We start from the raw sequence: 68,406 nt of genomic DNA on the forward strand, positions 1-68,406 counted from the left end.
CTGACCTTCATACAGACTGCTTAAATATGTTTCAGGTAATGACATATAATCAGGGAACGAAATAATACATGCACATGTGTAGTCGATCAGCAACGACAAAAAGCCTCTGACCACTGGTCAATGCATTATTGTTCACAGTAGATGTCAGTAATAAATTAATTCTGGCAGATACATTATGATGAAATATCTGACTTATATCTCATTGTTCATGTGTCATGTTATATAATTTGAATGAGTGACTGTCATGATTGTTGGCAGTTTGATGTTTGAAAAACTTTTTTAGTTGAATGTACTGGAGTTCAGATTGTTGATCTGAAAAGTATTGTCAGAGATATCAAGATCTTGGTCATCACTGGTTTTCATCAATGTCGGAATGTGTGTCACGGTGTGGTCGTCTTGATAACATATCAGCTATAATATTTTTACCTCCCATAATGTACTTAATTTTTGAGTTGTAAGACATTATTGTTAGCGCCCAAAAATTCCTTTTTTGAACATCTGAGTTCAGTAAAGCTTTTAAAGGTTTATGGTCAGTCTTTACTGTGCACCATATAAATAATGATAGTTTGTCTAAAGCATAACGAATGGTATACGCTTCCTTTTCTACAGTAGACCACTTACATTGGGTTTTATTACGTTTATTGGCTTTCCATTTGTTTCGCCTAGAATAATTTCTTCTCCTGGGTCACATTTTTGTGTTAGAAAGGCGCAAAATACAATGATCAGGTTTTGAAACATCAGGAAAACTCAAAAGAGGAACAACAAATAAACTTTAGTTGAGAAATGGAAAGGCTTTTTGACATTCAGAAGTCCAATTGAATTTTGCATATTTTTTTTATAAGATTTATTATTGGAGCAGCAATGACCGAAAATTTTGGAATGAAACGACGATAAAAACTACAGAGTGAGATCAAAGATCTACATAGTTTGGCGTCTGTAGGGCGTTGCATTGACTGTGTGACTTCTACCTTGTTATTGTCAGGCTTCACGCCTTGGCGATTGATTGTAAATCCTTAATACTTTGTTTCTTGTTGAAGGAAAGACATTTTTTTCAGTTTCAGCTTTAGGCCATGTTTCTGAAGCCTAGAGAAAACTTGTATGATATGTCTATAGTCATTTGTACTAAGTCAGTATGCGCGAGATCTATCATTCTCTGAAAAAATGACAATGTTGTCTTCAACAAGATTGGTCATCATATTTTTGTGAGCGTCTGGAGTATCAAGATTTTGTAGTGAAGTGTGAGATTGGTGAATGTTTTCTTTTGATGTCTCACTGTTTGATATAAGGGAAGTTATAGCGTCAATATGTGTTTCTGCGAGTCTAGCGATTGAACAACCTTTATATAATATAACGGTTCGCTGAGATGAATTGATCATTGTCGGGTAATCTAGTCTGGTAATTAGAAATTGTATATATAGACTCTAGCACTTGGATGTCTGGCTCACATGTTAAAGAGCTACAATGATTATGTTCTAAATGAAAAACCGTATCACCTTTGATTGATCAATAATGTGGAATTTTACCTGTACAGACAGTATTAGATTGTGGTAGTAAAACAACTTTCTGAGACAAGCGTACAATAGAAGACACATACGAATCATTAATGATTGGAAAGAGAGTGCTTCGTACTTTTATAACACTTTGATCAAAAATGTGGCTTACTCCTTCTTTAACAAACCAATCTCTTCCTAAGATGAAGTTTATTGACATATCTTTTGATACACAAAATGTATGAGTGATTTCCATGCCTCTAATAGTGAATTTTAAAGCAATTTTCAACTCGTCAGATTTAATTGTTCTATGACGCTCAATTCAGTAGCACTATCTAATAAACTTCTGTATTTCTGTTTACTTACTTTAAGCTGACATGAATTAGGAGAACTACCGAGAGTATTAATTGTATAAGATAGGCTGCCTGACTGAGATTCGATTTCAGCCTCATGATTTTGTGCTTCGTGTTGGGAATATGAATGTCTATTGAATGTTTTGTTTTGATATTTGTTCAGCTGTGGAATATTGTTGTTGAGAATTAGGCTAATATGACTGTGACTTTTTGTGTCTGTGATAGTTGTTTGTAACCCTGGGGCGATAATGTTGCGTAGACTCGCCTGAATGTGTTGCAGAAGAAGTCCTATGACCAGAAGGATTATGAGGGTGTTTGTATGTAGAGGGTTGGTCTAGATAAGTATGTCGGTCTGCTGGGTTAGATTATAATCCAGGTGAAGTTTGATATTGTGATTTGTGACTTGTGTTGTATTTCTGTGGCGGAGTTCTTGAAGGCATGCGAGTGTTCCATCCCTCCATAGCCTACATCACACTAAACCTACAACACCCCAATTGGACTTCTTCATTTCCACTCATCACCACTCGAAACAAACTTCATTTTACTGGCGCGGTGACCTCGGAAACCACCAGAATACAATCACCGGTCATTCATTGGGTAAGTAAATTTATTTTTACTTTTTTATCCGTACAAACATTTGAACCTGAGTAATTTTATCTATACATATACACATACATGTTTTACTATTTATAATTACTCATTTTCTTAATGCATAATGGCAGAAAATCAACAAATTCAATCTTCAACTGATATGCTATTCAGTTACCTACGCCTAATGCTATTAGTGTAAAAACATTATTCAATAACCAGTCACAACGACTTAAGGTATTAGACAGGTAAACTTTATGATGGGGACAGAATAAAACTGGACAATGGATGCGGGACATCGATAAACAGGCACATATTTCAGGCAATACACACAATAAGCATTTGTTAGCCTTGCAGTCGTCTACTTGCCCTGTAAGTGAATTCATTCAACATTATACCAAGGGTATAGAAAGTCCAAACTGGGATGATCTCAAAGCCCAGCTAACCCGTTGTTTTGGAGACATTCAAGGTTCAGCCCATGCTAAAGCAAATTCAGCAGCGGCCTGACGAAGCTGGCCAACTTTTTGCACAACGAATTGTGTCGTTGTTCAGAAAAAGTTTATGAAAACCAGGAATAACATTCTCCTGTTATTTCCCAACAGCACGATAGGTTTGTTGGGGATGGGTTAGAGGTTCCCGACATTAGGCTACAAGTTATAAGAGGACAGTTTAATGTTTTCGATAAGGCTGTAGATTGTGCCATGAGAGAAATGGACATTCGCCGTCAATTTCATCTCCGGTCCCAAAACAACCAGTTCCCTTCACAAATACACACAGCCCCATACAACACACACGCTCACACATTTAGGGATGAAGAACCAATAGATATAGTATGGATCGGTTTCTGGAGGGAAGAGCGGAGGCCAGACAGGAGAAAGGCTAGTCTCAACTGGCTGGACGCCCGCTCGCACGGGCTTTTGCCCGAGCAAGAACATATAAACTTTCGGAATGGAACACGTTTTTCATTTTAGGTACTCTTTCGGAAAATTTCATTTACCTTAGGTCTATTCTCTTGTTGAGGTGCAGCACGAATTATATACACATTGAAGATGTCACGACTGTTTCAGGGTACAAGCATTCTGCTATAGCTTAGGTTTATACATTGTAATATTGATGCGATATAATTGATGGGTAACATCTGTTAATGATATCCGTTAATTACATGACAACTGCAAACGAACACTTTTACTGGTACCAATAAAAGTTCCCTAAAGCACGTCTTTAGTTTACGATTTTGATTTCTCGAAGACGATTTTCAAATTCTGGGACAGAAAACGTTTATAGATATTACTTTCTTTTATGTCGTGATTTTATTTTTTTCTAAATAACGCTGAGTTGGCATGGTTAATCGATATCACAACAGAAACGTTACTTTAGAGAAATGGAATGGTGACTTATAACAGAGGATGAATCATCTTACGTAAAGACTGAAATCCTGCCGCGTAACTCTTTACCAACATGTAAAAGAAAGGTTTTAATCTCGGAAAAATATAGGATCTCATAGATTGTATCATCCATTTACAAGTTTCAGCTAGCTGTAATCGTATTGTTGTTTTTTCTCGGTCGATTCAAAGTCTGCATTTCCCATTGTTTTCCATCGATTTTCTTCCCGCACGAAATAAAATTTGATAAATAGAAATGTTTCTTTGTTGTAGTTATGTAAAAGACAGAGCTCGACCAGATACGGAATAGAAATAAACGGTTACCGATGTTCTTTAATGTTTAAACAGAACTTTCAAAACTAAACTCGCATTAAACAAGTGTCTAGTACATTCAAAAGATGAACAATTTATTCTTTGCTTCTAATTAGGATGAAACAGCATGAACTACATTACAATTTTTAAAAATGTTGATCAACAGTTGTTTGGACATACATGTACTAAATGGTAATATACTGTCTTGTTGAGTTGTATGGTGATCTTTAATACTATTTGTCTATTGTACATCTTTCTACAGGTCAACAGTAAGCTTGGCGATGACGTTGTAGTAGTACAATTGGTGTAAGATATCTAATGTTATACTACCATAAAAAGATATTCAAGTTGTCTCGATTCTCTTTCAAAATTGAAATATTTTCCCATGGGCATTTGATAAAATTATAAAGATATGTGATTTTCAAGTATAATGTGATTGAGACGTGATATATGTGTATATGTATGTACCTTTGGTAGGTCTTTGTAGAAACTCTCAAACACACAGCTGTACCCTCGGCTGTCTCAACCAATAACTTTAAATCCGAACAGACCACTTTGACTTAACTTCTTCACGTAAAATATTATACCCATATTGTCTTACAATTTTATTCGTCAAATAGTTCTACATGGACGGATTCACCTATGTAACAGATCATATACGACTGTCGTGTTCCAGATGTATAACTGAAACGTCTATTTTTGTTTACAGAATAGGTAGAATGTGTTGACCCAGCTGATCTGACAAAGGGTCGCATTCTTGGAAACTGATATCAAGTCCACTGTATTCATCAATGTTGTCGTACACCATTGAAAACGTGACACAGAGTTTAACTGAATATTGCAATCTCCTCTCGGATTCCGACATCGGTCATACGACCTTATACTAAAAGGCAGGAGGGATAATGATCCAGCAATGATATACCACAGAATGGAAACGGAAAAAATGAGTCACTGAAAGCGTATAAGGAAAACTTCCCGAAAGGATAAGTGTCTACTGCTTCATTGTCGATACCTGCCATAGATCAACATAAATATACTTAATGTCAGGTTCTCAAACCAAGAACCAGTTCAATATCAATTGAATCACTAGTCACAATAATATTCCAATAACAAACTTTCAAAAGATGAAAATATATCTCGATACTAAAGCAGTACCTTCAACAACGACATAATTCAGATGTTTGGTTTAAAATGAAACATTGTCGAAGAATACTGCTTTCGTTGTACTAAGTCGATGACAACAATCATCAGTTTTTAATTGTTGACGCGATAAAATGTTCACAGTCTTGCTGTTCGTTGTTAACTATCAAATATCCACGCTGGAAAGCCTAATGGACGGCTCCTCAATTTTTGTTATGTGCCTGCGCCTCTGCTGTATATGGTGATAATGTGGATGGGGTGGGATGAACCCGATTTCGACCGGGTAGATGAATGGATATCTGAGACGGTGTCTGTAATGTAAAACAAGATTTTTAGTGAAATTGATGAATGCTCCCAGTAAACGACTTCTTGAACACAAAATTTTATGAAAGGGCAATAATTATGTAAACAAGAATTTGCAGGGCCTGAATTTGGTATACTATACATTATCATAGTTTCAAGAACTCCTGCACTTCTCCTTATCGAGATCTGTCTATCTGATGTTTCCTGTTTCAAGCGCATTCTATATTTAAATTACTTTCAAGGATTTATCTTTTGAAATTCACACAGAAGCTCACGTTCCCGGTATTTGCTGTATGGTTCCATCATTAGTTTATAGTACAAACAACCTTTATTAAGCATGAACATGTAGATTCATATTACAGCTGTCAACAAAACAAAATAACATCATTGCCGGTTTTTTTCTTTTGTCGTTGATTGGAATGAAAGGTCGTTATCTCAAATATCAATAGCACGAATGATTCCTTTATGTATTCAAATATCACAAGACCTAATTATAACATGCGACACCGATAAAATCATGTTAAGATTTCCAATCTTTTCCTGTAATAAGAAGTACCAAATCATTAGACATCAACTATTTTCATTATTCTATTTCCTTACAAGGTATACTCAACAAAGATAATCTGATTGTTTTGTTCATGACTCTGGTGTTTTTCGTGACAATCTCACATGAATATTCAGGACTAAGTATTCAAGGGTGAAACAAATACTTACCTTGCCCACCCACTCTACCGGCGCAATTGGTTTCTCCTCTGTCTGAGTTGACACAGTTTTGCAATTGGACTTCGCATTAATGACCTTCAGAACGTTCACTTTTTCCCGCCCTGTCACAGTACGCGTGATTGTTGGCAAACTTTCATTGTCAATATCACGAACTTCTGTGTTTTTATAAAGGGCGTAGAACTGCAAAAGAAATGACGGACAACCTCAAACTGATAGTTATGTCGACAACCCCAAACTGATAGTTACGTCGACAACGTCAAACTGATAGTTATGTCGACAACCTCAAACTGATAGTTATGTCGACAACCTCAAACTGATAGTTACGTCGACAACCTCAAACTGATAGTTATGTCGACAACCTCAAACTGATAGTTATGTCGTTCTGAAAGGGTTTACAGGAAATACTGGGAAAATAACAGATTGTTTGTTATAACTAAAAGTTATTATCATTTTATCCTGCCAAGGAATGCTTCGAAAAACATGAGGTCTATATGGATGATGATTGTTATATGTAATCAAAATTATTTGCAAGCAGTATATGTCTTGGATATACATCTTAAACCTAGTTTAGATTTCTTGTCTTTAATATGAAGAAAGGACACAAGACAAACATGGTATGAAGTCAAGACAGATATTAGAGATATTGTGTCATGGCAATCGGGGTATTGAGTCAATACAATGATGGTAATGAGTCGAGACAATCATGGTATTGAGTCAAGGCAATCGGGGTACAAGCAATCGTTTTATTGATTCAAGATAATGGTATTATTGAGTAAAGACTATGGTGGTAATGAGTCAAGACAATCGTTGTGATGAGTCAAGACAATCGTGGTAATGAGTCAAGACAATAATGTTGAGTCAGGACAATGACGTTAATGAGTCAAGACAATCGTGGTAATGAGTCACGACAATCGTGGTAATGAGTCAAGACAATAATGTTGGGTCGGGACAATGACGTTAGTGAGTCAAGGCAATCGTGGTCATGAGTCAATACAATCGTGGTAATGAGTCTATATAATCGAGGTTTTGCGTCAAAACAAACGGGGTATTGAGTCAAAACAATCGTGGTATTGTGTCAAGACAATGGGAGTATTGTGTCAAATCAATCGTGGTATTGAGTCAAGACAATCGTGGTATTGTGTCAAGACAATCGGAGTATTGAGTCAAGTCAATGGTGATTTGGTGTCAAGACAATCGTGGTAATGAGTCAATACAATGATGGTAATGAGTCGAGACAATCATGGTATTGAGTCAAGGCAATCGGGGTATTGAGTCAAGACAATCGTTTTATTGATTCAAGATAATGGTATTATTGAGTAAAGACAATCGTTGTGATGAGTCAAGACAATCGTGGTAATGAGTCAAAACAATCGTGGTAATGAGTCAAGACTGTAATGTTGAGTCAGGACAATGACGTTAATGAGAGAAGACAATCGTGGTAATGAGTCAATACAATCGCGGTAATGAGTCTATATAATCGATGTGTTGAGTCAAAACAATCGTGGTAATGAGTCAAGACAATCGTGGCGACGAGTCAAGACAATAATGTAGAGTCAGGACAATGACGTTAATGAGTCACGACAATCGTGGTAATGAGTCACGGCAATCGCGGCAATGAGTCAAGACAATAATTTTGAATCAGGACAATGACGTTTGTGAGTCAAGGCAACCGGGGTATTGAGTCAATATAATCCTGATAATGAGTCAAGACAATAATTTTGAGTCAGGACAATGACGTTTGTGAGTCAAGACAATCGTGGTAATGAGTCAAGACAATCGTGGTAATGAGTCAAGACAGTAATGTTGAGTCAGGACAATGACGTTAATGAGAGAAGACAATCGTGGTAATGAGTCAATACAATCGTGGTAATGAGTCTATATAATCGAGGTGTTGAGTCAAAACAATCGTGGTAATGAGTCAAACCAATCGTGGTAATGAGTCAAGACAATTATGTTGAGTCAGGACAATGACGTTAATGAGTCAAGACAATCGTGGTAATGAGTCAATACAATCGTGGTAATGAGTCTATATAATCGAGGTGTTGAGTCAAAACAATCATGGTAATGATTCAAGACAATCGTTAAAGAGGATTTTTTGGATAAAATATTAAAATGAAAACAACATACTACAAACTAACCTTTGGTGTAAATATGAGAGCCGATGTGATGGTAACAAACACCTGCACTTGTAGGAAATATATAAGGTAAACGTAATCCGGCCCGGAATTCGTGTTGCTGATAAAATGTCTACAATATTACAATATTGAAATATTCAAACATATATTTCATTATATTAACTTAGTTGTGTAACTTTGCGACATTAACATAAGACAGCCCATCTGCACAGGAAATCTCATCAAGACATTCTCACATTACAACGAAACAACAAATCCCACGTGACATTAACAGTTTCAAAAACTGAGAAATAAATCAAGTTTTATCTATTCTGTAGCATCCCATTAAACATAACTTTAATATAATATATATCCATTTAAACTCACCCAAACAAAACTTTAAGACCAATCTCACCAGAATTTTATCTCATATTACATGAAAAACAATTTGATATCTGACTTTCTAACTGAAATTTTCCGAAGTGTCCGCAAACAACTATAGTTACTGTTGTCGATAGTTTTTCGCTTTAATTTAAGGCCAAACTAGCACAATGTGCATCTTTGATTTGTGAAACTGGTCTTTGTTTTACGGGTTTTTCACTTATATAAGACACTAAATATTAAATTTTCATAATAACATTCTCCAATCATTGCTTACAACAGACATGATATCATGATTCACAATATCATTTTACTGAAGCTGTCTTCACGCAATCAAGCAATATAAACTTACCATTACCTATAGAATAGAAGTTCTTATAAAACAATCAGTAGAAGATAAGAACGTGATGTTTCGATTACTACACGGTCACTTTCATCAGACAATTGACCAGTGCGGGGCGTTCTAGCACTAACATACGTAGTGTACGCGATGGTAAGGAACAGACATTCTTTTCCGACTGTACTATACTCCTATGTGGAGTCATCGAAATGTCACAGTCCAATACTCTACTGGTTGTTATAAGAATCCTATTCTATTGGCATTACCAACCTAAAAAACATTGTTTAAAATCATTTTTTTAAATAAAAAAAGACCTTTTTCTCATTATTAGTTTGATTTACTACATACAGATGACTATCTAAGATCGCATCCCTTTGATAAGATAAATGTGTGAAATGTTTGTGGGACTCACATGACGATGACAAGGAACGTTCCGAGGATTATAGCGTTGTAAGTAGACCACGTGATATGTTTGCTCTCGTTGAAGTGAGCAGGTGCCTTTCTTACGGTAAAACACAAGTACACACCTGCTAGAAGCATGATGGCCTCAGCTGAAATAAAACAAATGAAAGATGAATTTGTCATTGTACTTTCACTAGAAAAATATTTCTTACTCAAAAGTAGTCCAAAGAGATTAACAAAAGGTCCGATGTGGTACCAAAATCAAGATGACAGAAGCCCTAATCGGGTGAACAGAATAAAAAAGGGGAGACTAATCCCTCTTTTTTTCAAATAATAAGAAAATATAATAGGCTATGGAACTAAATTGAATAAATAGTTAGAGAATGTTTGTACCATCCCTTTCATCGACACCATGGTCGTTGTCACTCTTCCAAGGTTTGGATAGGAACGCTTCTTTCTATGCAATGTTACCTATGCTGTTTTGAAATAACTACTATGAGAGTGCTAGAAGAACGGGTTTGTTAGATTTACGTTACTAATTGATTATATCACTATTGTAAGATAGTGATCAATCAAACGTGAGTATTCTAAAGTTACTGTACACCAAATACAAATGTAGCTTTCATATTTTCGCAATTTTCGCGATCGAACCTTTTCAGTGGAAGTCAGTCTTCGGGAATTAAGACAGGGATGACATTTACATTGTATAGCGTAGAATCGTTAAGTAAGTTAGTAACAGCGAAATAAAGTTTACGGTACTTGTCAGATTGAAAGGGAACGATCAAGAAAAAGGGATGTTTGAACTTAATCTATAGAAATGCTATTCTGTTAATCATTTTTTACAAGCTGGTAAGTATATGCAAAACATATTTTCTTTCTTCAAAATAAGAAAAATGTGTGGCGTTTTGATCACTACACACTGATCTTCATCTTCCCAATGGCGGGCGTCGTCAATGAAACAGAAGACGCTTACTCTTCTGGAACACCTGGTCTTACTCTACTTGTACTTTTACATAATCTACACAAGTCTCCGTGTAGACAATTCATCTTTTAATTGAATTTTACTTTGGATCATGATTATGTTCACTTTTTGGTGTTTTACACACAGAAGTTGTACATCTAGGGACAATAAAAAACATATAAACCGTGAAACTAGAAAGTGCCTTCTTACAATGAATATGACTTAATTAGTGATTAGTGCAACTAACCTCCCTGCATCCCGTAAGACCACCATCCTTCAACACACACCTGGAATTTGAGTTTGTTTATAGTCTTTCTTGTGGTTACTTTAGGCCAGTCGGACGCTGTCCAAGCAGCTAAGTAGGCCACTGCGACCGCTAACAGAGGGATCATTCTCTGCAGTAGAACTTTATCTGGTAGATATACACGCTTTAGTCGACCTACACGGAATATTATTGATATCCTGAAAAAAAAGTAATTTATGTATTTGGTCTCATGATCTCACTGCTGATGATGTATAACTTTTTTATTTTAGACCATCATTTTCTCAACGAAATTGAATTGTATAAACAGACTGTGCGGATGCATTGCCGGAAACATCTTTCCTCTAATGCAGTATTCTGTTAATCCATACATTTTGTCTATGCTTTCACTTCTGATGATGTTTACCTTTAAATTGTCATCATTTTACTTCATGTCCAAATTTAATTAAATAAACAGGCTCCGCTGATACAGAGATAGAACATTACAGAAACAGATATGCCTTCCCTTTACCCATTCTTCCAATATAGACGGCCCAAATCCTTATTCAATAAAACTATATACTTGCATACACTCAAACTCCTATCTATTTTTATATGGTATCTAACAGGGCCATGTTGACTGAAACTAAAACCTTTATTTCTAGGCTGTCATCATGGAAACTTTGCATATTGAAGGTATTGTTTTATATAACTTACAGGTAAACCTCGATCGTTTCAAGTAGGTGCTTTTGTGTTTGTTGGGACGTTTTCGCCAACTCTTGTGTTTGTGGGGACGTTTTTGCCAACTCTTGTGTTTTGGGGACGTTTTCGCCAACTCTTGTGTTTGTGGGGACGTTTTTGCCAACTCTTGTGTTTTGGGGACGTTTTCGCCAACTCCTGTGTTTGTGGGGACGTTTTTGCCAAATCTTATGTTTGTGGGGACGTTTTTGCCAACTCTTGTGTTTGTGGGGACGTTTTCACCAACTCTTGTGTTTGTGGGGACGTTTTCACCAACTCTTGTGTTTGTGGGGACGTTTTGCCAAACTCTATGTTTGTGTTTTTGCCAACTCTTGTGTTTGTGGGGACGTTTTTGCCAACTCTTGTGTTTGTGGAGACGTTTTTGCCAACTCTTGTGTTTGTGGGGACGTTTTCACCAACTCTTGTGTTTGTGGGGACGTTTTTGCCAACTCTTGTGTTTGTTGGGACGTTTTTGCCAAATCTTTTGTTTGTGGGGACGTTTTCACCAACTCTTGTGTTTGTGGGGACGTTTTCGCCAAATGTTATGTTTATGGGAACGTTTTCGCCAACTCTTGTGTTTGTGGGGACGTTTTCACCAACTCTTGTGTTTGTAGGGACGTTTTTGTCAACTCTTGTGTTTGTGGGGACGTTTTTGCCAACTCTTATCTTTGTTGGGACGTTTTTGCCAAATCTTATGTTTGTGGGGACGTTTTCGCCAAATCTTATGTTTGTGGGGACGTTTTCGCCAACTCTTGTGTTTGTTGGGACGTTTTTGCCAAATCTTATGTTTGTGGAGACGTTTTTGCCAACTCTTGTGTTTGTGGGGACGTTTTCACCAACTCTTGTGTTTGTGGGGACGTTTTTGCCAACTCTTGTGTTTGTGGGGACGTTTTTGCCAACTCTTGTGTTTGTGGGGACAACTCTTGTGTTTGTGGGGACGTTTTTGCCAAATCTTGTGTTTGTGGGGACGTTTTCGCCAACTCTTGTGTTTGTGGGGACATTTTCGCCAAATCTTATGTTTGTGGGGACGTTTTCGCCAACTCTTGTATTTGTTGGGACGTTTTTGCCAAATCTTATGTTTGTGGGGACGTTTTTGCCAACTCTGGTGTTTGTGGGGACGTTTTCACCAACTCTTGTGTTTGTGGGGACGTTTTCACCAACTCTTGTGTTTGCGTGAGCGTTTTTGCCAACTCTTGTGTTTGTGGGGATGTTTTCACCAACTCTTGTGTTTGTGGGGACGTTTTCGCCAACTCTTGTGTTTGTGGGGACGTTTTTGCCAACTCTTGTGTTTGTGGGGACGTTTTTGCCAACTCTTGTGTTTGTGGGGACGTTTTCACCATTTCTTGTGTTTGTAGGGATGTTTTTGCCAACTCTTGTGTTTGTTGGGACGTTTTCGCCAAATCTTATGTTTGTGGGGACGTTTTTGCCAACTCTGGTGTTTGTGGGGACGTTTTCACCAACTCTTGTGTTTGTGGGACGTTTTCACCAACTCTTGTGTTTGTGGGGGCGTTTTTGCCAACTCTTGTGTTTGTGGGGACGTTTTTGCCAACTCTTGTGTTTGTGGGGACGTTTTCACCAACTCTTGTGTTTGTAGGGATGTTTTTGCCAACTCTTGTGTTTGTTGGGACGTTTTTGCCAAATCTTGTGTTTGTGGGGACGTTTTTGCCAACTCTGGTGTTTGTGGGGACGTTTTTGCCAAATCTTGTGTTTATGGGGACGTTTTCGCCAACTCTTGTGTTTGTGGGGACGTTTTCGCCAAATCTTATGTTTGTGGGGACGTTTTCACCAACTCTTGTGTTTGTGGGGACGTTTTCACCAACTCTTGTGTTTGTGGGGACGTTTTCGCCAACTCTTGTGTTTGTGGGGACGTTTTCACCAACTCTTGTGTTTGTGGGGACGTTTTTGCCAACTCTTGTGTTTGTGGGGACGTTTTCGCCAACTCTTGTGTTTGTTGGGACGTTTTTGCCAAATCTTATGTTTGTGGAGACGTTTTTGCCAACTCTTGTGTTTGTGGGGACGTTTTCACCAACTCTTGTGTTTGTGTTTGTGTGGGAGCGTTTTTGCCAACTCTTGTGTTTGTGGGGATGTTTTTGCCAACTCTTGTGTTTGTGGGGACGTTTTCGCCAACTCTTATCTTTGTTGGGACGTTTTTGCCAAATCTTATGCTTGTTGGGACGTTTTCGCCAAATCTTATGTTTGTGGGGACGTTTTCGCCAACTCTTGTATTTGTTGGGACGTTTTTGACAAATCTTATGTTTGTGGGGACGTTTTTGCCAACTCTGGTGTTTGTGGGGACGTTTTCACCAACTCTTGTGTTTGTGGGGACGTTTTCACCAACTCTTGTGTTTGTGGGACGTTTTCACCAACTCTTGTGTTTGTGGGGGCGTTTTTGCCAACTCTTGTGTTTGTGGGGACGTTTTCACCAACTCTTGTGTTTGTGGGGACGTTTTTGCCAACTCTTGTGTTTGTGGGGACGTTTTCGCCAACTCTTGTGTTTGTTGGGACGTTTTTGCCAAATCTTATGCTTGTTGGGACGTTTTCGCCAAATCTTATGTTTGTGGGGACGTTTTCGCCAACTCTTGTGTTTGTGGGGACATTTTCGCCAAATCTTATGTTTGTGGGGACGTTTTTGCCAACTCTTGTATTTGTTGGGACGTTTTTGACAAATCTTATGTTTGTGGGGACATTTTCGCCAAATCTTATGTTTGTGGGGACGTTTTTGCCAACTCTGGTGTTTGTGGGGACGTTTTCACCAACTCTTGTGTTTGTGGGGACGTTTTCACCAACTCTTGTGTTTGCGTGAGCGTTTTTGCCAACTCTTGTGTTTGTGGGGATGTTTTTGCCAACTCTTGTGTTTGTGGGGACGTTTTCGCCAACTCTTGTGTTTGTGGGGACGTTTTTGCCAACTCTTGTGTTTGTGGGGACGTTTTTGCCAACTCTTGTGTTTGTGGGGACGTTTTCACCATTTCTTGTGTTTGTAGGGATGTTTTTGCCAACTCTTGTGTTTGTTGGGACGTTTTCGCCAAATCTTATGTTTGTGGGGACGTTTTTGCCAACTCTGGTGTTTGTGGGGACGTTTTCACCAACTCTTGTGTTTGTGGGAGCGTTTTTGCCAACTCTTGTGTTTGTGGGGACGTTTTTGCCAACTCTTGTGTTTGTGGGGACGTTTTTGCCAACTCTTGTGTTTGTGGGGACGTTTTCACCAACTCTTGTGTTTGTAGGGATGTTTTTGCCAACTCTTGTGTTTGTTGGGACGTTTTTGCCAAATCTTATGTTTGTGGGGACGTTTTTGCCAACTCTGGTGTTTGTGGGGACGTTTTTGCCAAATCTTGTGTTTATGGGGACGTTTTCGCCAACTCTTGTGTTTGTGGGGACGTTTTTGCCAAATCTTATGTTTGTGGGGACGTTTTCACCAACTCTTGTGTTTGTGGGGACATTTTCACCAACTCTTTTGTTTGTGGGGGCGTTTTCGCCAACTCTTGTGTTTGTGGGGACGTTTTTGTCAACTCTTGTGTTTGTCGGGATGTTTTTGCCAACTCTTGTGTTTGTGGGGACGTTTTCGCCAACTCTTGTGTTTGTTGGGACGTTTTTGCCAACTCTTGTGTTTGTGGGGACGTTTTCACCAACTCTTGTGTTTGTGGGGACGTTTTTGCCAACTCTTGTGTTTGTTGGGACGTTTTTGCCAAATCTTATGTTTGTGGGGACGTTTTTGCCAACTCTTGTGTTTATGGGAACGTTTTCGCCAACTCTTGTGTTTGTGGGAGCGTTTTTGCCAACTCTTGTGTTTGTGGGGATGTTTTTGCCAACTCTTGTGTTTGTGGGGACGTTTTCGCCAACTCTTATCTTTGTTGGGACGTTTTTGCCAAATCTTATGTTTGTGGGGACGTTTTTGCCAACTCTGGTGTTTGTGGGGACGTTTTCACCAACTCTTGTGTTTATGGGAACGTTTTCGCCAACTCTTGTGTTTGTGGGAGCGTTTTTGCCAACTCTTATGTTTGTGGGGACGTTTTCACCAACTCTTGTGTTTGTAGGGATGTTTTTGCCAACTCTTGTGTTTGTTGGGACGTTTTTGCCAAATCTTATGTTTGTGGGGACGTTTTTGCCAACTCTGGTGTTTGTGGGGACGTTTTTGCCAACTCTTGTGTTTGTTGGGACGTTTTTGCCAAATCTTATGTTTGTGGGGACGTTTTCGCCAAATCTTATGTTTGTGGGGACGTTTTTGCCAACTCTGGTGTTTGTGGGGACGTTTTTGCCAACTCTTGTGTTTGTTGGGACGTTTTTGCCAAATCTTATGTTTGTGGGGACGTTTTCGCCAAATCTTATGTTTGTGGGGACGTTTTTGCCAACTCTTGTGTTTGTGGGGACGCTTTATGTGGTTGTTATAAATTCATAAGTTATAGATATTAAGGCTTTATGACAACGTGAAGGAATTATTGTATATAAATATGTAACACGTTGCCTCACTCTTTCGTTTTTTGTTTTTTTTTTACAAAATTTAAATTTGTTTTTGAATGTGATTTTATCTTGTTTTTGTTATTTTGTTTTTCCTTTTATTGAAATTTGAAGTCCACCAAACATCTTCTTTTTTAATAGATGGTGTTACATGTAGCACATTAGAATTGTCCTCGGTATCGGACAGGAACAACAAGTCAAAATGCTCAATAATTCTTTACCTCCAGGTTTTTAACAGCAGCGCTCCATACATGAGGACGAACCCGGTATGAAACAACCACTGTTCTAGGATACATAGCGCATCGTTCGCGTCCGGGAATGTAATGAACATCTGTTTGAAAAAAATGAAATATCAAGAATTTCTAGTAAAACTATTATCTGTCTTCGCTGGAATAGATATTATAGACGTATGAGAGTCTTGCTACCATACAGGGGCTTTCTATTATACAAAATGTTTAGTCCGAGGGCCTTCATATCATACAAAATGTTTATTTTCCATAGTTGAACGTGATAGAAAACATATCTAAATGTGTTTCCTTTTTTCTTTTAAATCCAAAAGAGGTGGTCCTAAATCTTAATATGTGTCTTTAAAAAAATAAGAAGAAAATCATTGGCATTCTTTTTCACTCTTCGATTACATGTCCTTCAGTAGAATTAGTATGGGATGGGAACAGGGTTTCACATAGATAATTCACATGAGATCTTAAATACGATACTCCTGGTTGATATTTCTCGAAAGATTTTATCAAAATGTTTTTTATTCTCGTTTAACTCCAATACGTACATAGAAATTACACTATAGAGTAAATGAATAAGTTTTATAGAGTTGTTCTGTCAAATGTAAACAATCCAATCCTGTTAATAATGACTTTGTGTAAGAATTCTTCACAAGCTTTTAGAAATTATCAACAAAATATTGATGAAAGGGGGTTAATTAGATATCTGTACATGGATAATGAACAGCGTCACTCACCTTCGTGCACATTAACATACTTCCGGTACACATGATGAGCAGGAATATTGGACTTCCGGTTTTTATAGCCTGTCAATGAACAAAGAGCATGCATGACAATGATACAAATAGACAGACAATCCGAAGCTTTACGTCACAAGTCTCGGTCGATAATAGTCAACGTTCATTCTACATCCGTCATGTCTGACTGAAAATATCTGCCATCATCTGGAGGACATTGGTGTAATGATACTATGAAAGCCAATATTATTCCCTACTGTTTGTCGTTATCTTGCTTGTACGTTCAAATGAACATGATTAATGCTTATGATAATGTTCTTTGTAAATGATTAAATATCTAAATAACATTTAACAGATATTTTATAATCCTAAGCGATTTCAAGATTGTGAAATCCACGTCCATGTTTTTTTCTATTAATCTGATTTCCGAATATTTATTGTAAATCTATGAGCAATCTTACTTTCAACACAGTACGATGATGGAACATTAAGCAAAACAGAAATAAAAAACAAAAAATACATGGCAGCAATATTTAAAGGTTTAATGGAGAAACTTTAAGGAACTTTTTTCTAAGCATGAAAAAACGTATGCTGCTGTGATTTTTTTCATTCTTTCTTTCCATCTTTCCTTCCTTTCCTTCTGTCTTTCTGTTTTCCATCCCTTAATTCATTTTTCAAATAATCAAACTATCGTTATTCTTGGTAAGTCTTCAATATTTTCATTCGTGTCGAGGATTTGTGTAAAGAAACCAAAACAAATGACATTAATCCAATACTGTTAGATCTATACTCTAGAGAGTACTCTAGCAACATTGAATCACCATATCAACTAAACACAAGCAAACATTTTACAAAGTATGGTAATCAGTGCCCTCTTGTACCTTGCTATTACAGCTAAGACCTGGTACAGCGTTGGAATTAACTTTTGTATTGACGTATGCCCGTCTCAGTGGCCAGTCGGTTGTTAGGTCAATGAAATACTTAATTTAGGTTAAAAATCAAACATGTCAGTTTTAATATTACAATCCCTTGAAATGTTACCATCTCAAACCGGAAGTTGTATGTAATGCAGGCAACGACGACGATGAGAACCACTGTGATAATGGTCAAGATGAGAACCGGAAGTCTGAGAGCAAGTTGGCTCTGGTAAAGACAAGGCGAGGCATCTACGCATGTGTCACATCCTGCTGCGCATGCTTTACAGCGCATTGTCTCCATGACAACAGTATTGTTTTCAGCGTACAGTCGTTCTATTTCGATGCCACTGAAGTACTTTATGTCGGCCTGCACATCGGGGAAATAGTAACCAGCTTTGCAAACACATTTATATGCTCCTCGTTTGAACCCCAGTCCAGCCTCAAATACACACTGCAGGAAGTAGAAAAAATCATAGGATATGTATTCCATATTGATTGATTTTCCATATATGTTGATGCCATAATATACATACATGCATATATGATAATGGTTTTCCTCTCTCTCTCTCTCTCTCTCTCTCTCTCTCTCTCTCTCTCTCTCTCTCTCTCTCTCTCTCTTCCCCCTCTCTCTCTCTCTCTCTCTCTCTCTCTCTCTCTCTCTCTCTCTCTCTCTCTCTTCTGGCTCTAACATATATATATTACGACAGGTAATTCAACTCTGGATCCCCCGAGTCCTTAATTTATCAATATTTTGAATATTGATTAAGGAACACAATTTTAACTTGTGCTATATCTGGGCCTTGAACTCACGACCTACATCACCTTATTACCTACACAAGACATTTTATGACTGTTTAACTACTTCAGCACCACGACAGGATATATAGAAAATACACAGTCAGTGTCTTAAAACATAAGCTGTACTTTGGCAGGGATGAAGAAAGACAAAAGTGGTGAGCTTCTGACCTTGTCTTTCTGTCCTAAGCCAAAATGTAGCTTATATTTTTAATACACTGGCTATGTATGCTATCTATCTTGCAACACTGATTGAAAATCATACAATGAAAACTTTAACGGTTTTGTTGTTCACTCTTTGTTTACCTGATGTTGACGTTTACGCTGGATTTTGCCAGATGAAGTACGCCATAATTACTGCTCCGCGAAAAAATATCAAACTTCAACGGATATGATAGATATTTTATGAATTTTCGTGAATAAACTTTTTCATTCCAACATGAAAAAATGCTTATGTCAACAGTTATTTATATTGTTAAACGAAATTTTAAGTAAATTTATAAAGTAATTCTATCGAAATTAATGCACGTGACGTAATACAACGGTTTTCCATCACTGCCGAATACAGTCAAATGCATGCGCCAGGCGTATTACAATAATGGCAGCGCCAGCTGCAGGATAATTACACCTATTTGTTCAAATAACATACCTGGGTAGATGGCATACAGCTATGTGTACCCCGAAACACGTCCAATGCTCCCGCCTCGCTCTCATCTGGGTCACATTGATTTATATCGATGTTTGTTAATTCTATATCAATGGTGGCTACACCCCTGAAATATGACATATATAACTCACTCATGTTATCTTTTTAAATTTGTAACAGAAACTTTTGTTTGAATAAAGTTTTCGGCAGTCGTCACTTGTTTCCTTTAATATTTATTTGAGTACTTTTACTTTTAAATGAAACCAACCGTGCAACCACGAAGTCGTAGTGAAGAATAGCATAACTAAGGATGTCACAGACCATGTGTTTGATGATTTCCTCGAAAACAAGCCAACCTCAAAAATGAGCCGTTTTTGAAAATAAGCATGTAGTCTCATAAAACTGTATTTGATGACTATTAAATTAAAAAAAAATAGCGTCTTGTTTTGTAGTTTTTAGGATATCTTTATTGGGGTAAAGGATATTAATCTGTAAAGCTGTGTACTGTTAGATAATTTATTTTGGCGGGACTCAATTTCCTAAAACATTTACTAAAACATGCAATATCATGTTTTTAACCATTCTCCAATGAGAGACAAAGAAATTCCATCAGTTATGTATTGAAATAAAATACATGTAATTTAAAGGTTGAAACATACATAAATATTCTTTTTCATTAAAAGTAACGAGAAGTGTTGGGTTTTTCTGTTGTGTGATTATTTCAATAACTAAAATATAGGTTTATCAATAAAATATTCTATCATAAGAATATGAAAGGTATTGATAATCACTTTCACGACTAACTACATCAAACACTTTTGTATTTGATTCTGACGTGGAAATCTTGTGACATTTTACCTTAGCATTTGTATCATTAATATAATTGTTATATAATTTATATAGAAATTGCATATCGCAAGGTGAAGTTTACAAAAGTTTTAATAATTAAGGAGAGCCTTACTTGAAGTCCAATGACTCAGTTGTGACGTTATAGTAGAACAGTGGTGACGAGTATGTTACCATCCAGATATCACCTCCTCCACAGTCAAAGTACGGCTTGGTCCAGTGTCCGTCCTCAAGCTTTGCCAGCACCTTGATTAGGTCACGTGATGGTAACAGGGTATTCCCAGACCTTTGAAATGAAACGTCATTTACATACATATCTATTTATAGTTCATTAATCAGAATAGGATAGGATCATCCTATCGTCACTCATATCTAATGTAATAAAAATGGGTTTGAATACAGGACCCAATGGAATAGAAATAAACATACACACGAAGAACTTCAGTTTCCGAAACTGGAAGCCGATATACCCAGGCGCTGAAACGGAAATCGATTTTAAGACGTAATATACAGTATGCCGTAATTAGAATTTTTGTTTATCATTTTGACACAATTATCAATTAAACTTTTAATTTAGTCAAAACAGGGCGGTAAACAGACTTGTGATAATGGTTCTAATGAGATCAAGATTGAACGTCAAGTGGAACTGTAACAGGAAATTAGGTCGCGATTTGTAATCACACAAGTAACATAAAACGGACTGATATTTTTGACTGTAAAATTAAATTTCTGTTATAGAATAACTATTTTGTTCATAAAAGAGACATTATGAAATTTTACTACCTTCAATCTGAGTTTTTGATAAGAGTTATGATAACAAGCGGCTAAACTGATGCTTCATGTAAAAAGTATAAGAACGGCGTCTGAACATTACGATCCAATCATCATTAATTGTTTCTATTGTAATATCATTACAGTGTAGATCACCGATATATGTATATTGTTACTGTTTCGTTTCTATGACAATGAATTTTATATGGTTATATTTACACTAAAATGGGATCGGATTTTATTTATTTGATGGACATATTATTGTCTCGTTGCTTTCATTGCCGAAGTCTGATGTCAATTCATATCGAAAGGCTGACACATCGTCAATTAGTATACACAGGCTGACACATCGTCAATTCATATAGAAAGGCTGACACATCGTCAATTCATATAGAAAGGCTGACACATCGTCAATTCATATAGAAAGGCTGACACATCGTCAATTCATATAGAAAGGCTGACACATCGTCAATTCATATAGAAAGGCTGACACATCGTCAATTAGTATAGACAGGCTGACACATCGTCAATTCATATAGAAAGGCTGATATATCGTCAGTTAGTATAGAAAGGCTGACACATCGTCAATTCATATAGAAAGGCTGACACATCGTCAATTCATATAGAAAGGCTGACACATCGTCAATTCATATAGAAAGGCTGACACATCGTCAATTCATATAGAAAGGCTGACACATCGTCAATTCATATAGAAAGGCTGATATATCGTCAATTAGTATAGAAAGGCTGACACATCGTCAATTCATATAGAAAGGCTGACACATCGTCAATTAATATAGAAAGGCTGACACATCGTCAATTCATATAGAAAGGCTGACACATCGTCAATTATATAGAAAGGCTGACACATCGTCAACACATCGTATAGTATAAAGGCTGACATCGTCAATCGTCAATTATATAGAAAGGCTGACACATCGTCAATTATATATAGAAAGGCTGACACATCGTCAATTCATATAGAAAGGCTGACACATCGTCAATTCATATAGAAAGGCTGACACATCGTCAATTAGAAAGGCTGACACATCGTCAATTCATATAGAAAGGCTGACACATCGTCAATTAATATAGAAAGGCTGACACATCGTCAATTCATATAGAAAGGCTGACACATCGTCAATTAGTATAGAAAGGCTGACACATCGTCAATTCATATAGAAAGGCTGACACATCGTCAATTAGTATAGAAAGGCTGACACATCGTCAATTCATATAGAAAGGCTGACACATCGTCAATTCATATAGAAAGGCTGACACATCGTCAATTCATATAGAAAGGCTGACACATCGTCAATTCATATAGAAAGGCTGACACATCGTCAATTCATATAGAAAGGCTGACACATCGTCAATTCATATAGAAAGGCTGACACATCGTCAATTCATATAGAAAGGCTGACACATCGTCAATTCATATAGAAAGGCTGACACATCGTCAATTAGTATAGACAGGCTGACACATCGTCAATTCATATAGAAAGGCTGACACATCGTCAATTCATATAGAAAGGCTGACACATCGTCAATTAGTATAGACAGGCTGACACATCGTCAATTAGTATAGAAAGGCTGACACATCGTCAATTATCGTCAATTCAGTATAGAAAGGCTGACACATCGTCAATTCATATAGAAAGGCTGACACATCGTCAATTAGTATAGAAAGGCTGACACATCGTCAATTAGTATAGAAAGGCTGACACATCGTCAATTCATATAGAAAGGCTGACACATCGTCAATTCATATAGAAAGGCTGACACATCGTCAATTCATATAGAAAGGCTGACACATCGTCATCGTCAATTCATATAGAAAGGCTCAATTCATATAGAAAGGCTGACACATCGTCAATTCATATAGAAAGGCTGACACATCGTCAATTCATATAGAAAGGCTGACACATCGTCAATTCATATAGAAAGGCTGACACATCGTCAATTAGTATAGAAAGGCTGACACATCGTCAATTCATATAGAAAGGCTGACACATCGTCAATTCATATAGAAAGGCTGACACATCGTCAATTCATATAGAAAGGCTGATATATCGTCAGTTATTATAGACAGGCTGACACATCGTCAATTCATATAGAAAGGCTGACACATCGTCAATTAGTATAGAAAGGCTGATATATCGTCAGTTAGTATAGAAAGGCTGATATATCGTCAGTTATTACAGACTTATGTCATGTCATGCTGACAAGCGTTATCATAGTCTTAACATATATTAAACATAGTTTTTTTTTTTTACTTCAATATGAGATTTCTGAAAGTCGGATGGAAATTTGATCAACGTACCTTGTTGACGAGATTCTCTCGAGAATCATCAGTTTTGAATTGATGTCACCTTAATGTGTTTTATTATTATTATTATTATTATTATTATTGTTTCTTTTTTGTTTTGTTTTGTTTTGTTTTTTTTGGGGGGGGGGGAGGGTATTAGTTTTTTGCTTGTTGGTTTGTTTCTGTTTTTGCTTTTTTATTTTGTTTGTTTTCTTTTCTTTTTTCTTTGATTTTCAAAATTGGACTTGTGAGGATTATGAGTAAGGATTGGACCTACTCTTCTTCAATGTATAAAGGTGGGATCGAATTCTGTATACATCGCGGTGATCTTATATCAGAACTTTTCATACTGAAAGTAATAAGTTAAAACACTGTACCAAATACAGATTAAATTGGTGATTATCATGGATGCGCAAATTTATCTTCGCGCTAACATTCCAAAATATTTGAAGTAATCATATCATGCTCCCATGGCGACAGCAAAACGAGAGTATGCATGCGTGACACTGGTTAGAAAGATGTCGGTATTTTTTTATTGTTTATACGACAACCACCAGAGGTCACTGATAATCCGTTGGAATATTTCCACTAATCAGAAAGCTAGGATTGGTGGTACCGGCTAATCCCAAATGCTGTGAAAATTGACAGAAACCGTTACTGCGTTACGTCTAGCCTAAAAGTGTTCAGGTGACCACTTAATCATTTGATCCAGTCTTCAATTGGTCTAGCCTAAAAGTGTTCGGATGACCACCTAATCATTTGATCCAGTCTTCAATTGGTCTAGCCTAAAAGTGTTCGGATGACCACTTAATCATTTGATCCAGTCTTCAATTGGTCTAGCCTAAAAGTGTTCGGATGACCACCTAATCATTTGATCCAGTCTTCAATTGGTCTAGCCTAAAAGTGTTCAGGTGACCACTTAATCATTTGATCCAGTCTTCAATTGGTCTAGCCTAAAAGTGTTCGGATGACCACCTAATCATTTGATCCAGTCTTCAATTGGTCTAGCCTAAAAGTGTTCGGATGACCACCTAATCATTTGATCCAGTCTTCAATTGGTCTAGCCTAAAAGTGTTCGGATGACCACCTAATCATTTGATCCAGTCTTCAATTGGTCTAGCCTAAAAGTGTTCGGATGACCACCTAATCATTTGATCCATTCTTCAATTGGTCTAGCCTAAAAGTGTTCGGATGACCACCTAATCATTTGATCCAGTCTTCAATTGGTCTAGCCTAAAAGTGTTCGGATGACCACCTAATCATTTGATCCAGTCTTCAATTGACCTGGGCTACTGCTAGGATGTGAACACTGATATAAACAAACATATTATCAACAGAATTCTGTTTTGTTATCGATAATAGTGATTACAGCAGAGTCTGGGTGCGATCATAATTATGTCCGGGCCTATATTGTCTAATGAACACACCAATCACACACTGTGGAGAGACTATCATAATATACAACGTATCAGCGAGACCTTGGGCATGATGTCATAATGTTGTACATTATTACTGTAGTGATTAACATTCTGTTTAGCAATATCAGCTTTAGCCAAATATCAAATTACCACTTTCATAAGGAAAGGTCATCGTCCTTATCTAACGAGCCATGTGATAGAAGCTCGTCGATGTAGATCTACAATATCTATTATATAAAATAGCTATTGCCTTGGTCGGCAGGGATTATCGAGATACCAAAATTAACGCGTCCCTTTTCGATTTTAGTTTAGAACTTTGTTCATGTTTTATGTTCTATGAATGTGATGTAATTTATGTAATAATTGTGTCTTAAGGCAGGTTGCCTCAAAACTTTGACAATTCGCTATTCCGTGCTGTCGTTATTACCCAAATGATCATATATCTGTTCTAGTAATAATCCAATGAACATTTGTTTGTACCACTATTAGACCATACTGTCGATATTACTTACTAGATTCTATATATAGAAGATCCAGTACCAATATTGGACCATACTGTCGATATTACTTACTAGATTATATATATAGAAGGTCCTGTATATATATAGAAGATCCAGTACCAATATTGGACATATATATGTCGATATTATATATATTCCTGTATATATACTAGATTCTATATATAGAAGATCGATATTACTTACTACATTATATATATAGTACCAATATTGACTTACTACATTCTATATACGATACTGTCGATTATATATATTACTTACTTACTAGATTCTATACTAGATTATATATATAGAAGGTCCTGTATATATATAGATCCAATACCAATATTGGACCATACAGTCGATATTACTTACTAGATTCTATATATAGAAGATCCAGTACCAATATTGAACCATACTGTCGATATTACTTACTAGATTATATATATAGAAGATCCAGTACCAATATTGGACCATACTGTCGATATTACTTACTAGATTATATATATAGAAGGTCCTGTATATATATAGAAGATCCAGTACCAATATTGGATCATACAGTCGAAATTACTTACTACATTCTATATATAGAAGATCCAGTACCAATATTGAACCATACTGTCGATATTACTTACTAGATTATATATATAGAAGATCCAGTACCAATATTGAACCATACTGTCGATATTACTTACTAGATTATATATATATTATCAATATAGATACATGAAGCGAATGCTTCATCATCCAATACAAGCCTTGGGCATTTCTGTGGTGTTATAAGCTTAATATATATATTAAAACAGATAAATGTAACAAAAAAAATATAAAGAATAAAAAAGATAAACTTATTATCTAAAACAGAATTATATATGTAGGAACTGTTAATAGATTTCAACATCAAAAGACCATGTCAACAGGGCCGTATACAAGTTAGCCGGAAACTATGATTAATTAAGAACAAAGGTATGATTAACATGTAGATTCTTGAAAAGAAAAAGGAGATTCAGACCAGTAAGGGGAGCATCTTCTGCTTCATCGACGACACCCGCCATATCAATTTTGGTCAATCACAGTATGTAATGTCACGTACTAAAATGGGAACAAGTACCAACGAGCACCAAACACGTCCAGCTTCTTGTCTTCCTGTCGCACAAAGAAATACAATATGCCTCAATCATATCGTTATAGCGACCGTAAACTTTTCCCTTTATCTCCATCAACATGCATCGAAAACATGTATAGAACGCTGTCAATATCTTGCACGAATCGTGATATTTGGAGAAACCCTAGTATATCATCTGCAACATGTAACCACCATGGGGATGCAGGATAGTTGCTATTCAGAAATGGAAAACCACAGAGTAAATTCGATTTTTTTTACTGCTTGTTTCCGTGATTGATTATAGATCGATGACCGCGTGAAACTGATAATCATGTCTACTAAAAAAGGAAACCGAGAAAAGGGAATTAATGTTTCATCTGAAAGTCACTGAGTGCATTCAAAACGAAATCAATAAAATGTCAAGCCCTATTTGTTTAATTAGAACAATTGTTCGCATTTTCGAATGCTTTGATAAAAAAGCTAGATCTAAAATACTGGATCGGAAAAGAAAATGGACGACATGCTTCAAATAAATCTGTGGTCTTGATCTAATTACTTTGCCACATTATGTAACCGTTAAATCACGATAGATTCAGCAATGAAAATCACTGTAGCCAGCATTCTATTGGACCAAAGTCATACACTAGATCAGATAACGGTGACGGCATGAAACAGTCGGTGACTTGCATCTTTAGGTTACCATATACCGTATAACTAAAAGTTTTCATGGGCTAAATTTTCGCGATTTCTTTTCAAACAATTGAATCATAATTTAACAAATATGTATTGCGATTTTCATATCGGACATCAATACACACGTGTTTCATTATTTCACGGGTGATATTTTCGCGATCACGTAAATGTACCGCAAAAAAGCGACAATATCATCCTCTCGAAAATAACTTACTTTATGGTAACTTTTGATGTAATGGTGAAGCATTCTTTTGGGGGAGTTTATCTTTATTATGATTTTTTTTATTCATTCATGGTTTTTATTATTTTCTTTTTCATTTTTATTATATTTTTACATCTATAACTTGAATACTTTTATTCTTGCAAGGGAGCGCACATTTGATGAAAACAATCGCTGCTTTCATTTATCCTATGTCCTGGTCATTATGAGGTTTTAACATCACTTAACGGTGACACACGTGCTGTGACAAGGTAAAGTAAGGTAAAGTATGATACATGTGCGATAAAAAAAGGTAAGACAAGTGCTGTTATAGGTTATCACGTGCGTTGCACCAAGGTAAGATGTTCTGACAAGGTAATAAACGTGCATGAACAAAATGATTTACGTGCTTTATCGATTAACTTCTACCATTACAAAACAAGAAAGCGATCAAAGATTACAACACAGATGTTAAACGTACACCAATGATGAGGACAAGTCATCAGTGAAGGAACATATCAATTTCTTTAACCTATCACGTGATCTGTCCTACTACCCACTTGATTGTTATGTGTAATCGTTACAGGGCGTAAGATATTGGTCAGCTTCCTGAAAATGTCCATAACTCCTATCAACGTCACCAGAAGTGGATGTTTCGTGAATGCATCAATGACGATACACGGGATACGGGGATGTTTTACAGCGAGAATCTAACGAAGTGTTAACGTCTGGAAACAATCTAAGGAACCGTTTGTTCTTTATAGTATTAGGAAGATTTCAGTTGGTTAAAGAAAAAGAAAAATAATGCATACGTAATTTAAGACAACACCCCGGAAAATCTTCGTTTCACGATTGAAAACCGAAAAGATAGCAAATACATAAAATATTTCTGCGTCCTTGTTTTCCAAATACTGAGATATCCAAAATATCGTAAATTATCGCACACATCTCTATGTATATTTCCTGCTCATCTGAAATTTATACAGAAATCAGTGGTCGTCAAGGATGTCTGATAATATGAATGAATTATTTAACATGCACACACGTGTTTTTCATGTAATAAGATCGAAAACCAGTTAAAATGATCAACATCTTTATGGAATATAGTGTCACTTGAGACTAAGTACGACATGCGCGAAATATTTTTATCGACTGAAACATTAAACCTACCGTTGTTACAATGGCAAAATGTCCATTAGATGTTCTTCTCCTTTACGACAAAAAAGATATAGCTATTTATTACATTTTCAGCATTGAACTATAGGGATATCTCAAACTGATAAAAGTGAGATTTTTTTTGGTACAAAACTTAGGTTCATTTTTACCCATTGTTTCACTAGTGAAAAATATCACTTTGAGGATTGACCAATCAGAGAGCCCGATACAAATCTACTCCAATTCCAGGCAGGTTTGTTCACTGGGAACACAGCCTTCAACTCCACCATTAATTTCCATTTTCATGGCAGTCAGCAGACGATGCAAGCCAGTAACTCTAACCATGTTATCGGTGGTCAAACCCATTCCCGTTCTGAGAGTCTTGTGTGTGGACCAAGGCATTTAAAAAAAATCTGTGTCATTGATAGTGACAGCGACAAGGATTGCGCCATACTTTTTCATGTGCGGAAGAATTTATCAAACATTGTTTTTATTTTTTCAGTTAACGTTTAAACCATTTTATTGTGTATAAGTGACATCAATAAATTACAAAATCCATGTCCAAACATAAATAAATAGAGGAATTTTATAGTGTCTTCAGTAATAACAAAGATATTTCACTAGAGTGGCTAATATTTTGGTATCTTTCACGAGTGCTTCGCAAAAATATTAGCCACACGAGTGAAATATATTTGTTATTACTGAAGACGCTATTAAATATCCTATATGTACCAGTTTGCCCATACATATTTCTCGTAAGGATTTTCTGTTTTGTTCACACTCGGCAGAGGTGAACGAACTGCTACAGGGAGGTAAATATTAATCTTCCTTGGGACATTTCACGCGGTATCATAGGGCTTCAAGTTTCAAAGTTTGTCATATGTCTCTTCCGGGTCGAGATCATTGTCATCACACCTACATTGGAAGTGACTTTCAATAAAAGAAGACAAAGTGAGTGTGTTTGTAAGTTCAAGGTTAATTACTAAGATAATATCTTACCTATATCTGACCTTGTCGATTGTCCTAGTGATGTTGTCCCAGTTTCTAACCTTTAGAATTTGGTACCATTCCGTGCTGACAGATTTGTAGTTGTAGTTAATAGCTATATCATGCGCATACACTGTGCCGTTTTTCTTATAGGCATACGGACAGAACGAATCATACTGCGTCACACTGGTTTCAACGGCAATGGCTGAACCAAATATGACATCCCCGCCATGGATGTTGTTCCGGACGAGAGTGAAAAGAATTTCGTCGGTAAGGGAGAGCAGATTGCCATTTTCAAGAATAACTTCGGTAAGAAAGTTGGCCGTTCTTATAGCTGGTTCTGTATAAACACTCCATACCGAATTGTTGAAGGCCAGATTCAGGACTTCTTCGGTACCTCCTGTACATTGGCTGTTTTCAACGCGATATACATATTCCAGGGCCTGCTTCACTTGGTCTATTTGGGGAGAAAATAGTCATATTAAACGGCCATGCAATAAATATCATAATACACATTTATAATAACACTATCGTGACATCATAAATACGTCACGTCTTGATGCCGTCACATGATTATCTCGGTAGTGAAAAGCATGACGAAATATCTGTTTTATATGATACTTAATTTGAATGTTTTTTCGTTTTCTTTTTCCCCAGAAATAAAGCTGTATGATAAATATAAATGTACCTGTGTAATATAGCATTTAATAAACTCACATGATTTGTTTGCACTCGCCTAAGGCTCTTGACATATCAAGGTATTGACTTATTCTATAATAAAGTTCATCTAACACCGACTTTATGTACGATCCTCTCTATAAATATTCTAGAATCGATTTAAGCAACCAATATAAAGATATTTTTTTATTTTCGTTCTAATGATACATTTTATCGGACAAAGGAAGGAATAAACTTAAGTGTTTTGAAGAACTTAATTATTTATCACGATCTTAAAGCATTGTACTCTAACAAAAACGGAGATTATTTTCACAAAGATACGTGATCACCAGGTCTTTATAAATCTCGATTCTCTCGATAACGTGTACTGGCAATATTGCTTAAAACCATTTCAAACACATTTGTGTTCGTTTAGGGACTGTCTTGTGCTCTTAATGACATTCCTGTTATACAAGCCGCCCTAATATAACCTTACCTGTGTATGTATTGTCTTATAATTGATCATTAAAGATGACGTCTAAATCAGCTTAACCTCATATAACGGGCATGACAAGACTGTCGACATATTAAGATATCGCACGATTTTGATATCATTGTTTTAACATAATGCGTCTTTCGTTCACTTTTATCGAAATATTGTATGGTTTTGAGAATTCACTATTTATTTAAGTTGTATTTATTTCTGAAAGAGAGTAATCTAACTAGGCTACAGTAATGGCTTTAGCCTGCAGTGATTTGACGAGCTTTGCCTGTTTGTTCTATCTACAAAGAAACCAAAGTAAAAAAAAAACCAAAGTAAACTTTGCTTTGAGAAACATGTATTCAGACATGCAGAGTACATACTTGTATAGGGCAATGCTTTTCCCAGATTTCAAAATCAATATTTTGTGAAGGCTAAGCTAATACATCCCATAGCAAAACTCGGATAAAACAAAATTATGCATATGTTGTAATACGTGAATAAAGCTGATAATGTGCGATACTCTGCAACCTTTTAACAAACCTCATATCTAAACACGTATTCAGATTTCTGACTCCCTATTGGGCAGTTTATCCGTTCAGACAATCTGTTACATCTCTTATACTACAGAAGGGTTCCTCATATATTTCCCTTTTATCTGTGACTCAATCTGTTTGTGTTCACAAATTTTATATTTGTATCTCATTCTGTTTAATTCTGTTTGTGTTCACACTTTGTATTTGTGCCTATTTCTGTTTGTGTTCACATTTTGTATTTGTGCCTATTTCTGTTTGTGTTCACACTTTGTATTTGTGCCTAATTCTGTTTGTGTTCACACTTTGTATTTGTGCCTATTTCTGTTTGTGTTCACATTTTATATTTGTATCTCATTCTGTTTAATTCTGTTTGTGTTCACACTTTGTATTTGTGCCTAATTCTGTTGTTGCTCACATTTTGTATTTGTGCCTAATTCTGTTTGTGTTCACACTTTGTATTTGTGCCTATTTCTATTTGTGTTCACACTTTGTATTTGTGCCTATTTCTGTTTGTCTTCAAATTTTATATTTGTATCTCATTCTGTTTAATTCTGTTTGTGTTCACACTTTATATTTGTGCCTATTTCTGTTGTTGCTCACATTTTGTATTTGTGCCTAATTCTGTTTGTGTTCACACTTTGTATTTGTGCCTAATTCTGTTGTTGCTCACATTTTGTATTTGTGCCTAATTCTGTTTGTGTTCACACTTTGTATTTGTGCCTAATTCTGTTTGTGTTCACATTTTGTATTTGTGCCTAATTCTATTTAATTCTGTTTGTGTTCACATTTTTTATTTGTGCCTAATTCTATTTAATTCTGTTTGTGTTCACACTTTGTATTTGTGCCTAATTCTATTTAATTCTGTTTGTGCTCACATTTTGTATTTGTGCCTAATTCTATTTAATTCTGTTTGTGTTCACATTTTGTATTTGTGCCTAATTCTATTTAATTCTGTTTGTGTTCACACTTTGTATTTGTGCCTAATTCTGTTTGTATTCACACTTTGTATTTGTGCCTAATTCTGTTGTTGCTCACATTTTGTATTTGTGCCAAATCTGTTTGTGTTCACACTTTGTATTTGTGCCTAATTCTGTTTGTGTTCACATTTTGTATTTGTGCCTAATTCTATTCAATTCTGTTTGTGCTCACATTTTGTATTTGTGCCTAATTCTATTTAATTCTGTTTGTGTTCACACTTTGTATTTGTGCCTAATTCTATTTAATTCTGTTTGTGTTCACATTTTGTATTTGTGCCTAATTCTATTTAATTCTGTTTGTGTTCACATTTTGTATTTGTGCCTAATTCTATTTAATTCTGTTTGTGTTCACATTTTGTATTTGTGCCTAATTCTGTTTGTGTTCACACTTTGTATTTGTGCCTAATTCTGTTTGTGTTCACATTTTGTATTTGTGCCTAATTCTATTTAATTCTGTTTGTGTTCACATTTTGTATTTGTGCCTAATTCTATTTAATTCTGTTTGTGTTCACATTTTGTTTTTGTGCCTAATTCTATTTAATTCTGTTTGTGTTCACATTTTGTATTTGTGCCTAATTCTGTTTGTGTTCACACTTTGTATTTGTGCCTAATTCTGTTTGTGTTCACATTTTGTATTTGTGCCTAATTCTATTTAATTCTGTTTGTGTTCACATTTTGTATTTGTGCCTAATTCTATTTAATTCTGTTTGTGTTCACATTTTGTATTTGTGCCTAATTCTATTTAATTCTGTTTGTGTTCACACTTTGTATTTGTGCCTAATTCTGTTTGTGTTCACATTTTGTATTTGTGCCTAATTCTATTTAATTCTGTTTGTGTTCACACTTTGTATTTGTGCCTAATTCTGTTTGTATTCACACTTTGTATTTGTGCCTAATTCTGTTTGTGTTCACATTTTGTATTTGTGCCTAATTCTATTTAATTCTGTTTGTGTTCACACTTTGTATTTGTGCCTATTTGTGCCATTTTGTATTTGTGCCTAATTCTGTTTGTGTTCACACTTTGTATTTGTGCCTAATTCTGTTTGTGTTCACATTTTGTATTTGTGCCTAATTCTATTTAATTCTGTTTGTGTTCACATTTTGTATTTGTGCCTAATTTTATTTAATTCTGTTTGTGTTCACATTTTGTATTTGTGCCTAATTCTATTTAATTCTGTTTGTGTTCACATTTTATATTTGTATCTTATTCTGTTTAATTTGGTTGTGTTCACATTTTGTATTTCAGAGGTAACAAAATATCGAAGGGAATGGACATGTCACATTCCTATGCGCGTGCTTGTATTGCATTGGTGGATGTGCAATACAAGAATAGCGAACATGGATGTATTGCCCTGGACAGACCAGTACTACTTGGGTAGGAATGAGAGAATACATTGTTAACAATTTTCCAGCTTTGATTGTGGCATGTTTTAACACCTGTCGACAGGTGTGATAAGTAGTATTTACACTTCACGCTCAATATAAATAACAACAAGCTTACTACCCCGTACCTTTCTCGTGCAGATGATATTACTTAGTAATAGAACTATGATTAGACAAACTGCTTTGTAATTCGAATTTGACTTACAATTAAAATCAATATATATCATTTTGTCAAAGCATTTTCGAATATGTACCTGTGTTATTTTTTTCTTTAGTTTTCAGGGGATTCAAAATGACACGTGTTCTTTACAATATACCAATGTAGACTTGAACTAGAGAGTCATTGAAGAATTTAGGCATACTTTGGGAAAAACTTGAACTAGAGAGTCATTGAAGAATTTAGGCATACTTTGGGAAAAACTTGAACTAGAGAGTCATTGAAGAATTTAGGCATACTTTGGGTAAAACTTGAACTAGAGAGTCATTGAAGAATTTAGGCATACTTTGGGTAAAACTTGAACTAGAGAGTCATTGAAGAATTTAGGCATACTTTGGGAAAAACTTGAACTAGAGAGTCATTGAAGAATTTAGGCATACTTTGGGAAAAACTTAACGAAATGAAAATGGATAATTAGATATCGTTCAGTGATTGATGCAGTATATTGCGGCTTTATTTGGTAACGTAAGACTGCTATTTTTACTTTAGAGTAATAGAGTATGGCTGTCCTCCATTAATCCATAATAAGCGGTTTGTTCCGCTAAATATAAGATACAATTCAAGTAAATAGGGCAAAACAGGACATCATCTGGCTGTTATTTGGAATATTTGTAATGCTGTAAAGTTAAGGAAATGACTTTTCAGGAATAATTAATCATAATCGGACTAAGATGGCTCTTATCCTCTTTCATCAAGAGAAAGAAAATATTCTCCATTCATGGAAGATGTATTGAAGATATCTTTAAGTTTTACTTTCATATGAGATATGTTTGAGACTGTACAAAATACACACAAATAAGAGTACCTTTTAATCCAGATTTAGAGCCAAACAAAGAATTCAACTTAATCATATAGACGTTTCACCTGCTAGGACCAATTAATGATATCAAGGGCCTAAATTGTGAAACCTAGGAGTCGACTCAGAAAAAACAAATTGGAAAAAGTCAAAATTTAGAAAAGGAGATGCACTTGCCCCATACGTCAATAAATTTGGTAATTTTCTTATATTACACAATTTTAGAACAACGTCAAGTACATTCTGAACCGTGCCACTTTTAGAATGAATCAAAACGTGTCATGCAGGTTACGGCAAACCTCGGGGGCTTATGCAACGGGTCTCCTTAAGGCTGAGATGAACAATTAAATATTTCATAATTTACATTTCCTTTTATAGCAAATTTCCATTCTTAAATATTTCCCTTGTCAATGTGAAGTCATTTTGACTATGTAATCTGTATTCTTAATATATTCAGTGAATAACGTGGCAATCAAATATCTGTCTTTTATATCATATTAATGACAAAAAATGTGTTTTATGTAATATCATTCATTTTTGTGAGAGTTCCTTTTTCTTTGAAATTTTGGTACATTTTTTTATATATAAATATCAATATATCAACATAATCACAATCCAAACTCCAATGCGATAAGAGTAGGGCAAAAGTAAACAAAAGAAAGATTTACTTGGCGACATCTGAAAATGTACAAGGAGAATAAGATTTTCCTGAAGAGTAAGCGTCTTCTAATGGACAATATCCACAGTGTAAACTTTGGTCATTTCACATAAGTAAATGAGGACAAGGTATACGACAACGGAACCAACTGACTAACTAAACTGCGTTTTCTGAAGACAGGTATACCGGGAATAGCAGAGAGTTAATGTCACTGCTTCCCTGTTCTAGTTGTTACTTACTGACCCTGTTTATAAACTGTAATTACATACTTGTATGTGTGTCCCAGTATTTACTGAAGATGTTTATAAACTGTAATTACATACTTGTATGTGTGTCCCAGTTTTTACTGATGATGTTTATAAACTGTAATTACATACTTGTATATGTGTCGTGTCCCAGTATGTACTTATGTTTATAAACTGTAATTACATACTTGTATGTGTGTCCCAGTATTTACTGATGATGTTTATAAACTGTAATTACAGACTTGTATATGTATCGTGTCCCAGTATGTACTTATGTTTATAAACTGTAATTACATACTTGTATGTGTGTCCCAGTATTTACTGAAGATGTTTATAAACTGTAATTACAGACTTGTATATGTGTCGTGTCCCAGTATTTACTTATGTTTATAAACTGTAATTACATACTTGTATGTGTGTCCGAGTATTTACTGATGATGTTTATAAACTGAAATTACATACTTGTATGTGTGTCCCAGTATTCACTGTTGATGTTTATAAACTGTAATTACATACTTGTATGTGTGTCCCAGTATTTACTTATGTTTATGAACTGTAATTACATACTTGTATGTGTGTCCCAGTATTGACTTATGAATAGTGTTTGTAAAAAAAATATCTTGACGAATTTATCAACAGATTCAACACTTTCAGAAACAAAACAAAAAACAACCGTATATTGCTAGTTAACAATGTGCCTTAAATTAACTTAGATTTGGCGAAAGGTTTCCCAGTGTCTAACCTACGAACAGACCTTGCATAAAACATATTTTTTATTGATAATCATTTTGATCTTCTATTTTTCATCTTCACACTGTCATTGTATCATTTTTCACGTGTTAGTCTATTCAGTCACCTAATTAGAAAAAAACATGAAAGATATTTTTCATAGTTTATGTTCGTTGCATCTTTTCAATTTTTTCCGCGTTTAGCTATTAACATTCTTTATATCTCTGTGAAATCGATCACATATTGTAGATGATAGCCTTGTAAAATATCGTTCAATCGTTGTCATACCGACATTAAATTTGTAACAGAATTTAATTAATCAAGTATATCGTAAAGACATCAGTAGTTCGGCTTCACTAACATCTTAAAGGCTTGCAAACATTGACTGTTACCATGACAACGAATCTTTTCGGTGGTTTGTAAACAAAAAACCGATTCCCTTTGCAGATAGAGAGTTAAAATGACCATGATAAAATTGTTTTTTAGAGTTATGTTATTCCTTCTCAAGACACTTTAACACACAGGTTTAATAGAACATATAAGTTGCCAACATCCTTTCATATATCAGTTACTTTTAAAATAATATGTTTTATTTTAACTAAATGACTATGAGGATATCGGAAAGATATAAATGTCAATCAGGCTGTGTTTAAACTAATTAAAACCTCAAATTATCCCGTTTTATGTACGTTTTGTACAAAAACTGACTAAAATTACTTTTTTGAGGGGGGAGGGGGTTTGATTTGTTTGTTTGGTTTTTTTTTCTTCTAAATTATTTTTGAAATATTATTTTTAACCAAATAGCATATTTTAAGCAAAAAAAATTTTACAGCGTAAAAAAGAAATTTATTTTATATTTCGCAAAACAAAACATTTTATTTACTATGTTCGGTTTAAACTTACATTATTTATTTTAAGATATTTGTAAATAGGGCTCTTACCTGATGTGTTGGCGTTTGTTGTACCTATAGTCAGCAGCAGCAGTAATAATAGGTATGTCATCCTCTCACCTGTGAACACAACATCCGTCTACCTGAGCTTTCAGGTTGTCAGATAATAAAGCGAGAGCGAGATTGAGGCAGGTATGTCATTACTTGATGATAATGATAATGGTAGTGATGTTGGAACTATTGATGGTGACGGAGCAACGGTTGTAATATAATTAGAACCTCAATGCTTTATTCTTGTAATAACAACACCGCTTCATGTTTCACAATCCCAGCATTATATACGTATTTCAGGGAGTTCGTAAACAACATAGCAATAGTAAATAACACAGACAATAACGTCCATTGATAAACTAGTTAATACTAACTTTGATGAAGCGGTGATAAAACCACTAATTCACAAGTGACAACATATCTAATACTACCATCAATAGACTTGTATCTCTCATTCCATGATAATGCCTCTCTCTCTCTCTCTCTCTCTCTCTCTCTCTCTCTCTCTCTCTCTCTCTCTCTCTCTCTCTCTCTCTCTCTCTCTCTCTCTCTCTCTCTCTCTCTCTCTCTGTCTCTCTGTGTGCCTCCTAGCAATCGATAGTAACAGATTAAGGAGAAGACTATCCCATACGGCATTCAATCGTTCGCCATTCTGTCTGGCAGGTGTCCTTTACGACTATGAACATTATTAACGCTTTGTATTCATTGGCGTCCATTTGACCAACTCAGGAAGGGTATGTCTCTCCAACACAGTGTTGTTAGTAAAAATTTGCAGTCAGCAATATGGTTCTACATGAAATCAGCTGCAAAGACAAAAAAGTCTACCAGGTGTAATGCAGTTTACCATCCTACAGGGGTGCACGGGAAATGTGTAAGACTCCAACCTTTTATACATTACAAATATGACCTAATTCTATCCTCGTACCTATGCCGTGTTTATATTGCTTCTTGTTTTAATCATGTCTACCTGATATTACAGGTGTGGGTGTTACACGAGGTGCGATGTGCGCACGAAAATTGTGGTGCGCTGTGGTTTACTACAACTGTTTGACAAACCGATTCAGCACAACTAACAAGAACAACATCTGAATCATTGCATTTAATTCCTTCATATTTACGCGAGTCTTCATCAACAGACTCTCTTCAAGTTAATTCCTATTTTTGACCATAATGTCATTTAAATGTCTCACTCGGACGAAACACCTTTCATTGTATGTAATGCAATTTTACTTGACACATACTTTAGGGTCGCAATAACCCACGTAATCTCAAAAGGAGATCCGAAGTGCATGGTTCAACTCTTCCTCCCTTTGTGGCTTGTGTTGAGGAATTCCAGCCTCAAAATAACCCTGGCTGTTCACGTATAAACCCAGCTAACAAGCACGAATCTTCCTTAACTTCAGGAATTTTTTAAGCGTAAAATTGCCCAAAGGGAAGCATTACAGAAAAATCTAGGTTTTCCCTTAACACGTGTAAATCTGTTTTCGTGGTAGTTAAGACTTCCTTACGTTAAGGAAGATTTGCGAAACTGGGACCAGCATTTCTAAATTCAAGAAATTTGAAGTGTCAAAGAACAATCTTTGGTTAATAACGGACATTTGCTCTTGAAATACGACGTTTTCTTAAAACTTTTTTCCACACTGTACCAACACATATATCAAAGGAACGCCTTCATTCTCTTATTACATTAAACATTACGACACAATACGGTTATGAACTACACTTGATTGTATTTCGTAAAACCTTCAGCTAAAGCAACCAGGTGAAATGATAAATACAAGGAATGATTAAATCTCTTGTTATTGGTACCTGTATCAGAATTTGATGATCCTCCAGCAAATTATTATGTGCGATAGGTATTATTATTGATTATTTCGTTTTGCCTTGTGTTCTATGAACAGCCAGGATCAATTATGGACGAATTCCCGAGTTCCCGGAGAGAAAACGCCGAACTGCGGCCAGTACCCGGAAACTGACCCACATAGGCTTTGAACCCGTGACCCAGAGTTGGAGGTGATAAAGACGGTCAGACACCTTAACCACTTGGCAACTGCATACCCTTATCATAAGCGGTTTGTTATTGTGAAATGTCTCATTTCCATGGTGTGACAGCTGATACTTTTTTAATCATAAAGTCTCAAGAGATATGTTTATGATGACTGTGGAGAGAATTTAGTATCGTCACGAGGATCTCATCAGTGAATTTTCCAAATAAGGCAGAAAAAAGATATGTTCAATGTTCATTAATTTGGGTGTTAATTTTTTATCCCAGTTTCCACTCTAAGATCATAACATCTTCATCAAAGTAAATCTATACTGTATGATTAAATAATTCTTGCATTTTTTCGTAGGTCTCTGTGAAAATATCTCCTTTTTCCATACTTTTTTCTATGTTAAATTTACTCATTTTTCGACATGTCAATCAGTGTTAATAATTTAACTATGCGCCTTTTGTATAATCGTTACGCCCCTTTCCTGTCTGTAATGATTGAAATTACTGATCACTAATTTCCTAGTTAACTCTAGGTTATGTAGTTATCTAGACTGGTGCAGAATGTTAAACAATAAACTGCCAACGTTTGTTTAGAAAAATCATGGATGAATGATACAATTGTGTGTGCCTTCTATGAAGCAGATGACTCTTACTCTTCCGCAACATGTGGTCCTATTTTCTTGTACCTTTTAAAGGGTTTATATGGAAGTCTTTCTCTTGTTCATGTGTTGCCCTAGTTCCATCGATTTTGTAATTTTAATCAAGATTTTGTTGACATGTCAGTATTTCCGTGCTGATTTTGAGATTTTTCTGTGAAAGTCATCGTCTTTATTTTATAATGATGATCCATCTTTCTACTCAAAGTGTTTTCTTTCTCCTGTTTTCATTGTTTTCATCCTACTTTTAAAGGTGTCCCTTTTCATTTATTATATAGATGAACTCAAATCAACCTAGATGTTTATGAAGCATCTGTCTCTTAATCCTGTATAACTGGCCGTATATTGTATCTCGCCATGAGAAATTCTTATTCAAATATAAATGGACTTCATGGCCTTTCTCACAATCGTATCACAATCCATTTCTAGTGTTTTGAATATAACCCGCAGAACTCTCTTAAAACAAGATTTACTAATTATCGTATCTATCTAAACAAGTAACGTATTATAACATTGATTCAGCATCCAGCATGAAATTAACTCGTGTCCGTGAAATAAGTTTAAAGTGTCTCTTTTTATTGCATCTAAATCGCCATTTTGGTTATCAAATAGAACCATAGGGTCAATTTCATTAAAGGAAACACTGTTTGATATCTATCGTAATACGGTCGTACAATTGTTGGTGTCCAGGATGGACGATACCGACAGGACTAACCTGACTTTCTGCCGTGGTATTAGACGAGGCCTTAGCAACGATGTACGTCACAATATGGAACCAATATGTAATATCTGTTTCAGTAACTATATACCTGACATTCAGGTGTATGAGTGAAACAGATCCGCCATGTTATGTTATTATATATATATATTGTCTTCCTATCAAATTTCAAGTCAGTAAAAATCATGGATATTTGACCTCTATATAAACGTCATCTGTACACAGAGGTCACTTTTTTATATTTCATTGAATTCCGGTTACGGTAATTATTTTAATTAAGAAATGAATTTAACATACCTATTTAAATATATAGTTAGACATTGTTATTAGTAAATATATTGTCATGCTATCTGGTATTAACATATTTCATTATATAATCTTTTCCTTATCCGATATGTATCTATACACAGACAAAATCATGAAAAATGACAACAGTTCACAAAGACCTTGAGAATTCCTTCAATTCCATTTTCAGATATAACGATGACGTCGAGCCTTTAAACAAGAAGAGATTTATTGACCACACCCATCGTTTATGCCTCCCAAATTCGAAATCAACAACATGACGCACTCTACAACATTAGTCGCTTATCTCGATCTTTTTCTATAACGAACGTTATTATAATGATATTATTACCACGACACCAACATGGAAAGTATGATGATTTTAATATCGCTATTTTTAATTTTTTATTTCTGGATAACAATATTCCTGCATCCCCAGCATATCGTGTTTATATGTCGCAGTTGATTCGATATTTAAGGGTCTGTTCCCAATATCACGATTCTCGTGCAAGATGTCAGCAACTGACGCACAAACTCACAACACATGGTTTTGAGAGATGCAGGTCGATAGAGATTACAGGGAAATTTTACGGGCGTCATAGTGATCTGATTGGGGAGGGGGGAATTCTATTTCTAGTGCGATATAAGGTCGGACGTGTTTGATGCTCGTTGGCATGTCTAGCCGTTCTACTGATGTTTGCCTTTTTCTCATTTGGTAACGTGACATTACTTACTTGGATTGATCAAGATTTCCATGACGGGTGTCGTCGATGAAGTAGAAGAGCCTTACTCTTCCGGAACACATGGTCTAATTCCCCTTGTACTTTTTCAGGAGGTTTTGTTATGTATTATAAAGCAAACCATATTGAAGACATAATTGATACACAAATGTTGTTATCTGGAATCTCATTTCATTGAGAGATACGAAAATTTTGAATTTATAGGTCATGATAACTAGTCCATTTTTGGTTTTCAGGGAATATTGATGATTCATAAAATCGAAGTGACTAAATATTGAATTAACCGTACAGTGTATGAAATGATATATAGGAGCCAGAATCCCTCTGGGATCTCTTGTTTAGATACATTATTTATACATCCTTAGAATCTTTAACGATACATTTTAATAGAAGTCTTATACACATAAGTTATATATTGAATTATCTAACATCATCTCGATTTTTAATAAACTTTTCATTTCAAGAAATATTCAAAGTCGTTCAATAATTAAATGCTACAAATACGTATTTAACAAGCTCCAGAGTGGGTGAAGACTCGCTAATCCGTGTCTATAATTCATATTTACCTTTTGATCTTGTCTTTCACGTGCAATGCGTTTATCTGAAGCTTTAGCTAACTGGTTCAGAAGAACTAGGTAACCTTTCAGAATTTTCCTTTTTGAGTCATTAAATGACGTGTTGTTAAAAAAAGCAGGTATTAGGTCGCCTGTGAACGCGCACGTGAAGGAGTCTAATTGGCGAGAAGCTGTGAGTGTTATACACGGACTATGTCATTAACGACAGCGAAAACTCGCATAAAACGCAATGATTCCTCTAACGACTCGACTTATTAGCCACAAAAAGATTGGACTAGCTCATCTATTGAATTATATACTAACAACCTCCGATCAGATAAAAATGTACTATTATACGATCCTTAATTCCTGGTGATTTTCAAGGCTCGAACGATCGTTTTGAAGAATGGAGTATGGAACTCTTTATTTTACTGTACTAATGATGATATTTTGACAATTTAATCCATTAGTGTTAACACTAATTAGGAGAGTGATCATGTTAGCGTGATAAATGGACTTACTTAGTAACCACGCGAAAGGTTATATGATACATATATACCATGTAGTAAGGTTATAGTTCTATAACGATCTTTTAACATCCAATCAAAACAACATTTCATCGTTTTCGTTTTTTGGGCTCATATTCATATCAAACTACTCACAAATATATTTTGTTTTCATACTCAGTTCCATGAATCAATTATTAAATGATTTTGGACAATTTAATTTTAAATCGAGTAAGCTGAATATTGTTGTCGATGTAAAACTTGACACTTTTGTAGTGTTCTGAGATGAGGCGATAATTCCTGTAAGAATTGAGCTTGTCATCTATCTACACCATATCATGACGGTCACGTCAATATCATCACAGACCACATTAGTTACGTAGGTCGCGTGACGTTTTCTAAGTCAGGTTACGTGAATTATCTTAGGTCACGTGAAGTTATTCTAGTTAGATCACGTGAATTATATTAATTAAGTCGTGAAGTTTTCACGTTAGTTGGGTCCCGTTCGTTATGTGGTTTATCTTAGTTAGGTCACGTGGTTTTCACGTTTGTTTTAGGTCACGTAAAGTTATCCTAGTTAGGTCACGTGGTTTTCACGTTTGTTTTAGGTCACGTAAAGTTATCCTAGTTAGGTCACGCGGTTTTCACGTTTGTTTTAGGTCACGTAAAGTTATCCTAGTTAGGTCACGTGGATTCCACATTAGGTCAGGTGAAGTAAGGTTTATTTTAGCAAGGAAATGAGGGGGAAACCGTTGATGAGACTAAGTCTGTCTAGAACATTACACATTAATAGATGTATTTATAGTTTAACAGAACTGTCTCTGTTGGGTTTGGTTTGTTTCCTTTCGTCAGTGCCAAGATGTCAGTAAACATACATTTGTATTCTAGCAACCATCCCGACATGTGACCGCAAAGTACTGCAAATACAATCTAAGAAATTAACTTTCATACACCAAAGTCCGAGGAGTGTAGATTGTGTTACGGAATATTTCATATTTTATTTTTTTCATTTGAGTATGTTGGAGCTTAATTAAGCATCTTTTTGTGCGTGTTTTTATTATCTTAATCAAGCATAAGGATATATATGTCAAGGTTGAATGATTCCAGTATTAGATCTAAGTATAGATTAACTTATAAAGTAATATGTTGATACAAACATTATTGTAAATAGTTGGCTGGATAACCTTCATTCTGGACATCATTCATAACAACCAATGATACACAGCATGGTTCTCACGAGTTTTCTTAGCTGATGAATCAAAGTACATCCAACCATCCACGACGTCATTAACGACGGACACAATCAGTACATGGTGCAGTGTAATTCATGATTAGTCTATAGTCTAGCTAATTCCCAATTAGAATGAAAGGCGCTATTCAATTAAAAGTTTGTTTTTTTATCTTGTTCAATCAACATGGACATGCATGATTCGGTAGAATCAAAATACCTGGAATCATGCTCTTTGTATTGTGTACCGGAAATCGATCTTTATATGAAACCTTTCAAAATTTGAACAACATTCCAGGGATTAATCTAGGCAAATTGTATTATCGGAAAAGGAGAGTGTTCCCAAGGGATATGTTTCCTCTGTAAATATCAAAAATAATCCAAAATGTAATGCAAACACAGTAAAATTTCCTCCAAAAAGCGAGAACATATTTTCAAGTCATGTTATCATGAAAAAGAAATACTAATCTAACCTCAACATTTCAATAGTGTAAGGTGGATGTATGCCACATATTTTTACCCTATCCCTTGTTTGAATTCTGACCATAAGGTCTGTCCATTTCTCGAAATAGGCCATAAATTCCCCTGTCTCTACAATAGGTGTTATTCCCCGGATTCTAAATTAGCCTATATATACACAATGTATCGACAACAACCAATAAACAAATAGCTGAAAATTTTAGTGAAGAACTTCCGTAACAGGAATAAGAAAACGTGTATAGCGGTCAAAGGGAAAACTTCGACCAGGAAATGATATATACAAATCGTTACCATGGAGAGATCCGAAACCAATGTCTCAAGCTGGTGTAATGTATGATACAGCAGAACAGACAACATAGTATCGTGATTATATACTGCTTTGATATAACCTATTGATTATCTGACACAGAACGAAAGAACAAGGATCTAGGATGTAGGAACTAAATATGACAGATGACGTGTTATGGATTAATGTCCGTGTATGAAACTCGCATAATGAGAAGTCATCATCCGTGACGGACAAGCTCGTACAACCTGATTCAATTACAGATCATACATTAATGAACGGGAAGTATTGGAGTGACAAATAAAGATCTGTATTTCAATCAGACTGAAGCTCGTAACACAGGATTTCATAAAATGCATGGTTGATGAAAATTATGGAAAGTTTTACAGTCGTCATAGTGATCTCATTGAGAAATCTTTGTGCGATAGAAGATGGACGAGTTTGATACTCGTTAGTTTGTCTGTTGGATCCGTTTTTATATACCTTGTTCTTATTTGAGAACGTGGCATTACTAACTTGGATTTACCAAAATTTACATAGCCGGTGTTGTTGATGAAGCAGAAGACGTGTTCGCTTCCGGAATACCTGGTCTTATTCTCCTTGTACTTTTTTCAGAAGTCTCTGTTATTCATATTTTGCCCCACTCTTATTGAATCTGAGTTTGGATGATAATGATATTGACACGTCTCTAAAAATGCCACTAAAATACTTGTTTCGTAGGGTATTTAAACTTGTACTGAAAAAGAAGGGCATTTTTGTGATTTACTAACAACTGCCACTTACATCACCGAGGAATATGACGATAAGACCAGCAGTTCCGGAATAGTATGTATCTTTTACATATCAATAATACTGCTGGCCTTATTTATGGATGTAAAATGACCCCCACCCACTTCTAAGAAAGAGGAGGTAATTATGAAGAATCACATAGGATTATGATATAAGGTCGACATTCAAGTACGTCAGACTGGTGATAAAAATTCATTACATTTTACCAAACGGCGTTATTTTACATCTATAGTATTTGCGATATATCAACGTCGTGAATGTCGAACTATTTTACAATGCAAATAACGTGTGGTGGAAAAAGACGGAATCAAAAGTGATTTTTGAATATATGCTGAACAGTTGTGATATTTCACTCCCGAAAAATCACTAATTTGTAAATCAGTTCCGTGTCAATAACTACTGGACGAAAATATCCCTCGGAAAGCCCGTAATGAGCATTGCTGTACCATGCAATGTTATACAGAACATCTTCCAATTCGAACTTTATTTCATATCCCTCTTTAATGAGGATACAGTCAAGAGCTCACACATTTGTACTTATATATTTATATGTAGGGAGATCCTGAGTGTCTAAAGGAAAATCTTCTATTAAAATGACAATTCATTATATACCATGACTATTTATATTCTATATTCCCTCCCATGAACGCAGAGTACTTATTTTCTCACAATATTTTTCAGTTAACCAAAGCTCACATTTTAGACGTTTGTGTACGCCGCCCCGGCCCATGCACCACTTGGCTCATCGTCATTGAGTGTAGTTCCAGGTAAACCACAGGGTTCTCAGTTTGGGTTTTACTGGTACGTCTATCGAAATAACTGATTAATGCACTGATATAAAAAATAATAAAATATTTTTTTTTCAAATTCAATATATATTATTGATCTGAATTGTAACACTCTGATTTGTATCAGATCAGTGAAGGTGGTTACTTTGTTTGTGATTTTAAATATGGATATTTATGCTATCACTGATTCAAATTCTGAATAGCTCCGACATGATATGACGTGTTGCCTCTATGTAGGCTACAACAGATACCTATTCAACTATGACTATAGGGGTCTCGGAGTACCTGCTTACGCTGCTAATGATACTGACCAAGTCTGATAAAATCACTCGTCCATGAATGGGTCCATCCTATCTATGCGTGCACGTGCTTACAACTCGATAAACGATAAGGGGACGTAACCCATGTATCCTGTATAATTCGCAGCATATCAGCCGAATGAAGGAAAACGTTAACACTTCAAATCTGATACAACAGTATAGTCTCATCTTTAATTTTTTAAACGTTGGCAATAAATGTCTTGTTTCAGTACCTTGTATACATAAATAATATATATAAAAAGTAATATATCCTATTTTCAGAGTTAAGGATCGTACACAAGACATTAGCCAGAGAATTTCATTATTCAGAATGAGTGATAAGAAAAACAAATATGTACGTGATGATAATTTTTTTATATTCCTTAAATCTCAAATACCTCAATTATTATAAGTTTAACATTCTGTGGCACCTATTAATAAATAGTTAATGGTGCCTTGTTCATTAATCCTTAATTGGCGCCATATTAAATAATCATTTACGGCGCCGTAATAATTAATCAATTATAGAACCATTAATCTAATGGCGCAATGATAACGAACCATTAATTTAATGTCGCAATAACAATGAAACATTAATGGCGCAATGATAATGAATCATTAATCTAATGGCGCAATGATAATGAATCATTAATCTAATGGCGCAATGATAATGAACCATTAATCTGATTACGCAATGATCACGAACCATTAATTTAATGGCGCAATGATAATGAATCATTAATGGCGCAATGATAATGAATCATTAATCTGATTACGCAATGATCACGAACCATTAATTTAATGGCGCAATGATAATGAATCATTAATTTAATGGCGCAATGATAATGAACCATTAATCTAAGGACGCAATGATAACGAACCATTAATTTAATGGCGCAATTACAATGAATCATTAATGGCGCAATGATAATGAATCATTAATTAAATGGCGCAATGATTATGAATCATTAATTTAATGGCGCAATGATAATAAATCATTGATGGCGCAATAATAATGAATCATTAATTTAATGGCGCAATGATATTGAGCCATTAATGGCGTCACGTTCATGTATCAATGATGGCACCATGACCAGTTCATTACGTTTGTCCTCGGTCAAATCGGTTGCATTCTGCCGCGAACGTCTGAATTTTCAAACTTGGAAATGTTTGTGCTGGATAACAAACTTGTTTACCAAACCTAAACGAAAATAGTAAACAAACAGCATTATGACATAGCAACAACAGAACAAAGTCTACTTCAGATAAGTTTCTTCAAGATTTTCATTTTGAAAATATTATGATTTTACAATTCTCAAACTCTTTTTTATATCATGCTGATCGCCAAGTAAATAAACGAAGTACTTTAATTTGAAATAAATATGAATCTATTACAAGCCTACCAATTAACACTAAATATAAAAATACAACTTATTTATATTGTGTATAGATTCTTCTTCTCAACTTTCTTACTTGTAGGAGAAATTTGCATTTAAATTGTTTTATCTGGTTTGTGATTGATAGATGTAAAAACAGATTGTAAATTTCGTTTAAAGAAACCATATTATATGGGATATGATAAAATATGCCAGGTAATATTCCATTTGGATATATCACAATCCTTTGATTTCTGCATAGTCTTGCATTAATAAAAAAAGCTCTCAAACATTCATTCACACTGATATAAAATGTTGGTGATAAAAACCTCCGGCAAATGACGGAATGTTATGAGATTTATTCTTCGTTGCTAATTCCTAAAATCAACAATATGACTTAACAATTTTAAAACAATATAGGTCACATGACACCACACTATACCAATCGGGTCCCATTAACAATGATATTCGGTTCTTCGTATGTAACAAAGGTTTCGTATGTTTAAAATTTCACAAATTATGTATCAGAGAAACAGTATCTATCCAATTTTCAATTAAATATTATTCGATGGTTCTGATTGGACAAATTTTGATCTGAGGCAAACTATATACATTGTAATCAATTTGATCAATTAACATCCATATCAACATTTGATCACATCTTTCTCTGACTATAAATAACCTCACACAGGTCAACTTTGATCGGTTCAAACAGTCAATGATCAATGAAACCCAAAAAGTAAATAAAGGGAGGTTATCAAGTAAATTTTCAAAAATAACCTTGAAATTTCCTTACAAAAATCTTTTCGTATATCAAAATTTACAAATAGGTATGATAAGTATAATATCTTGATATTTGGTTTCAAAAACCGATGCATATTCATCCAACAATTTCCTTAAATATAAAAACACAACTGGCAAGAAAATGTCCTATTAAATATTTCTTGTGTATGATAAATGCATTCCAGATTACAATAAAGCACTTGTTTATGCGGATCAAAAACGCTCTGAGAATAGGAATAAACAAATTCTCTATACTTTCTATGCTACTAATTTGTATACACAGACTTTTACAACAATCTTTGTAACAAAATTCTGTCCCTTGAGTAAAGGCATCAGTCTTTGAATAAATACTTCCAACATGTATACACCAAATATTTTTATCTCTATGAATAACATGCTATGGAAAAAACTTTAAAAATACCTTAATAAATTCTCAAAGAAAGTACTTGTGTACAATGAAATTTCCTGATGAAAGGAAGATAAAGACAATGAAGTACAAAGTAAAAAACTACCGATAAATATTAAGGATCAACTCGAGCAGAACAGGAAATCTTCAAAACAAAGTCATTTCTGAAGAAAACATTGTTAAGTGTTCCCAGTATGATTGTTTTAACAAGCATGATATTTCTTTATCATAAGGGCATGTAACAATGTTTGTGGAGGAGGGGCTGTTGCAATGTTATACACTAGCCCCCTCCTCCAGAAACACTATAACACATACTGTATTTCACACTGGTTTGTTCTAAACAGTGCTATTTTAAATACCCGGTAGGCCGGTAATCTGTCCTCTTGTATGAGTAACATAACCTTTTTGCAGTTTGTGATTAACATTATTTTGATATCATATGAAAAACAACATCATATAACTGACAATCAAATGAAAATATTGTAAGTAAAAAATCTACAAAATTAGGGACTACTCAGTCACTTTAACATAAACTAGTTTACAAATAAGCAGTAATTAAAGCTGTATATTATAAATACAGACCAATCCTTACATACATACAGCCCACAGCACTTTGTGTTGAATCTCAAACTCCAAATGTTCTCTTTATACCAACTTATTACAAGTTCACAGCCAATAGTGATTCCCCCGTGGAACACGACTTGTCGCCATGCCAGTAGACAGAAAAACTGTAGAGAAATTCTATAATTTACTGTAAAAATACTTATTTTAGTAGTAATCTTATTTTAGAGCTTTCCACAGTGGAAGTAACACACTAAAATTAGATAGCACCTAATTAACTACATTAATATGGATAGTGTTACCTGCTGAAGCCGCATCACACAAATTCTGACAATAACTGCATCTTCATCAAAAATGTTATACATGTATCTACCTTACCTATAATCATCTTCCTGGACGGATAGATATCTCTGATACATACAATAATGATACAAACACCGGTTAATATCCTACAATTCATGACTTCCTAGTTCATCATTGTGCTAGATTGGTTCTTTATGAATCTCAAAATTATCAGTGTTATCCTAACATTTTGATTACGTCTTTTCCCTCGTCTGAATTACATTGTTATCTTTTCAATATTTGATCAGATTTGGACAAACAAATTCTGGCAACCACTTTCTCTATAAATATGTCATCATACCAAACAAGATCAATTGTCAAGGTCATCCAGAGGTTGTAGCCAAGGGACTTCACTCCTCCCATCTCCATGGTCTTTCAGGGGAGTAAGCAACTTTCTTCCTCAAGGTCATTCTGGAATAGTACCCAAGTAAACTGCCTCCCCTGCCCTAAGGTCATTCTAGGGTAAATGAAGGGTAGTAACCATGGAAACACCTCCCGATCTTGTAGGAGTATAGCCCCAGTAAATTCACCCAGTCCTGTATTCATATGTGTTTCAAATTCTGATCTAGAAACTGAAATGCTTTGTTCTTTATATGGAATTCATTGATCAAACCATAAATGTTTCAGGAAAGTACTTTGAAAAATAAAGAAGAACCATGATTACTTTTAGACAGTATCAAACAGTAATACAAAATCCTGTAGCATATCTAACAGAAATCTTTGTACACCTGCCTAATCTGATCCATGGATGTAAAGCAGCTGAATAACTCTACTCCAAAAATCTGTCCAATCTGTGTTTATAAAAGAATTATTGTTATCAGGTAGATATTTATAGTATGGAAAGATTGATAGAATCACGACCATTTCTGCCAATATTTTGAAATGAGCAATAATGACGTCAGAGTTTGAGTAGCTCCCACTTGAGACCTGATAGTTGATAAATAACCTTCTGGCAGGAATTTTATTCTGTACTAAATGTTGATTTCACGGACTGGTTCTTCACCCTCCAGCATCACCTTGTCCCGAGGTGGAGATCCTTGTGAAGGTGACCTTGTCTGCTGGGCAAAAGATCGGTCATACCCCGGGATGGGATTTCCAAGGGAATACCCAGGGGAGGAGGGATTCCTTTGAGAATACCCAGGAGAGGTTGGATTCCGCTGAGAATACCCAGGAGAGGTCGGATTTCCTGGGGAATACCCAGGAGAGGTCGGATTCCGCTGAGAATACCCTGGTTGTGGGTGATCCTCTCTTGTCGGTGTACGTCTCTCTGGATGTCTGTTCCTGCCATCAGCGTTAAAGTCTAACTTTACTGGACGTCGGTTATTATACCTATCATCAGATCGAGGCTGTATTTCAGGATTGGTGTGAGGCTGAATGTCTGTGTTATACCTATCATCTGGCCGTGAATGGGTGTCCGTATTGTAGCGATCGTCAGATCGAGACTGTGGTGTGTACCTTACAACTGGCTGTCTGTCTGGATTGTAACGGTCTTTAGAGCGTGGATCAGAGTTACTGGGTGTCTTTGGTATAATGTCAGGTTTGCTTCGATCACTAGTTTGAACATTTGGTCTATATTTATCATCAGATCTTTGTTGGATATCTTCAATATAGCGATCATAAGATGGAGGTTTATCATTTTGATGATTACTGCGTGGTGCTGTCTTGGATTGTTTGGGCTCTGAACGCTGTGCACCATTTGGCTTTAGTTGAATAGAATTACCATCATTGTGGGTAGGATTATCTGGTTGATAAGCGGGTCCATAGTCAGGTGTAAGACCTGGGTTCATTTCCTGATAGAGGGAGCCACTTGTATTGGAATCCTGACTACTCTCTGTATATGGGTGTTCTGTATCTAGTCTGGGACTCGTACTGTGAGATCTACCAGTGATACGGGGGTCTAGGTACTTTATATATCCAACAATGTTTGGAGGGGTTTTAGTTCTGACAGATTCTCCCGAAATAACCGACTGATCTTCAGGAGTCAGGTCAATGTGTTCTGAATCCTGTCTACTGTAACCTCGTTTTGAACTATCCCCATCACCAAACCCATCATCTATATCACCGTCTCTGAATCCAGAATTATCATATTCAAATGAGATATGTTCAGAGGAAATGATTTTTTTGTTATCTTTGTCTGTGTCCTTGGAAGCTGAATCCTTGTTCTGACGTGTTCTACGACCTGATATCCTGCGAAAACTACGTCGGACAAAGTCTCTGGCTATGGCTGAAAAAAAGAGAAAAGTATATTTTCTTAACATGATGTAACAATTTCAACAATTTTCTATTCTATACTTATTCTAATGATTGCAAACATGGAATATTATCACATAAAAATTCCACACAAATATTTCCTACTGACAGTTAGCAATGCCCATCTCTCAAGATTTCATCCAAGATTCTAGTCATGGATTCGTTACAATCTTCTGATGCTGTTATCAGCTTTTTACAACCCTTCGTAAATTACATCATCCAGCCAAATCTCAGACAGATAGAAGACAGAAAATATCTCAGACAACTAAAGATAGAAAATATAGGCCTCTTATTGGTCAAACCAAATCTCAGACTACTAAGACAGAAAATATCTTTCTCTCATTGGTCAAAACAAATCTCAAACAGCTATAAGACAAAAATATAGGTCTCTCATTGGTCAAACCAAATCTCAGACTACTAAAGATAGAAAATATAGGTCTCTCATTGGTCAAACCAAATCTCAGACTACTAAAGATAGAAAATATAGGTCTCTCATTGGTCAAACCAAATCTCAGACAACGTAAGATAGAAAATATAGGTCTCTCATTGGTCAAACCAAATCTCCGACAACTAAAGATAGAAAATATAGGTCTCTCATTGGTCAAACCAAATCTCAGACAACTAAAGATAGAAAATATAGGTCTCTCATTGGTCAAACCAAATCTCCGACAACTAAAGATAGAAAATATAGGTCTCTCATTGGTCAAACCAAATCTCCGAAAGATGGAAGACAGAAAATATTGATCTCTCATTGGTCAAACCAAATCTCATTGGTCAAACCAAATCTCAGACAGCTAGAAGACAAAAATATCGTTCTCTCATTGGTCAAACCAAATCTCCGAAAGATGGAAGACAGAAAATATTGATCTCTCATTGGTCAAACCAAATCTCCGACAGATGGAAGACAGAAAATATCGATCTCTCATTGGTAAAAGTAAATTTACTATTATCTGTTATTGTTACAATAAAAACTTTTTAAAAACAAGCAAATAGCCACCAAAAAAGATAATTTTGAGCAGGTGCTTTTGTCTCTGATTTTTCGTTTTATAAAACAGACAAATGACTTGAGCAATGACTTGAGAAATCCACAGAAAAACACCACAACACCAGACCAAACATCAAAGTCCTTCTGTTTCTCATAGCTACATGTTTTTACTATCAATATTGTAGCTTAGAAATACACCTAAGCAGTTATTTCAGGATTCATTGAAATTATTGAAACTATATTTCAAAATCACTCAATAATCATCAGTTCTAATTCTGAAAAAGTCATATGATAAATTTCTAACCATTTTTCTCTATACATACATAAGGTGTGATTGATACTGACCAGTATGAGAAAATAAATTAAAAAAAACAATATGGTGAGGTTACACTATACAAATGTTTCATACAAAAACAGCAGTGCTAAAGATTAGACTCTTAATATCTGTTTTAAATCCAACTGATCAAAGAAAGGTCACCTGAATGTTTGTAGATGGTGGCACGGCCGTAGCCATCAGGGTTACGCTTGATGTAGATTCCATAAATAACAACAAGGATGATGACAATGACGACAAGGGGGACAATAACAGCCACAGCAATGATGGCACCAGTGATACTTTGAGAATTAATTTCCTTGTCCCTAGTCACTGTGGACATAAAATAAAGTATAGCATGTTTACATCAATTTACTCAATATTCAACTTAATAACTCAAAGCAAAACCAATGTGTAAATCTGAAACTGAAATATCTGTTCATGCAAGTCTGTCTTTTTGATATGATGGAAAATTTATTGAAGTTTTAGAATTCAAGAAAATTTGGAAAGACAGAGGGTAATTAGCAAGGGAAACTTACATTCACACAAATTGCCATGGTAACCAACTGGACAATCACAAGTGTATGATTGGACACCATCTATGCATTCACCTCCATTTAAACAAGGACCTCCCAAACAGTCATCGATATCTGTTAAGAAATGGTTTAACAAACAGAATCAAATAATTTACAAATTTAAATTTACAATGCAGTTAAAGACAAGAGGCTCAGAGGGCCTGTATCGCTCACCTGGATCTTTATGACCAACAGTACAATATCTGTGCATATGTTCCACAGTAGATGCTTAAAGCAATATGACAAATTAAGGGTTTTGTCCCTTAGTAGTCAGCCCCCTCATCTGTGCAATGTTGAATTGAGACTTTCTTATGATGTTTCCAGTTAAATATAATTGATAGCTTTCTTTTAAATCAAGGAAAGAAGATGGTCAAACAATATAGCAGAAAAACTCTTAGTTATAGCTGGACAGATGACCCAGGACAGCAGAAGCTTACTTACCCTTTAGATCATGGTTTAAAAACACAGATACAACATATTTGAGACTTGCACAAGTCAACAGTAAATAGCAACAATTAAATATAAAGACAGGAAAAATTAAGGTATTATAAACCATAATCCTAACTCAAAACCAATAATAAAATGTTTCATGCATATCATTAGTGATGTCACCATGGTCAGTTAAGCCCTGGTTACTGGAGATATATTGATAACAGTTTACTGTAGGCCTATAAACACTGCATAGCAAATAGGATCAACTTAGAATTCCTTATTAATTTATGCTTTAATTATGAAGAATCTTAAATCGAAATGAAGCTCTTGCAATTCTCTTTCCGATCATGTTTTCTGTATTTTAATGCTGTGAATAGAACATAAGTAATTGGCTAACATGTAGTTTTTCACATTAGTTAGCTCAAGTCTCTCAGACCTCCAGGGGGCTTGGCCTAATCTATTTTTTGGAACAGTGTGACATCACTGTGAAATGTCTATAATTTATTCCAAATTATGCCAAGACAATTCCCAGCCAAATACGGTGTATATTCCTTTAATAAGTCATTGGAAGGGTCTACATATTTGTATATAAACCTTTGTGAAACTTTTACTGGCCAAATATGATAGCATATGATAGATCAAAACAGACCCCAGTCTTCCCTTCTGGGGAGTTATCAACCTTAATCACAATGAACCCCAAGGGACCCCCCCCCCCCACCCCACCCATCTTCCCCTGTAAATGAGGTACATACCCTGATCACAATGGATCCCAGTGTATCCAGCTGTACAGTTACAAGACAGTATCTCTCCAGCGATTTCAAAGTGCCCAGGATCGTTTCCACTTCCGTCAGGTTCTCCTATACAGGATCCATACTGACAGGGGCATATAGCTTTTAAGAACAAATAAACTTATGTCATTCAACTCCCTAGAAAAATTATACAGGCACGGAAAAGGAATTTACACTGATAGTTGACATTCTCATTTTGATCAAATTTCCTACTTATATAGATACCTGTCTATAATGGACAATTATTATGGATTACGTATATATACACACACCTGTCTATAATGGACAATTTGATATGGAATTCCAGTGAAGAGATAGCCAGCTTTTTATACCTGTCCACTTTTAAAATACTTTGTATGAAAGACAATAGGAACTTCAGAGTGGTTCAAGTGTAGTAGTGTCAATATATCATTACATTTGACCAGCGGTCAGTAAAAACTTACTCTCACAGGTTGGTCCATAGTTCTGGTCAGTGCAGACACAACTGGTCACACCAAAGTTATTGTTACACTTCCCATTAAACTTACACGGGTTTTCCACACAGTCATCTGAAGAAAACATTTTTATCAAGGTTTTATAAACTGGTGACAAACATAACTCCTGATACAATGATATCAAGATAAACCTAAATGAGAATCAGACTGGTTATTAATGTTCTGGGATCTGCTTCAACACATAATTATGTTTGTTGGTTTATCTGATGTCTAATAAAACTACAAAGGAGATGTAGATATCAGATAGTTTCATTTCTCTCAGATCACTCACCTTAACAGGCTAATACGGATTAACACTTCTGATTTAAAGTCAATGAATTCAGGAATTATTACAAATACGACCATGAAAATACCTAGATCGCCTCTTCTAAATACCAGTAGATATGAATGAGATTTTTTTTTGTTTGGGCCGTGTCATTAGGGGCAGATGTCTTTAGTGTTCTGTATGATACCTGTATGAATTTCTAATTAAATTGATTAAAAATTTGCAGTTATAATTGAGCCTAATAAATAGTGATATATTTCATCACAATTTATCTGACATTTTATAAGAATCCATATACCCAAAGAAATTAGTAAAAACTGCATCAGACATCTGTTTCATCCTTCCTGGAATTTGTCAGTGGTGCTTAAGGCCTGAATCGAGAAGCTCAATTGAGCCACAACCGAAAATCACAATTGGTAAAAAAAAAATTGTGATACTCTACATTTCGTAAAAATGAACATTTCAAATTACTTACCCACAAAAATGACAAAAACACTTGCAGTGACCATTTCTGTAACACAAAAAGATGTTGTGAACAACAAACTGCGGAGAGAGAAATTGAAAATCAAAGCATGTTAGATTCTAGGGAAAATGCAATTCATGACAAGAAAGTGTCAGATTTTTCCTCTGAGGTACTTTATATAAAACATGAAATCTGTTTGTGTTGTATATATAATATCTAAGTGGGATAACAATGAAAACGATGGATACACTTACTCAACATAGTTGTGCTCGTTTTGTTTGGAGAATACAGAAAAAATGGAGTTTCGTATCCGTAGTCCCAGTGACACTGGCCTGTACGTCCTTGATCTATTACCACCATCCATCCACGCATGGTGTCACACACTTGTGATGATGTTGATGTGATCATGAAGCGATGACCTTGATCAGCTTGGCTGATATTTAAAATAACAGAATTAGTTAAATGACATTTCAGGATGAACTAAACAAATGTAAATTTAGGTAATGATACTTGTGTTAGCATACAGCCAAGGAATTCAAAAAGTCAGCAGGACCATGGGAAAAGTTATCATGTTTCATGTGAAGTTTGGCCCCACCCATCATCATACTTCAAATTAAAGGAGATCAAGTTATGTGAGTTTGGGATATCAAAATTTGAAAAAAGGACGAGATGTAGAAAGATAAGCTATACTTATCCTTGAAACGTAATTAACGACAATTCTGAATTGAAATAAACTATTGGGAAAAAAATTAATTAACAACATATATTTACATACATCACCTTATACATGTTGCTCGCAAAGGCCTATAATCTACTCAAGTATGGTATAATCACTGATACAAGCAGAATTTGCTTTATATCCAATGATAAGCCTGCCTACTGTGTTAAGGAAAAGAGTTGCCTCCCTTGACTACTACAGTAGATTAATAACTTACCCTTCAGCACTACAGTTAGTGATGACTGCAGGAGAAAGGTCAGTGAAGTGTTGACCTTGCTGGACGATGTTCTCCTCAGAAAACCAAGAAGTCATGTCATCAGACCAACTGCTATTGAATATAATACCTACAACCTCGCGTCCATCTCTATCATACAAACCAACTTTCACCTGAAATCAATTAATAAAAATGCCATCTTTATAATCATAAAATTTGATAATCAAATCAATTTGTATGTCAATAAGTATAAATCAATGCTTATTAATGCCAAAATTTTGGGTTCAATGTCAAAATATAAATATGAATATTTATGCTTATACCGATGTGTACTTAAACATATCAATCTATATAACATTGCAAAGTTGAACTGACAGTTTTCAAGTCCCATATTTCAACCTTATTGGAAAAAGTGGATTTTCATTTACATTATTGTATATAGATCAAACATGTGGGGAAAACACTCTTCTTATGAATATGATAATAAGCATATTTAATTACATTCTGTACATTGGCTTTGGCCCAGTCATTCACAATCTTGGATTTGTAAGAAGGCATATCTGGAACGAAATAGGATTCCTGGACTTGGGCGATGCCAGCAGCATCATCATTCAGATTGACAGAAGATGTCCAAAGATCAAACAAACTCGTAGCTGGCGAGATGCTTTCACCTGCTCCCACTTTCAGGACCACTCGCCATCCTGGGAAAGGGAGAAAATCATGAAATACCTGCAAACATCTTAAAGGGAGAGAATTGTAGTAAATACCTAAGAATATTATAACGGGACATAAAAATATCACAGAGCATTAAAATGGGAGATAATCATAATGAATAACTATGAATATTATAAAGGGATCTAACTGTAAACACTTTAAAAACATTATAAAGGGAGATAATCAATATTACCTCTGAACATTACATCAGGAAGTAACTGAAAATCTGACAACAGGTGTTAACTTCGAAAGTGAAAAGATATTTAAAAAATGTTTTCCCATAAAATGTTAAGAACTTTATGCACTTTTCCGTGCATAACGTTAATTTGATTGCAACATTATAATTGCAAAGTTAAATGAAAGAGACCAGGGCACATTGATAAAGTATGGATGTCCAGTATTATAACTACAAAAGGTTTATAACACGTTCTCTGAAATCACTTTTCTGTATCATATATATAACAACTGACTGCAAAATATCACAATAAGAATTTACTTACCTCGGCTCATCGAGACAGACCCTACCAACAGGACAATTAAATTTACTTACCTCGGCACATTGAGACAGACCCTACCATCAGGACAATTAAATTTACTTACCTCGGCACATTGAGACAGACCCTACCAACAGGACAATTAAATTTACTTACCTCGGCACATTGAGACAGACCCTACCAACAGAACAATTAAATTTACTTACCTCGGCACATTGAGACGGACCCTACCATCAGGACGATTAAATTTACTTACCTCGGCACATTGGGACGGACCATACCATCAGGACAATTAAATTTACTTACCTCGGCATATTGAGACGGACCCTACCAACAGGACAAGTAGAATTTCTAAACATGACTCCATCTCATGGCATTGTACTGAAATGATACAGAATTCATTCAAGTCATTATGTAGAACAGCTAGGAATGTTTCAAGGTTTTCATAGTGAAATGAAGAAATTTATATAACTCTTCATTTTTTTTTCTACAAAAAGACAAAACAAAAACAAAAAATGATAAAAAAAAACCCCAAAAAAATGATGTAAGCACTACAGATAACCAATAAGTTCGAAAGTCAGGAAATGATTATCTACTTAAATACAAACAGGTACAGGTGACATTTATTTTCCTACAGATGGAATGTTTAGACAAACTTATCTTCATATATACATAATAGATGTGAAATTATTAAATTTAAAATAAATGTGAAGTAGCAGTGATTTAACCAAACAAATAATAATGAACAGAGCATAATAAATACATGTAAAAATGAATGTACATATTGTGTTAAGTACAGAAGATCGGGATAAACACTGCATATGGTGTACATGTCTATACCTTTATATATACATTTCGTAAATAAAGACATACGGGATACAGATGAATTATTTCATCATTTACAACCGACTGGTCCGAGTTTCCTCTGGTCCCAACACTCAGGTATCATTGTACGTCTTACATCTGGCGGTACCAGGATACAGACCATCGGACTATCATCACAAACAGGAAAAAATGATGCTGCATGTTTTACACGTACACGTGTTTAAATTTGTGAGAAGGAAGTTTGAATTGATGACCTATTTAATTAATGTTCAAACTTCCATATTTATATAAATAAAGCTAAATACATACTTAGAAAACGTGAGCTTAGTACAGGAAATAAAATGTAAACAAAATTATAAATCGCCAGGTAGATCGTCGTCACACCTGTACAATTTGCACCTGTCCGTGCCATATTCTCACCTGTTGTCTTAAATAGGCGAGAAATGAGAGATTGGCCTTCTCATAAAATCACAACTGTTGTCGATGTCAATCGTTTTGGATAGGTCATTTTGGGTGTGTTCCGGTAGCCTATAATTTGTCGCTGCTGATTCCGGTATGGCACATAAACTTCCGTTTTTCACCTGTGGGGTCCCAGAAGGGGCATCGGAGACAATAACGAACCCATTGTACAGAGGGCGCTAAATTCAAATACGTCATCTAACTGTGATAAATAATTTTAATTCCTGTAATATTACGGATGTGTGTTTTTTTATTATTGTCTGTGTTTTTAAATACAGAGTACAATTGCTGTAAATTAATGTAAATTAATGAAATCGATTTCGTTTTATAGGTAACCAGAGGGACTTGAGGAAACATATTTTCTGGTTTGTAATTGAATTTGAATGCATCATTTAGAGAATAATGCAGAAACAAAAAGATAATGATAATGCAAAAAAAATGAACTGCTGTTCTAACTTGAGCTTTAAATTTCCAAATTTGATTACTGCTGAAACAGAAAAATATACACAGCTAGTCATTCATAAACCAAATTATCATATCTGTCGTATCTAACAGAATATAAATCCTTATTTTGACATTTAATTAACTTACCATTGGTAAGATACTGCCTGAAATAAATCCATGGGTCCCAAAGAGTGATAAGACAAGGACGTAATTTCTGTCTGTGTTAAGAGTGAAGACAAGGACGTAATTTCTGTCTGTGTTAAGAGTGATAAGACAAGGACGTAATTTCTGTCTGTGTTAAGAGTGATAAGACAAGGACGTAATTTCTGTCTGTGTTAAGAGTGATAAGACAAGGACGTAATTTCTGTCTGTGTTAAGAGTGAAGACGAGGACGTAATTTCTGTCTGTGTTAAGAGTGATAAGACAAGGATGTAATTTCTGTCTGTGTTAAGAGTGATAAGACAAGGATGTAATTTCTGTCTGTGTTAAGAGTGAAGACAAGGACGTAATTTCTGTGTTAAGAGTGATAAGATAAGGACGTAATATCTGTCTGTGTTAAGAATGATAAGATAAGGACGTAATTTCTGTCTGTGTTAAGAGTGATAAGACAAGGATGTAATTTCTGTCTGTGTTAAGAGTGAAGACAATGACGTAATTTCTGTCTGTGTTAAGAGTGATTCTGTCTGTGTTAAGAGTGATAAGACAAGGACGTAATTTCTGTCTGTGTTAAGAGTGAAGACAAGGACGTAATTTCTGTCTGTGTTAAGAGTGATAAGACAAGGACGTAATTACTGTCTGTGTTAAGAGTGATAAGACAAGGATGTAATTTCTGTCTGTGTTAAGAGTGATAAGATAAGGATGTAATTTCTGTCTGTGTTAAGAGTGAAGACAAGGATGTAATTTCTGTCTGTGTTAAGAGTGATAAGACAAGGACGTAATTTCTGTCTGTGTTAAGAGTGAAGACAAGGACGTAATTTCTGTGTTAAGAGTGATAAGATAAGGACGTAATTTCTGTCTGTGTTAAGAGTGATAAGACAAGGACGTAATTTCTGTCTGTGTTAAGAGTGATAAGACAAGGATGTAATTTCTGTCTGTGTTAAGAGTGATAAGACAAGGACGTAATTTCTGTCTGTGTTAAGAGTGATAAGACAAGGACGTAATTTCTGTCTGTGTTAAGAGTGATAAGACAAGGATGAAATTTCTGTCTGTGTTAAGAGTGAAGACAAGGACGTAATTTCTGTCTGTGTTAAGAGTGAAGACAAGGACGTAATTTCTGTCTGTGTTAAGAGTGATAAGACAAGGACGTAATTTCTGTCTGTGTTAAGAGTGATAAGACAAGGACGTAATTTCTGTCTGTGTTAAGAGTGAAGACAAGGACGTAATTTCTGTCTGTGTTAAGAGTGATAAGACAAGGATGTAATTTCTGTCTGTGTTAAGAGTGATAAAATAAGGATGTAATTTCTGTCTGTGTTAAGAGTGATAAGACAAGGACGTAATTTCTGTCTGTGTTAAGAGTGATAAGACAAGGACGTAATTTCTGTCTGTGTTAAGAGTGATAAGACAAGGACGTAATTTCTGTCTGTGTTAAGAGTGATAAGACAAGGATGTAATTTCTGTCTGTGTTAAGAATGATAAGATAAGGACGTAATTTCTGTCTGTGTTAAGAGTGATAAGACAAGGACGTAATTTCTGTCTGTGTTAAGAGTGATAAGACAAGGATGAAATTTCTGTCTGTGTTAAGAGTGAAGACAAGGACGTAATTTCTGTCTGTGTTAAGAGTGATAAGACAAGGATGTAATTTCTGTCTGTGTTAAGAGTGATAAGACAAGGATGTAATTTCTGTCTGTGTTAAGAGTGATAAGACAAGGATGTAATTTCTGTCTGTGTTAAGAGTGATAAGATAAGGACGTAATTTCTGTCTGTGTTAAGAGTGAAGACAAGGACGTAATTTCTGTCTGTGTTAAGAGTGATAAGACAAGGACGTAATTTCTGTCTGTGTTAAGAGTGATAAGACAAGGACGTAATTTCTGTCTGTGTTAAGAGTGAAGACAAGGACGTAATTTCTGTCTGTGTTAAGAGTGATAAGACAAGGATGTAATTTCTGTCTGTGTTAAGAGTGAAGACAAGGATGTAATTTCTGTCTGTGTTAAGAGTGATAAGACAAGGACGTAATTTCTGTCTGTGTTAAGAGTGATAAGACAAGGACGTAATTTCTGTCTGTGTTAAGAGTGATAAGACAAGGACGTAATTTCTGTCTGTGTTAAGAGTGATAAGACAAGGATGTAATTTCTGTCTGTGTTAAGAGTGATAAGATAAGGATGTAATTTCTGTCTGTGTTAAGAGTGATAAGACAAGGACGTAATTTCTGTCTGTGTTAAGAGTGATAAGACAAGGATGTAATTTCTGTCTGTGTTAAGAGTGAAGACAAGGACGTAATTTCTGTCTGTGTTAAGAGTGATAAGACAAGGATGTAATTTCTGTCTGTGTTAAGAGTGATAAGACAAGGATGTAATTTCTGTCTGTGTTAAGAGTGATAAGACAAGGATGTAATTTCTGTCTGTGTTAAGAGTGATAAGACAAGGATGTAATTTCTGTCTGTGTTAAGAGTGATAAGACAAGGACGTAATTTCTGTCTGTGTTAAGAGTGAAGACAAGGACGTAATTTCTGTCTGTGTTAAGAGTGATAAGACAAGGACGTAATTTCTGTCTGTGTTAAGAGTGATAAGACAAGGACGTAATTTCTGTCTGTGTTAAGAGTGATAAGACAAGGATTTCTGTCTGTGTTGTAATTTCTGTCTGTGTTAAGAGTGATAAGACAAGGATGTAATTTCTGTCTGTGTTAAGAGTGAAGACAAGGATGTAATTTCTGTCTGTGTTAAGAGTGATAAGACAAGGACGTAATTTCTGTCTGTGTTAAGAGTGATAAGACAAGGACGTAATTTCTGTCTGTGTTAAATTTCTAATTTCTGTGTTAAGAGTGATAAGACAAGGACGTAATTTCTGTCTGTGTTAAGAGTGATAAGACAAGGATGTAATTTCTGTCAAGGACGTAATTTCTGTCTGTGTTAAGAGTGATAAGACAAGGACGTAATTTCTGTCTGTGTTAAGAGTGATAAGACAAGGATGAAATTTCTGTCTGTGTTAAGAGTGAAGACAAGGACGTAATTTCTGTCTGTGTTAAGAGTGATAAGACAAGGATGTAATTTCTGTCTGTGTTAAGAGTGATAAGACAAGGATGTAATTTCTGTCTGTGTTAAGAGTGATAAGACAAGGATGTAATTTCTGTCTGTGTTAAGAATGATAAGATAAGGACGTAATTTCTGTCTGTGTTAAGAATATATTTCTCTTATCAGTATTTGGGTATTTTTAATGGCAATCAAATTTATTTTTGAACATCGAACAAGTGATTTTAAGAATTTAATCAAAATGACGATGACATGATGTGTCATGCCAAGTACCGTGTCTTTGGTTTGACAATAAACGTACGATTTCATAAAATTACAACAAATATTTTAGCATCTTGAGCATAAAATGCAATGCTTTATCAAATATTCCTATTTCTGTAGAATGACTTTCATCGTTGAAAGTTCGTCTTTTTCTTTATTTCTATTCCGTTTCATAATTATTTAAGAACTTTTCTATTTTTATTTTGAACAGACTAATGCAAAATATTCCGGCATCATTGATAGTCCAATCCTATCCAAATCTGTCAATGTTTAAACCACGCCCCAAATTGACATATAAATGAATGGGACGTGTACTGTTTCAGGAGTCAACAACCAATCAGTTGTCACAAGATATTTCAATTTCAGTCAGTCTTAATATCCTGAACGATCCTCGAGCACATGCTGTATTTTGCGTTAAATATTATTTTAGAGATAAAGTGAAATATACTATACGTTTTCTTGTTCAGCATTGATCAAAAACATGTTCAAAATATCATTATTTCCCCTTAAATCGGATAACGATGCTGTCATGCGCGCATTTTTATCTGTATTTACCTAATGAGGTTCGCTGGCTTTTTCTCTACGACGGTGGAGAGAAGGGACGAATGTAGATGCATGTTGGTCATGAAAACCTGTAAGTATACATTGTTTCATTTCAAAACTATATATTGATATATTCTTGTATCTAGTGTAAGTCTAAACGAAAAGATTTTATCTTTATTTACTAATTTAATTTTCATATTTCTAACGTGAATTAAATGTTTAAAAACCATTATAAAGTAAGCAAAGATAAACAGGAAATCATTAAAATTGACAGGAGTATCATACGAACTCTATTTAATTAAAATTTGCGTCACGAAACATTTATCCCGCCAATTTCAAACAAGTCAACATATTGGGTACCCAGCAACGGTATTGTTTTACAATAGGGATACCTGTTTTGTGATTCAAACTTCCGTTATAGGCGAGTGTACTATCCAATCAAATCGTTCGACTGATCTGGTCTGATAAGTGAGTGTCCATAGAAATTATCATCCGAATTAGTGCTTATGAATTAATAAAAGTGTTTTACATGGATTACAGTTGTGTTGTTTTCATCAAATAAAACGGCTACTGTTTGTCATTTTCGTGCGTTTTAATCCATTTTTTAAGATAATCGAAGTCCAGTTTTCGTGTTTTGGTTTTTTGGCAGTCTTAATGCAATATATTTCAACACCAATTTCGTCATCGTTTTTATACATCATCATTTTCACAGACTGCTCGACCTGCCCCATGCCAACCTTTGAATCATGGCTCCAAATCTATAGGTCACGAAAATGACTTGATATTGTTTCAGGTGTAGAGTCAATTCTAATAATAGAAGATTTCAATCAATCACCATTGGGCAAGGGTGTAATTGTTGAATTTTGTTTGAAATTAGTTTCGTCTGCACAAATAGGAAACATGTGATTCGCCACTGAATTGGAATGACCGAGAACCGAGAACGCGGGCAAAACTGAAAAATATTGATGTACCATTGTTGTCAAGATGTCTGTAACAAGAAAAAACTTAAAGTATAAGATATCTTATAAGAAAAATGAGTTGAAATGCAAACGTATTCTTCACTATTTCTATATTAAATCTTCATCAAAGGTTTAACATTTAAACTGCCATCGTTTTTTTCAGTCTATTTATCCTTAACGGCTTCATCTGAAGCGCGTGCTGTTGTTCGCGTTATACATTATTTAGAAATGAAGGGAAATATGCTGTTTAATTTTTTTAGTTGTTATGTGAAAACAATATCTGATAACACTATCAAATGATTTTCTTAAAGTTAAATATCTGTCCCCGATGAGCGTCTAACCGCTTCGGCTAATATACAGTGACATTTAAACCGCACACGCCGATGTCAAGGTTCGGGAGAACAACATCTCCATTTCAAATTCAATGATTTTAACAGCTTTTGTAAGACTAGTATTAATAAGTCTTACGCAGGGCTGCAACAGACCCCTAGTCTCGCCTTATCTCGTCAACCATAGCAGACATCAGCTCTTCAAACCGACAGAAGCTTTAATACAAGGAGACAAAAATGGTCAAATGGAAATAATAAACACATGATTGGATACATCGTTTGGATGACAGAAAATTGTGAGCACACTTTTTGTAAAATTTAAAACTTTTTAATGTATATCAAAATAAACAAATAGTTCTGTGAGTTTATCAACCAAAAACAACCATTAAAATTAAGGGACACATTAGAATGAAATCATCATAATTAACAGCCATGGGTACTATCTCAGGTCAATTAAAAAAATAATACTTTTATCAAACCAATATCCAACATCTCGGCACACAGGAGCTTTCATCAAATCACACATTATTTAACAAAAGGGATGCCTGTGAGTGGAACTTCACTTACTGACGAATTACCCACTCTTTTACTAATAATCTGCAACCCACACGTTGGATTAAAAGTTAGAGTTAAAAACTCAATGTTTTCAAACTTTGAAATACTTCACGTTGGTTTCTCTGGAGAAATATCTGTGGTTGTATATTAAAAAAAAATAAAACTTGATTAAATTTAAAACAATTGCGAAACAAGTTTTTCCAATTTTTATTAACTACCTTTGTATGGCCTGGTGGAAACGTGTGAGGGGTTTTACTGCGGGAGAAAACCGGAATACCCGGGGAACACCCACGTGGTCAGACAGGTGACCACATATCTTGTCATGTCGGAAGAGAACTCATCACGGCTAAGTGAACGGCGAGTGCGTTACCAAGGCGCCATTATCCACAATTATACACCGTTTTGTTCGTTTGAAGGAACATGTAACTTTTTGTGTTTATATATATTTTTAATCAGTTAAAATTGACGGAGAAATACCAGCTCGGTTCGATCTAAGTTTATGTCAGAAGACTTTCATCCCAGCATGTACCGAAAAGTAACATTCAATTCTTAAACAGAAACATTTCTAGATTTCTATCCCTGCTGTTTTACGAGTGAATATGTAAGTTGTTTTTGTTGCCCGAAATGTTACTTGGGGAAAACAAAAACAAACAACAGAGTAATGTCAGTTGTGTGAACCAGAGGGTGATTGAATACTTATAAGTCATGCTATACATATTTCATTCACGTTAAAAAAAAAGTTAAAAAAACCCCGAAAAATCAAAAAACAAAAAATCAGCGCAATTAAGAGGAATGTAACTTTGACAAAAATATCGATACCATAAGGTTTGTTTCACAGGACTTTTATCACGCCAATATATAACATTCCACACATTTGGGTTTACCATATGTTGTACATATATATATATATGACAAATAGAGGCGCATCTCATGTGATTCAAATCTCATTATAATAATGATTTATATGGCAAGGTATTTCTCACCAGTTTACGAAATATTATCGAGGTTTTTGATCTGATAGATATAAAGTACATTGCAGGTTTGTGTGACCTTACACTGTGCTGAGGTAAAGCTTTGAGCTGATAGATATAAAGTACATTGCAGGTTTGTGTGACCCACGTGGACCTGACACTGTGCTGAGGTAAAGCTTTGAGCTGATAGATATAAAGTACATTGCAGGTTTGTGTGACCCACGTGAACCTGACACTGTGCTAAGGTAAAGCTTTGAGCTGATAGATATAAAGTACATTGCAGGTTTGTGTGACCTTACACTGTGCTGAGGTAAAGCTTTGAGCTGATAGATATAAAGTACATTGCAGGTTTGTGTGACCCAAGTGGACCTGACACTGTGCTGAGGTAAAGCTTTGAGCTGATAGATATAAAGTACATTGCAGGTTTGTGTGACCCACGTGGACCTGACACTGTGCTGAGGTAAAGCTTTGAGCTGATAGATATAAAGTACATTGCAGGTTTGTGTGACCCACGTGAACCTGACACTGTGCTAAGGTAAAGCTTTGAGCTGATAGATATAAAGTACATTGCAGGTTTGTGTGACCCACGTGAACCTGACACTGTGCTAAGGTAAAGCTTTGAGGTATATATTGGGAAGGAATTAACCTCTAAATCAATCTTTATTTATAAAAAAGGAGAGACTTGTAATTACGATTTGAGTCAGATCAACCATCTTATGTGCAGAATCAGCAATGTGTGTGTGTAGGTACATATTGGAAGGGCACGTGTGGCAGAATTATGCAACACTCATGTTTTGTGAAAAAAAAAACTTCAATTAAGATCTTATTCAAACATCTGAACAAAGTTTAGGGCGACGTCAGATACAAGCACCTGTGTCCATAATTAATCATTACCATTAATAGGCAGATTTCACTGAAATGAAAAAGTTTTTCAGGTTTTAATAACTTCATACCTTATGTGTATGGAGACTACTAAGGAAAATAATTCCTAATTCAAAACAAATGGTTTCAAAAACGATTTATTCATATAAGCATACAAGTACCAGTACATGATTTCAAAAGCAGAATAACTGTGACATATGTATATAGTCAACCCTGTTGTAAAAATACATTTAAATGTAATAATAACAGGTCCCAGTGTAATATCAAACTTAATTTGCATGTGATCTGGATAAGCAAGGTCCTGTGTTTTTGTCTAGAATGATAAGCCCCTGTGTATGCCACATTCTAACCAGAGAATGTTATCAGTATCTATCAGTAATTGAGATCTGTAAAAGACATAATTAAGCAGTCTAATTGATCTTAAAAATTATCTTTAATTTTGGTAAATGTTGCTATAACAGGTTTAAGTCCTAGTTACTATTTACATTGAAAAGAGGAAAAAGAATTCAAGATTCTAGACCGATATACAAAACATTAATCAGAGGTATGAATATATATATATGTTCCTTCAATTTACATTAAGTTTGCAAACTGCTAGCACTTCAAAATTGCACTTTTTCTAAAATCATCATGTTGCATTTATAGTAA

The 68,406-nt window shown here is 35.3% G+C and overlaps 2 protein-coding genes across 2 annotated transcripts; both read right to left on the reverse strand.

The window, feature by feature from the left end:
• Positions 1 to 4,183: 4,183 nt before the first annotated feature.
• On the reverse strand, positions 4,184 to 50,009 carry LOC132543204 (probable G-protein coupled receptor CG31760). The gene is made up of 12 exons (XM_060206677.1): positions 49,901 to 50,009; positions 29,243 to 29,687; positions 20,213 to 20,383; positions 19,255 to 19,378; positions 17,935 to 18,261; positions 16,894 to 16,962; positions 16,142 to 16,251; positions 10,737 to 10,951; positions 9,539 to 9,677; positions 8,430 to 8,538; positions 6,283 to 6,471; positions 4,184 to 5,576 (listed from the first exon to the last, which is right to left on the reverse strand). The coding sequence occupies exons 1-12, from the start codon at positions 50,007 to 50,009 to the stop codon at positions 5,469 to 5,471; spliced, it is 2,115 nt and encodes a 704-aa protein (XP_060062660.1). The 3' UTR covers positions 4,184 to 5,468.
• Positions 50,010 to 50,611: 602 nt separating this feature from the next.
• On the reverse strand, positions 50,612 to 58,361 carry LOC132543205 (uncharacterized). Its single transcript, XM_060206678.1, has 9 exons — positions 58,352 to 58,361; positions 57,639 to 57,838; positions 57,141 to 57,310; positions 56,460 to 56,638; positions 55,427 to 55,531; positions 54,948 to 55,085; positions 53,728 to 53,838; positions 53,354 to 53,521; positions 50,612 to 51,864 (listed from the first exon to the last, which is right to left on the reverse strand). Exons 1-9 carry the CDS (start codon positions 58,359 to 58,361, stop codon positions 50,612 to 50,614), a joined length of 2,334 nt encoding a protein of 777 aa, XP_060062661.1.
• Between the last annotated feature and the right edge of the window lie 10,045 nt (positions 58,362 to 68,406).

This window comes from Ylistrum balloti, unplaced genomic scaffold (assembly GCF_031769215.1).
Source record: "Ylistrum balloti isolate Yb309-2 unplaced genomic scaffold, AGI_CSIRO_Ybal_v1 Utg369744, whole genome shotgun sequence".
Taxonomy (NCBI): domain Eukaryota; kingdom Metazoa; phylum Mollusca; class Bivalvia; order Pectinida; family Pectinidae; genus Ylistrum; species Ylistrum balloti.

Coding starts and splice junctions, on each gene's coding strand:
- LOC132543205 (XM_060206678.1), bottom strand. Junction 57,311..57,638: donor CCAAAGCCAATGTACAGAAT/GTAATTAAATAT, acceptor AATTGATTTCAG/GTGAAAGTTGGTTTGTATGA. Junction 53,522..53,727: donor CCATGGCAATTTGTGTGAAT/GTAAGTTTCCCT, acceptor TTATGTCCACAG/TGACTAGGGACAAGGAAATT.
- LOC132543204 (XM_060206677.1), bottom strand. CDS start 50,009: ATGGAGATGGGAGGAGTGAAGTCCCTTGGCTACAACCTCTGGATGACC. Junction 9,678..10,736: donor GTCTTACGGGATGCAGGGAG/GTTAGTTGCACT, acceptor GTTTTATTTCAG/CTGAGGCCATCATGCTTCTA. Junction 6,472..8,429: donor CTCTCATATTTACACCAAAG/GTTAGTTTGTAG, acceptor TTTCTTTTGCAG/TTCTACGCCCTTTATAAAAA.